The following is a 60,728-nucleotide window of genomic DNA, read 5'->3' as shown; positions in this document are numbered from 1 at the left end:
CGCCGCCCCGGGCTTGGGATCTGATGACACGGGGCTGCTCCCCCACGGCTCTCGGGAGGGGATGGTCCCCCCCAAAACCAACCTGCCCGCCCTTTCCCCAGCAAGGGAGCACCCTGACTGCAAGGTCACAGCCCCCCAGATAGGGGTGCGGAGCCCCGCCAGCACATCCCCCCCCAGCAAAGGGAGAGGTGCCGGCACCAGCCGGGAGACAAAGCCCCACCGGCTCCGCAGCCCCGAGCGCTGGAGCCCAGCACCCTCCCGGAGCAGCACGGCCCCCCGCCATGCTGGGCCTGCAGGTAACTGGGCTTTACTGGGACAGCTCCTGGGCCGGCTGGGAAGGGGACGCAGAGCCACAGAGGTGGGGAGATGGCCCACACCCCTCCACCGTGGACCAGGACCCCGTAGGACAGGTGGGTGGGGGTCACAGAGCGCCCGCAGATGCTCTGTCTCTTCCCAGTGTCAACCTGAGCACCGTCCCCCCCAACAAAGCCGGGGGTCCCTGGGTGCCACCTTTGGGTCCAGCGCAATGGGGCATCCCCCCAGCGCAGCGGAGATGGGGGATGCTCGGCAGGTGGGCAGGGGCACGAGGCCGGGGGCAGAGGGGCCTCCCTGCGAGACCGAAATGGGGCTGGGGGCACCCCAGGGCACCCTCCCACCCCAGTTTAGGACCTGTCGCAACGGGGCGTTACTGGACCTGCAGGCAGCCAGGGGGGTGCGCGGTTCCGGTCGGCTCCCGGGTCTCCCACCGCTGCCCTCCGGGTCCTGCCGGCCGCTCCCACGTCCCCGCGGTGGGATGTGGCGAGGCTCCCCGGCAGCCCCAGCCCCTCCCCGGGGCTCACCTCACCCTGACATTTCCTGGCGCTCCTTCCATGCCAGCGGGTTGCCATAGCAAATCTAAATCTTACAAATAAAACCAGGAGAAAAGCCTTATTAGCATATATTCAAATGAGCCATGCAATAATGCAAACCATAAATCATGCAGTCATTGCTATTCAATCAGTGTCTCTTACCCCAGCCCCCACACTTTCCCCGGGGGTCTCGGCTCCTCCTCGCACGCAGAAGCCCCTTCCCAGCCCCAAGGGTGGCCCGGGAGGGGACCCGCCGGCCGGGGGGGGCCTGGGCCCAGGCTGCGGCCAGCCCTGGGCTCTCGGGGCTCCGTGCAGCCCCTAATCCCAGCGCGTATTTATGGTGCTTGCTGGGCTCTGTTAAAACCGGGCAAACTCTTCCCAGGATTAATCTCCCACCCATGTTTTAATCTCGGGGCTCGGCCAGCAGTAATCCCCCCGCCGCGGGAAGGGGCCGAGTTCAGCACTGGCGAGCGGCCGGCGCGGAGGGACCCCCATTCCTGCCTGATCCCAACCTGCGGGTGCCCAGGCAGCGCTGGGGGGGGACCCACGCCACCCCCGAAACCAGAGCACGATGGGCACTACCAAAGCCGGGTCCCCCCTCTTCCTCGCTCACCTCTCAGCAGCACGGCCATGGCCACGGCCAGCACAGCGCCGGCCCCAGGGGATGCTCGCCGGCCCCAGGGGATGCTCGCCCGCCCCAGGGGATGCTCGCCCGCCCCAGGGGGATGCTCGCCCACCCTAGGGGATGCTTGCCTACCCCAGGAGCAGCAGAAACCCCAGCCCCGAGCTATAAGGGACGAAGCTCAGCTGGGCCAGTCCCACCCTCACCCTTAACGCCCACTTGCCCCCACCGATGCCGACCTTAAGGGCACAGAAGGGGTTTTTCCTCCTCCCGCCCCCTCCCAGCACCAGGCTGTGGCTTCTGAGCAGCTTTTTTGGGGTCTCCCAGGGTGCTGAGGGGTGGGAGCAGCGTGGCTGGGCCCCAGGAACCCGGCTGTCACCCACCTTGCTGGTCAGTGACCCTGGAGAGGCAGGTCTGAGCCTGGGGGGCACGGGGGGTAGCAACACCAAGCCGAAAGGGACGTGGGGGATGGCAACGCTGAGCCTGGGGGGCACGGGGGACGGCAACACTGAGCCTGGGGGGCACGGGGGACGGCAACGCTGAGCTTGGGGGGCATGGGGGATGGCAACGCTGAGCCAAAGGGGGTCAGGGCATGGGCCACATCCCCCCTTGGGGACATTAATGACCTGCCACCTCGTTAGCCACCCTGAGTCGCGCCGCCTGACCCCAAGAAGCTCACGCCAGACACCCAGACACCCCCATCTCTTTATTGGTGAGAAGATAATAAATAGAAAAGAGCCCCTGGGCCGGGGGTGCAGCACCCCCACCCCCGGCTGCCTCCCTCCCTCCCTCCCACCTCGCCGCGGGACCCCGGCAGCCGCCCCGGCTGGGTGCAGGATTGGGCCAGGGGTGTGCAGGGTTGGAGCTGGCGCGGGTGCTCTCAGTCCTGCTGCCACCCCGTGGCACTTCTCAGCCATTCCCGCTTGCTGGGGACACGCTGGCGCAGGGACAGACGGACGGACGGGGATGTACAGTGTCCGGAACCGGACAGGGCACCGGGGTAGCGCTCCTCGCCCGTGGGGTCCTGGCCTCGCAGGGGGCTGGGGGGCAGAGCTGCAGGTTGGGGGGGGGCGGTGGCATGTGGGGGGCACCGGGGAGGGGAGGGGGGGGTTGCCGGGAGCTGCAGCCCCAGGGTGGGGGACCGGCACCCCGCGGGAGGCCCTGCGGCACCGCCGACCCCCCCGGCAGCATTGCAAAGGGTGGGGGGGGCTTCCCGGGGGTCCGAGGATGGGGGCGAAGCGGGGGGTTGCTCCCCCAGGCTCGGCCCCCTGCCCCTGCACCCCATCAGCCTCGCTATCTCTGCCAAGCGTCCATGGCCTGCACCCGTCGCACGGGGACGGGGGCCCGCTGCTCCTCCGCCAGCGGCCGGGGGGGCCCCAGGGGGTAGGGGTACCCCTTGGCGTAGTCGTCCCGCGGCTGGAGTTCTCCGGGGCCCCGGGAGGCTTCACTCAGGGAGGCCAGGCTGGCCAGGGGGGGCTGGGGGGTGCCCGAGGGGCAGCCCAGTCCTGGGGAGACCCTCTCCGACTTGATGCTGATGGCTTGGTGCTGCGGGGAGGTGCCGGGGGCTGCGGCCGCCTCTTCGGCGGGGACGATCCGGCTGCTGACCCTGGGGTGAGAGGGGAGGAGGAGTGAAGCCGGGTCTCCCTGCATCCCCTGCCGAGGTGCATGGGGTGGGGAGGGGCTGAGCTCACCCCCCACTCCTCCCTAGCGGCGCTGAGACCCCCCAAACTCACCTCACGTACCAGCTCCGAACCAGCCGGGCACCAGGCAGCCACCCACCCACGCGCCTGGCATGGCTGCTGGGAACCTGGTGCGTGACGGAGAGGGGACATGGGGACCAGGTCCCCTGGGGAAATCTGGTTCAAAATAGGCTCTGCCGACGGCAGCGGGCGGGGGGGGGCGACCCCGTGCACCCTGGTTTTGGGGTGAAGCTGGACAGACTCCAGCACGGCGGGTGCCGGCAGCACCCAGGGCTGGGAGGTGGCACCCATGGGTGCAGCAGCTCCTCACGAACAGGCTCATCCCCAACCCGCGCTCTCCCCGTCCCCCCACCCCGCCGCCGTCCCCCATCCTTACCCCAGCACTGCCATGTCCCGTGGGTGCTGCCACGCCGTGGGGCCGGGCTGCAGGAAGCTGGGGGGTGGCGGGGCCTCGCCAGCCCCGAACTCTGCCGAGCAGGAGGCCAAGAGTGAGCAGGAGCTGGGGGGGGGTCTATGGCCAGGGGAGTGGGGGGTCCATGCTGTCCCAGGGCCGAGGGGCCAGGACTTACCCGCTTGGGCCGGGGCGAGGAAGGGGAAGCCGGCGAGGCTGTGGCTCGGGACGCTGGCGCTGCCCGGGGCGAGCACGGGGCTCAGGGTCTGCAGAGCGGGGTACAGCGGCCGCTGTGGGGAAAGCGGGGTGCCCCCTGTCAGCCTTGGTGCTGCCGACCCCCTGGGAGACCCAGGATGCACGATCTGCCCCCCCAGCCCCCTCCCATGCCCCCCCAGCCAAGCCCCGGTGCCCGGCTGGGGAAGAGGAGGTGGGAGAGGGTCAGCGAAGCTCCTCGCTGAATTTGGGCAGGGGACGTCCGCGTGGCCCCGGGGACACGGGCACGGCGACTTGCTGGGAAATGCCTGGCTGCAGCGAGCTGGGGGGTCCCCTCACCACCTGCCCTGCTGTCCCCTCCCGTGGTGTCACTGCTGGGGAGGGGGTGCCCGCGGCCACCGAGCACCCTGCTGGCACCCACCCCCAGGGAAACCCCACGGCCAGGGGGTCCCGACCCCCTCCCTGGGCACCAGAGGCACCCTGAGGACCCAGAGCCAGCCCACCCCGGGGGGCTATGGATTTGGGGGGGGGCTTTGTCTCGCATGCAGGGACACGTCCCAGCGACGGGGCCATGCTGGGGCTGCCCACCGCCTCCCCCGTAGCACTGTCCCCCCATGCCAGCCGAGGCAGCGGATACCGCAGAGCCGGTGCCCCCCGCCCCGGCACTCACCGCCGTGCTGCCGCCGCTCCGGCCGCTCGCCAAACTGCCGTGGGCTTCGCCGCGCCGGCCCTCTGCCCCCAGGTACAGCGGCGGGGGCGTCTTGGTGGCCAGGGCTCGGTTCAGGCTGCCGGCGGGGAAGAGGGGGTAGCCGATACCTGGACAGACAGAGGGACAGGAGGACGCACAGGGTGACCCTGAGGAATGCGGGGTGCCAGGGGCTCCGGTCCTCGGGGGGATCCCCACGGCTGCGGCTGGTGGCCCCGGTGCCCTCGTCGCCGCGGGCGGCCATGCGTGCGTGCACGGTGCCGCGCTCTGGCAAACCCACTTCCTGCACGAGGCCGTCGGCGCACCTGGGCTGCGGTGGCCGCCCCCGGACCGCCGCGGCCACACGCTGCGAGCGGAAACGGAGCGCGAAGGTGGTGGCTGCAAATCTCCCCGGCCGGACTCTGCTGCGGGGAGCACCCTTGCCCCAGCTCCCGAAGGAGCGGCCGGGATATTCTGCGGGGACATCCAGCGTGCCTGGGGCCACCACACCGTCCCCTTCCAGGGAGACAGGGATGCTGCGCGCCTGCATCCTGCACCGGGAATATCGCCCTGTCCCACCTTCCACCCACCCGGGGGGTTTCCGCCGGTCAAGCCCCAGCATCATTTTTTCCAGCTGCTTTTCTGCTGCGTGGCCCCGGAGGCACCCGCGTCCCCGTCACCACCCTGGGCTGGTGCCATCGCACCGGGCAGGATGAGCCCCTCGTGCCCAGCTCCGAGCTGTGCCGCACGGGAGGGAGCTGTGGGTGCGGGGTGCCTGGGGTGCCGGGGCCAGCCGGGTGCCGGGTGCCGGCGGGGCGCAGGAAGCAGCTGGAGGGGAGGCAGGGGACGGTGTTTCCACAGCTGCGGCAGCGCTACCTGCCCACGCACCCGCCCCGGCCCCGCTCCCGGTAAGTCCCCGGGAGATACTGCGAGAGGAGCTTTGCATGCGGCGCCCGGCTGGGAAAATCCCCGCGGGGCTGGCGGGAATGGGGTGCCCACCACGGGGACCTTGTCCCCTGCAGCAGCCCCGGGCGATGGGTCCCAGCCTACCTGGGGGCAGCGGGCCCGGCGGGCGTCCCGGTGGCTTCGGTGCTGCTGGCTTGAAGGCGGGCGGGTGGCCCTGGCCCTGCGGGGAGCTGCTGGTGCTGCCCAGGGATCCGTCGGCGGCCGGCGGGGAGCTGCCGTAGGCTGCCTCGGGCAGCGGTGCCGGGCTCTGCAGGGCAAAGCGGAGGTGAGGGACAGGGAGGGGACGGGGACCCTCGGGGTCCCTAGCCCCCCGCGCCGTGGGGCGGCAGCGACTCACATAAAACCTGGGCCGTGCCACCGAGAGGTCCATGCCCTCGCTCAGCCGCCGTGCCTTCTCCCCGGCATCCAGCCCCTCGTCCAGCTCCAGCTCGTGGCTCTCCAGCCCCAGCCCCTTGCGCTTCAGCGTCTGCGGGGAGCGGGGCAGTGAGCGGGGTCCCTCGCCCGCCCCGGCCCCCCCGGCCGCCCCCCGCCGCTACCTCCAGGATGTCGGAGTTGGTGCGGCTCTCGTGGGGCTCGCTGTACTCCGTGTACTTGAGCAGCACCTTGTCCATGTCGGTGCTGGCGTACTGGAAGAGGCGGTTGGTGCTGTTGAAGATGATGAGGGCGATCTCGCAGTCGCACAGGACGCTCAGCTCGTACGCCTTCTTCATCAGCCCGAATTTCCGCTTGGTGAAGGTCACCTGCAGAGCAGGGAAGAGGATGGGATGCTGCACCCAGGACCCCTGGATACGGCCCCACATCCTCCTCCTGGTTGCCCAAACCCCCTGCGGCTCCGGGGGACCCGACACCCGTGGGGAAGGTGGGAGCAGAGCGGCTTTGCCTCCCTTCGTGGCCTCGCGGCTCCCCGTCCCCCTCGTCCCCACGCGGCTCCTACCTGCCGGTTCCGCTGATCCAGTATTCGGCTGATCTGTATTTTTTTCCGGCCCATTTTCGCCTCCTACACTCGAGGCGGGGCTGGAAGAGAGTGAGAAGCCCCTGAGCCCTGTGGCCAGCCTGAGCGAACATCCGCCCCGGCACCGCACGCACCTCCTCGCCCCTCCAGCCACCAAAAATAAGTTTTGCTAAAAAAAAAAAAAAAAGTTTTCAGAGGAAGTTTCAGCAATTTTTTTTTTTTTCAGCAAAACCAGTGGCAAACCGAAAAATGAAAAAAAAATTGGGAAATTCTGCTGGGGCAGCGGGGGAAAAAACCCTTAGCTGTGTCTGGCTGACTCCACCGCCCCGGCTCCATCACCTCCAGCCCACACCGGCCCCAGGGACCCGAGCGCCTGCGCGTGCCGGCTGGAAAGCCGCGGTGCCGGCTCCCTTGCCGCGAACATGGGATCAGTCTTCGCATCCCCAAGCGCCCACCCGGAGCCGTGGGGGCTGCTCCGACCCTGCCCCGTGCGCTGATGCTGTTCACCGGCGGGTCCGGTGGCTGGGGAGGGCGGTTATAAGGGAGGCCGGGCTGGCTGTGGGGAGGGTCCATAAAACAAAAGGGCTGTTTTTAGGTTCAAGGTTATTTTTTTTTTAATTTTTTTTTTTTTTTTCTCTAACGTGAGCAGACTATATTTGACCTCCGCCATTCACAGGTCAGGAAGTGGCTGTATGAGGAGACAGCAAAGCGAAACCACCCACCTCTTTGGGCCTTGTGAGCCGGCGGTGGGAAGGGCAAGAGTTGGGGGACCCTGCATCCCACCCCGGTCGCAGCACCCATTGCAGCCCGGCACAGGGCTGTGACACCCCCTGTGACATCCCCTCTGCCGCAGGGACCCAATTCTTGTTCCTCTCTTTATCCCCCAGCCCCGGTCACCCCAAAACCCCTCTGGGATGCTCCGGTGCCACTGCAGCCTGGTGCAGAGTCATGGATGGCATCAGGACCCTCCCAACGGGACCCTTGCACCCAGCTTCTCCACCCCAATTTGGGTGCAGACCTGGTCCAGCTTGGCACCCGCCAGCCCCAAGGCATGGCCACGGGGCAAGAGCCGAGCTGGGAAGCCGGTGGGGCTGGGAGCTCTGTGCTGCGGCTCCCCGGGGACAGCAGACACCCCAGGAGCCCCCCAAACCCAGCCAGCAGCCCCCCCCCCCATGGCAGGGATGCACCCCAGGGGTGCAGGTTGGGGACCGGCCATCCCTTCGCTCCCCCAGTGCCCCGGCTTGTCCCGCTTCCCCCTCTCAAGCACGTTGCCATTTACCATCTTGCTCAGCTGCTATATTTAGCTGATCAAAACTAATTTTAATTTATGGAAGGAAATTGCGCTGCCGTTCCCACGGCCCCGCTGCCACCCTGTGTCCCGGGGCCCACGCACGACACCAAGGTACAGGGGGTGCCGAGACCACCCCAGCCCCCCTGGAAAAAGCCAGCGGTTCCCTGGTGAAAAGGCAGAGGTTTTCCCAACGATTTCTGCTGCCCACGCAGGGCCAGGGCTGCTCCTGCAGCCCTCCCAGCGCCGACACCTGCGGCACAGCACCGGGCCAGGGCACTCCCAGGTACGTGGCCAGGAATGCCCGGAGGGGTCAGCCCTCGCCTGCCCACCCCCATCCCACAATCTTTAATTTGGGGTGCGGAAACAGGGGCTGGAACAGGGGGCTCCAGCTCGCAGCTGGGTTTGGGTCAGGGGATGCTCACCTGGCTGCGAGTCCCCACATCCCTGCTCAGCCTCACCCCGGGGGGATTTTTAAAGGCTGCAGGGTGCTGGGGACAGAAGGACGTGTCCCCCTGTCTGCAGCAAGGACATGAAACACTGCCAAGGGCCCCCTCGGCTGGGGCCGCCACCCCCAGGTCCTCAGCTGCCGCGGCACCCCGACGCCCTGCTCCGACGGCCCCGTTTCTAGCAGCGCGGGAAGCACAGGGGGAGAGGGTCCCTACGCCGGGACTGATCCTGTAAGCCCCTACCTGGCCCCAGCCCGCCCCAATGCCTGGCCGTGTCCCCCGCTCCGTGCTGCTGCAGGGCAGGGGACACGGGGCAGCAGCCACCCCAGGGCACCGGCACAGCTCTGGGCTGCGGCGGAGCCGCATCTGCCTGTCCAGGGTGCTCTGGGAGCGGGGCCCGGGGGTGCTGGCACCCACGGGGTGACGCTGCGGGGGTGCCAGGGGGGTACCAGCACCCACAGGGTGATGCTGTGGGGGTCCCAGAGGGGTACCAGCACCCATGGAGTGACGCTGCAGGGACCTGGGGGTACTGGCACCCACAGGGTGATGCTGTGGGGGTACCAGGGGGGTACCAGCACCCACAGGGTGATGCTGTGGGGGTCCCAGAGGGGTACCAGCACCCATGGAGTGACGCTGCAGGGACCTGGGGGTACTGGCACCCACAGGGTGATGCTGTGGGGGTACCGGGGGGGTACCAGCACCCTTGGGGTGATGATGAAGGGGTTCTAGAGGGGTACCGGCATCCATGGGGTGATGCTGCAGGGACCTGGGGGGTACCGGTACCCACGGGTGATGCCGTGGGGGTCCCAGGTGGGTACCAGCACCCATGGAGTGATGCTGCAGGGACCTGGGGGGGGTAGCAGCACCCATGTGGTGACACTGCAAGGTTCTGGAGGGTACCGGAACCCACAGAGTGACGCTGTGAGGGTCCCGGGGGGTACCGGCACCCATGTGGTGACGCTGCAAGGTTCTGGAGGGTACCGGCACCCACGGAGTGATGCTGTGAGGGTCCCGGGGGGTACCGGCACCCATGTGGTGACGCTGCAAGGTTCTGGAGGGTACCGGCACCCACGGAGTGACGCTGTGAGGGTCCCGGGGGGTACCGGCACCCATGTGGTGACGCTGCAAGGTTCTGGAGGGTACCGGCACCCACGGAATGATGCTGCGAGGGTCCCGGCACCCATGGAATGACGCTGCGAGGGTCCCGGGGGGTACTGGCACCCATGGAGTGACGCTGCAGGGACCTGGAGGGTACCGGCACCCATGGGGTGACGCCATGGGGGTCCCAAGGGGGGTCCAACACCCACGGGGTGATGCCATGGGGGTCCCAAGGGGGTTCCAGCACCCACGGGGTGACGCCATGGGGGTCCCAAGGGGGGGTCCAACACCCACGGGGTGATGCCATGGGGGTCCCAGAGGGGTACCAGCACCCACGGGATGACGCTGCAGGGACCTGAGGGGTACCAGCACCCACGGGGCGATGCTGCGGGGGCCCCAGCCCAGAATAGCAGGCGGGGGTGGGAGGCAAGAGGAAGCGGCAGCCGCAGCACCACTGGGCCGGGGGAGCCGGGAACCCGCCGCAGCCGGAGTCATGGCACGCTCACCGCGGGCTGGGCGCGGGGCGGCTCGTTCCCCCGCCGGGGAAACTGAGGCCTCGTGCAACACGCGGGGCGGTTTCATCAGCCGCCTCCCGGAGCAGCTCATTACGGCTCCGCTCCTCCTGGGGCATCGCCCCGGCCGCTCGGCCACCGTGGCCATGCAGCACTGGTGGGGACATGCACAGCCCTGACCAGGCCACTGCTGCCGCCGGCACCGTGCCACGTGCCGGGGTCTTGCAGTATGGGCGCGGGGCTCGGCCCGGCCGCGGGGCAGGGGACGGATGCTCTCTGGGAGCGGGGTACAAGGCATTTCGGCTCGCTGCCTCCACGGGGTTCGGTGCCTCGGCCGCCGCAGTGCGGCAGGGCACGGGCGCTCTGTTCCCTCCAGGCAGGTATTAATGGCTGGGAGGGGAGGGGGGACTTTCACTCTGGATTTTAATTGCCGCGCCGGGTGATAAGGCGATAAGCAGCATTACAGCTGCAGGCGGATTATCGCAGCCGGCGGTGACGGGCGCAACGGGGCGGCTCTGCCCGGCATTGCCACCTCCGTCCCGCGGTCCAGCGAGGTGGCAGCCTCCAGCCTTGTCCCCATGGCCAGGGACAGCGTCGAGGGAGCAGCCTGGCTCCCGTAAGGAGCCGGCGTCCAGTGAGGGCTCATGGCCGGGGACCCCCGAGCAGGAGGGAGCGGGGTTGGGGTGCTGGCCCTGGAGAAACCGCGCAGCCGCTCGTTGCATTGGTCTCCACCACGTCCCACCTCGCCCAAACGGCTCCTCACAGCCGCGATGGGGACCAACGACGCAGGCCGGCTGCAGGGACGAAGCATCCTTCAGCATCGTCATTACGAACGAGGCCGACAAAACCCAGCGCGAGCAAAGCTCTCGAGCCCTCAGAACCTTTCGGAGAGGAGACGCTTTCCCCTGCCTGCGCCGGGCAGAGGCTCCCGTGCTGCCTGGCATCCTGCCGGCCTCCGCTCCCTCCCACGCGCGCTTATCTTTAGCCCGGGCTCTCTGCTCGCTCGCACGCACCGGGCTGGCTTCCACGCCCAGGCACGGCCCCTGGTCCCCGCTGTCCCTTTGCCAGCACCCGCAGCGAGGTGTCACCCCAACCCCTGGGCTGCAGCGAGGTTTATAATTAACTCCCCGGATCCTCTACATCTTTCGGGGTCATTGGCATCATGCCGGAGCGTGTAAACTTCCTATCCCAGCTCCTAATTAGCGCGCTGAGACGAAGCGAGCCTCTTGAGAGCGACGTGTTTTTCTGTGTGCCGCAGTCCCGGCGTGGGATGCTCGGCGTGGTACCGGGGGGTCCCAGCGCTGCCTTTGACACCTTTACATCCTTCTCCATCCCTGAAGGATCCCAGAAATGTTAAATTCACCAAGTTTATCCTAAAGTCAAAGTGGAATCAGGTCAGGGTCTCTGAGCTCCCCAGCATTTCATCCTCCTACCTCTCCCATGCCCATGGCACAAAGCAGCATCGATGTAGAAACTGGAGAAAAAAGCTGTTTTCACCAAATTACAGGGATTTTGTTGCACATCTGAAAGCTGGGGGTGGCTGGGTGGAAATAGGGGTGGGGAGATAGCGGCCAGAAAGTACCCTCTGTTGGCATTCGGCAGCTTCCAGAAAGCGTTTTGTTGGAGAGAAGGATCAATTAAAGTAGGAGAAAGAGTTTCCATCCCATCTTTTACAGGGAGAAGCAGCGAGCTTGGCTGGGAGGGGAAAATCTGAGCCAGGAGCAGCGAAATCCTTGGGGGGGCCAGGCCAGACACTGCCTCGCCGGAGCTGGGAGGGCAAACGGGCCTGAAAAGGGGCTTCCAGGACCACCCGTCACAGCCGGACACGTGGTGCTGGGACCACCGTGGGCCGCATCCATCCCTGGCCGGTGCTGCCCCGCTCCCAGCGGGGGACGTGGCCCCGGCTCTCACCGGTCCCCGGGGACCGGCAGCGCTGGGGCCTCGTGGTGCGAGCAGCATCCCGAGCCCGGCACAGGGAAAAGTCAAAGTTTACCAGGGTTTCTGCTGGGGGTTGACAGGCCCTTCTGCTTTTTATAGGTTGTTTAAACAACTAACCAGTATAAACCAGAGTGGGGCTGGCAGCGCGGGAAGGGGAGCGGGGAAGGCAGGAGGAGCCTGCTGGGAAGCAGGGGAAAGGAGAGTCCGGAGGGGACGGGGTGCTGCCGGGGCACCGAGGGCACGGCAGGGCGCTGAGGACACGGGGTTCGCCTCCACTACGCACCTTTCCCCATCTCACAAGCATCACCCCAGCACCCAGCAAAGTCCCGGGGGGCAATTAGATTTCATCTGTCTACCCCATCCCAGCACGGGGCCCGGCTATGGCATTGCCCTGCGCCTTTCCAGAGCCAAACCCCGGCTTCGGCTGGGCTCAGGGGGACCCGGCTGCCATCCAGCCCCGGCCCCGCGCCGGCTCCAGCCCTGCTCGGGGTGACGCAGACCGAAAGTCCTGCCAGCACCCAGCACCGCCGTGGCCCGGTGCCGTCGGGTGAAGCGCGGCGATGGGCGGAGGCTTTTCGGTTCCAAAATGACTGTGTGGAAGGAGGAAGGATTGGAGGATTGAAATGTCCCCGAAAAATGAAGCAGCTCTTTCCCTTGGAAAGACAGAGGGACGCCACAGACCCCCCTCCAGAGCCCAGACCACCTTTTTTGCTCAGCATCGGCAACGCCGCTGGCAGCAGCCAAGGGAAGAAACACGCTGTTCCCGTGGGGCTGGGCCGCCCCAAGCTGCAGCTGGGCTTTAATACGGGAAATGATGCTCGTTGTTGCCGGGGGCAGCCAGAAGTTGCTGCTGGCTGGCCTGAGCCCATCCCCGTGGCATGAGGGCTGCGTGGTTTATAAACCTGGTTTGCTCCTGACGATCCTGCTGTAATTCTTGTGAAGAGTAGGGAAATCCAAAGGTCTTAAATTCACTCATTCCCCAGCTCCTTCTGGGCACCCCCACGGCAGCACGGCATGCTGGCCTCTCCAGCCCCCTCGCTGCTGGGATGCTTCTCCCAGGTGTCAGCAGGAATCCCCGTCCCCTTGCACCACGCAAATTTTCCCAAACCCGCTTTCCTTCCCTGCTGCTGCGCCGGCCGGCTCTCAGCACCGGGGTATCATCAGTGCCCTGGGCTCGGAGGCAAGCTGGAACGTTTGGCATCCTAAACCAAATGTGGGGCCTGCATCTACATCCCAAATCCCCCCCCTCCAGCTGAGCAGGTCTCCCCCACACGTCACCCGCGGGTGCCGTGTCCAGCTGGCAGCCAGCGCCGTGGAAAAGGGCCAGGATCCGGCTCCCCGGCCGGGTTGCCCACGCTCCCTTCCCAACCGGTACCCGACGCCCCAAGGGATGCGCATGGAGCAAGGGGGCACAGCCCATCGTCACCCGGCACAGGTCCCTGCCTTCCAGCTCACCCGCCAGCTGCCACGTTAATTCATCACCTGCGAAACCCCATCTCCAGAGCCCGCAGCTCTGGGAAACTTTCTCTCATTAAAAGAGTAAAGCCCTGGGGACGGGGACTCGCTGGCAAGCGGCTGCAGTGGGCAGGAGGATCCGGCAAAGGATCCACCTCGCTCTCCTCGTGGGCACGGGCAACGGAGGGAGGCTCACGTGCGCCGCGACATGCCGGAGATGCCACACGCTGGCGAGAGCCACGGACGGGTCACATCCCCACCCGGGAGCGGTAAGGAACCGGGCTGCAATTCGGCACGTGTCACGAACTGCCAGGCCGGTGCGGCAACCCCGGCGAAGCTGCGGTGACATCAGGCCCTGGCCCTGCATCGGGATGTCCCGGCGCTGCGTCACCAGCACCCTTGCTGCTTACTCCCCGTCGAGCCGACAGCCCCGCGGCGCCGTGCCTCAGTTTCCCCCCTGTGCAGCGGGCTCAGCCCCAGTGCCCCAAGGCCTCGGCGGGCCCGGGGGTGGCGGAGGGGCGGCCGGTGGGGCCCGGGCAGGGCGGCTGCCATCCAGGCTGCACTTTTGGGTTAAACCCGGGCGTTCCTCCCTGCACAGAGACGAGTAAAAATAACCGCCCCGAGCGCGGCGCAAACCACAGGCTTTTTATAGCCCGCCATCCCTAGACGGCGGGGCGGGGGCCGGGGCTCCGCCGTGCCCAGGGCAGCCCGCGGGGCGCCGGCCCGGCCGCACCGGCACCTCCCCGGGCCGGCACCGCTCCCGCAGCCCGAGCGCCCCGACGGGGCGGCTGGTGGGTGCGTGGGGCCGCCCGCCGCGGAGGGGGAGCCCCGTCGGGGCAGAAGGACCGGCTTTGGGGGTTGCGCGGCTGCCCCTGCCTCCCGCCACCCTCCCCCGCCCCTTCCCCGGTACCGGTGACACCGGAGCGCGGCCGCGCCTCGGTGCAACCCGGGACTCCCCCTTCCCCACCCCGGCACACGCACCTGGACACCGGCTCTTCCTCCTCGGCAGCTCCCCGCCGGCTCGGCCGCGGGTGCCCGGCCCCGGTGCGGCCCCGCCGCCGTCCGGTCCCGGTCCCGGTCCCGGTCCCGGCCCCGGCCCCGGCCCCGGCCCCGGTCCCGGTCCGGTGCGAGTCCCCGGAGCAGCGCGCGCCCGCCGCCTGCCCGAGCCGCGCCGGCAACATTTGCATATCCCCGCCCACCCCGCCGAGAGATTTGCATAGCGCTGCCGGGCTCGCTCTCCATTGGCCAACGCGACGGGGATGATTTGCATATCCCCGCCTCTGCCGGGAAACGGGGCGGGGTGGAGGTGGAGGGGCGGGGGAGGGCCCGGTGGGCGTGGGGCTGGGGGGGGATCGGTGGAGATTGGGGGGGCTGGAGGGGGGATTGGGGGCTGGGGTGGGGATTTGGCAAGGGAGGACGTGGGAGAGTTAGCGGGAATTTGGGGGGCTGGGGTGGAGGTGAGGTGGGGGACGGGGGGGCTGGGGTGGGGGTGAGGAGGAGGATTGGGGGGCTGGGGTGGGGCCGAGGTGGGGGACGGGGGGGCTGGGGTGGAGGTGAGGAGGAGGATTGGGGGGCTGGGGTGGGGGCGAGGTGGGGGACGGGGGGGCTGGGGTGGGGGTGAGGAGGAGGATTGGGGGGCTGGGGTGGGGGCGAGGTGGGGGACGGGGGGGGCTGGGGTGGAGGTGAGGAGGAGGATTGGGGGGCTGGGGTGGGGGCGAGGTGGGGGACGGGGGGGCTGGGGTGGAGGTGAGGAGGAGGATTGGGGGGCTGGGGTGGGGGCAAGGTGGGGGACGGGGGGGCTGGGGTGGGGGATTTGACAAGGGAGGATGTGGGAGAGTTTGTGGGAATTTGGGGGGCTGGGGTGGGGGTGATGGCCGGGGGGGCGCGGGGGACACAGTGCCCTCGCCGGGGGGCTCAGGCTCAGGCTGAGGGGTCCTGGGCGCAGGTTTAGGGCCAGGCTCCGGGTTTGGCCCACACCAGACCCCTGGGATCCCCCTCTTGGTTTCAGGAGACCCCCCCCCAGCACCGCCGGTCCCCTCTGCCACAGGGCTGAGGGGTGCCGGTCCCCAAGGTCACCGAGGGCTCAGCAAAACCATAGCAAAAAAACCCCAAACTCATCAGCTTGAAACCCCGCCAATGATTTGCAGCTCCGAAAGGAAACATCCACCGCGCTCCCTCTTGGTTTTTATCTTTTATTTTTAGAAAATGAAGTGACCTGTCCTCGGGGGGCTGCCCTCGGGGGGCTGCCCCGTGCTCCTGCCCCTGTCCCCCAGCGAGGCCACCTTGCAGCCGGTGGCCCTGGAACCCTGCGCGGGGGCCGCTGAACCGCAGTGACATAACCCGAGGGAGGCTGCGAGGAAGCACTGGGGACGCCGAGCGAAACCTCTGCGCGCAGCTCACGTGCTGCCGGCGACCCGCTTCAACGAAAAGCAAAACCCAACGCCTGCAAACCCCAAACACCGCCGCGTCCCCCCCCCCACAACCCGGCACGGAGGGTGGGGACGGGCGCCGGTGACACTCGGGGCCATCCAGCGCTGGGATTTCCTGGCACCATCCCCGCTCCCAGCCTGGGGAAGGTGGCGGAAACCCGTTCTGCTCCGGAGCATCTCGAGCGGGGACCGGAGGGTGCCGGTGGTTGTGGATCCTGTGGCTTGAAGCCCACGAGGATGACCCGGAGTGGACTTTGCAGAGCGCGGGGAGGCAGCTGCTGCTCTGTCACGCGGTGACAGACCCACGGACAGCCTGGGTCTGACGGAGGGGAGTAGCACAGCGGGGCTGGGGGTCAGCGTTCCGGCTGGAGGGCGCAGAGAAGCCGGGCTCAGAAGATGCTTTTCCCCGGGCGGGGAGCAGAAGCTGAGCTCGAGGGATGCTGATGTACCCTGGCTCTGCGTTCGGGTCCCAACCTGACCCCAAAATCAGCCCCAGAGAAGGCACTGCCCAACTCACGGCCCCGCTTGTCTCCTGTCCTTGTGTGACCTCTGCCTTGGCGGGGGCAAAGCCGCGGTGCAGCCGCAGGGATGACCGTGACCACCACACTCTGGCTCCCCCGAGCCCACGATCTGCCGGGCATCCCCCGGGCGGGTGCTGTGGCCGTGCCAGGGGTCCCACTCCCTCCGGCCCGCGGCAGGGAGGTGGAGGGCTGTCCGGGAGCCGCTCGGCGTGTGGCTCCCGTGGGGAGCACCCATGTTTACAGCAGCGAGGGGGAACTGATGCAATTCCCAAGCTCCTGTTACGTGAGCGGAGCCACCCGGGCAGCAGGTGGGAAGCGGGGGTAGCGAGGGCTCGCTGGAAATCGGCTCCTACACCAGCCCCATGACGGGGACATGTCCTTCCCCCCCCAGCCATGCTGGGGATCTGGGCCCGGCCCTGGGGGGTTTGGGAAGAGGGGCTGGAGAGCTGGGAACTCTCTGGACGAGGCTCGCGGTGCAGGCTGCGCTGGCAGAAAGGACGTGACATCTTTCTTAGATCTGCTTTTAAAGCTCATGATTTATAGAGGGCTTCAGAGTGCAATTAGCAGACTGTTAATTAGCCCTGCTCATAATCTTAATTGATCCTGAAGAGGAGGTGGGCGGGAGAACAGAAGTGCGAGAGCATCGCGGAGCAGCATCCCGGCAGCTGCAAAGTCCGAGATGACGTATCCAGATGCCCCGTCCCGCCCCGGGATGGGGTTTGGGGACACGCGGGGTGGCCCTTCACCTGCTCGGGGCATGGGACCTCCCTGCCCCGTCCCCCCACCTTTGCCTCGCGCTGCCCAGGGGCTTGGCCTGGCCCGGAGCTGCTTCCAGCTGCGGCAGCCGAACCCCCTCTTTGGGCACAGGGGCTGCCTGGACCCCCCAGGTCAGGGGGTGCCCCGGCTGGGCTCTGCCTGGCTGCTCCCGGCAAGCTGCAGCTCGGCAGCGTGAAAGCTTTGAGCTCCCTCTTGAGGCTCTTCCTGCCCCAAAGTCCTGGGGTTTTGGGGAGCCCAAGCTGCTGGGTGCCCCGGGTTGCACCCCAAGTGACGCAGCCCGTAGGACACGGCGCTCTGCCACTCTCCCGGCCACAGGGAAGGGACAGAGACACCGTCACCGGGAGCTGGTTCGGGGGACGTCGGGCCAAGTGCCAGCGCCACGGGCCTGGGGACCGACATCCCCCCCGCCCAGGCAAAAAAATGCGAGTGGGGCTGGAAAGGAGCCGGGAGCCAAACCCGCGCTGCCTGCCAAGGCCAACACACCAGCTTTCAAAATAACCCGTGTCCCGCGCGGGTCCGGCCGGAGCGGAGGGTGCCAGCAAGGAACCACCCACGCGGGACGGGAAGGCCGGCAGCGCCGCGGCGGGCAGCGCTCCTCCGCCAGACGAAAAGGTCACCCCGTCCAAATCCCACAGCCGGGCTTGGGCACGGGCCAGGCGCTGATGACACGAGGCTGGAGGAGTCAGCGGCGCGGCCGGCCCCCCGGCCTGGCGCTGGCGGGGTGCCCAGGACATGCACGGCAAGGCCCGACCCCGCTGTCCCCTTGTCCCGTGCGCGGGGGAAATTGCGGCTCTGGGGGCTGAGGGTTTAAGTGGGGAAACTCTGCCTCAGTTTCCCCACCGCTCCCAAGGCGCGGGGTCTTTCCCAAGGTAACAGGTGACCTGTAGAGTGAATTTTCCTGAATTAATCCTCCTGGAATGCTCCCCAATTCCCAGAGGGGACCCGCTAGCGGGGTGGATCCCGGGGGAAAAGGCACTTCTGCTTCCCAGGATATTTATAAGACACGGGAAACCAGTGGTGGCCCCAGGGGCCGGCGGCTGACGGCAGGGCAGCGCCTCACAGCTCCTTTCTCAGCCTTGCGGGACTGAGAACATTTTGGGTGCTCGCCCCGGCCCCAGTGAGGATGCTCCGGTGGCAGGTGGAGGCCGAAGGCTCCTTTTCCCAGGGGAAGGAGCAGGATCCGGCCACCGCCGTGTCCCCTTCCCACCGCCCCCCTCCCCGCCCGCTCCCCGCCGAGGCCGCGGTAACGTCAGCGGGGCTGATCCCGGGATTTTCCCAGCAGCAGGAAAAGCTCAACCTGGGAACGGGGAGAGCCGAGGGGAGCGGCGGGGGATGCACCGCACCGAATGCTGCGGCACCTGCCCGGCCGTCTGTCCCTCCGGCCGTCCGTCCCTCTGCCCGCCCACCCGAGCCCCGGCGGGCTCCCGGGCCCCCCGCTCCTGCTCCCTCCGTCCGCCCCCCCCCCAAAGCCGCCCCCGGCCCGGGAGGCTCCCGGGACCGGTGTGGGGGGGGTGCTGGGCGGAGCCGCTGCCCGGGGGGTCGCGGCCCGGGGGAGCCGCTCGGCTGCAGCCCCCGAGGCGGGGGGGCCGTGCCGGGGGGCAGGACCGGCCCGCCCCGGCCCGCCCCGGCCCGCCCCGGCCGGGCAGCGGCGCAGGGAGGGAGGCGCAGCCAGGCCCGGGACCGGGTCCTGCTCCCGGGGCCGGTTCCTGCTCCCGGTACCGGTTCCCGCTGCCGGGGCCGGTTCCCGCTCCCGGTACCGGGTCCCGCTCCCGGGACCGGTTCCTGCTCCCGGTACCGGTTCCCGCTCCCGGTACCGGGTCCCGCTCCCGGGGCCGGTTCCCCGGTCCGAGATCCCGCAGCAGGGCGGGGGGGGGAGGCGGGGAGCGCACGCAACTTCGGCGGCGCGGAGCGGCTCTGCCGGCCCGGTGCCCTCCCCGGTTGCCGGTATCCCCCCCCCCCCGCCCCGGTTACCGGTACCGGCCCCGCCATGCCGGCCGCCTACCCGCAGCGGGCCCTGACGGTGCTGCTGCTCTTCGGCACGCTGGCCGCCGCCATGGCCCTGCTCGCCTCCAGCCTCATCTTCCAGCTGCCGTCGGGGCGCAGCGGTCCCGGTGCCGGTCGAGGGGCTCTCCCGGAGCCGGCGGCCGCCGTGCTGCTGCCGGTGTCGGCCGTGCTGGCCGCGCTCTGCCTGGTGCTCAACGTGAGCTGCCTCCTGCTCTGCCTCCTCCACGGCTACTTCAGCACCGAGCTCTGCCGGGGGCAGCCCGGGCCCGACCGGTGAGAGCCGCGGGGGCTTGGGGGGGCACCGGGCGCTCTGGAGCCCCGGGGAGGCTCAGAGGGGTCTTGGGCACCCGGGGGCTGGGGAGGAAGGGGGTCCGCAGGGAGGGGAGGGTGCTGGAGGGGTGCAGGAGGGAGTGGGGGAATGAGGGGTGCAAGGAGGGCCCCGGGGGTGCACGGAGGGTGAGGGGCGCAGGGCAGCACCGCTGCCCCGGGACCTGGCACCGCGCGCCTGTCCCCTCAGCCCGGGCTCATGCGCAGCCCTGCCGACCCCTCCGGCACCCCCCGATCCGGCCTTTGCCAGGGCCCCCCACTCGCTGCCCCTGCGACAGGGTTGCGGGGAGCGAACAACGCTGCTGGCACTCGCTGAGCACTTGGATGTCACAAAATTCATCTCTGCGGTGCCTGCCCGGGCCGCAGGGTTATCTCTGGCCAATGAATTCCACCGTAAATGCGCCCCTTAATTTGGGGTGTAGCTGTGCTTAGCGACTGTGTTGACCAGGAGCAAGTTTATAGCAGCCCGGCCACCTGGCTGCACTAATGCACGCTATTTCATTTTTCCCTGATAACGTCCCTGCGTAAACCCAGCCCGTGCGTTAGGGTCCCTCTTGGGGCGTGTAGGAGTGTGTGGGGTCACAGCAGCCTGCCAGCCCGGCCCAGCCCTAGGGACGATGCAGAGAAGACGTGCCGGGCTTGGCCGCGGTGCCCAGGAGCACCCCAAATCTGTCCCTTTGTAGCGGGAGAGCTGGGCTCTTCGGGTCACTGCTGGGGTGACTGCACGGGTCACTTGGGCAGCACCCAAATGACCGCAGGCCTGGGGTCATTAACCATAGACATGTGTCGACTTAATCATTACCAGCACGTTTACACTTACAAAACTGTTTCCAAAGCAATTCGCCTCTCCGTCCTCCGCCGAGACCTGGGCTGGGCTGGTGGCTCGTCCGCCTGCGCTGGCCCGGCCAGCCCCAGCTCCGCTCCTGGGTTAAAAGAAAAAAGCAACGTGCAAATAATCAGATTTAAACGCATCTCGGTGGAAACTGCTCTGTACATGGAGGTCCCTCCATGTAGCTCATGCGATGGTCCCCACAGGACCGTTTTGGGTCCACTCTGACTTAAGCAAGTCAAAACTCATTTAAAGGAGATGATAATGTTTCAACAGTTAGTTTTGTCCCTAATTAGACAAATCCATCAATGCCTCGTGCTCTGCGTGGAGCACGACCGCTGGAGGCACTCCAGCAAGCGGCAGCGTCTCCTCTCGGCATCTTCAAATGAAGCTGACGCTCGGTGCATTCGTTAATGAAGGAGAGCAAAGTATTTCTGCAAAACACAAAGTTCCCGTAGCAAACTTTGCTTTCCATGGGAGCTGAGTTTCTGCTGGAAAACTGTTACAGCAGAAAATTCCCCATCAGCTGCAAATTTGTCTGAGATCTGGTATTGATTCGGGCTGCAAAACGCTCAAAGTTGTGAGGTTCAACTTTGAAAAATCCCGAGCGTGAAACAGGAGCAGAGCTAATCAGGCAGCCAGATGCGAAGTCACAGGTAGAGAGCCGGAGCGTGCCGGCCGTGGGACAGCCCGTGCTCCAACAGCAGCGACTTGTTCAAGGGCTTACAGGGCAGAGCAACCATCGCTGCGCGGCTGTGGACCCCGCCGGCACGTCTCGCTGAGCGGGAAAGCCGTTCCCGAACAATTTGATTTTAAATAATATTTCTGTGCTCTGCTCCAGAGCCCCAGCAAAGCGAGAGGCTGCTTTTGGCTTTGCTGCCAGCGATCCGAGGTGTGGGTAGGGTTGGGAGCCCTGGGTTGGTGTCCCTCTGCCCGGCAGCTCAAGCAGATCACTTAGTCTGGCCGTGCCTCAGTTTCCCCAGCTGCCACCTGAAGGTTCCATTCCTCTTTGGGAGGAAAAGGGCAGGTTCTCGGGACACAGGAACACTGCCCCCAAGCAGGATGAAGCCCCTCTCCCCCACGATGCGGGATGCTGAGCGATGTGGGATGCCGTTAGCCTCCATCTCCTCGTGGCCGAGCTGGCCTGGCCCCGCTGGGCACCGGTTTCATTAGGGGACCCGCTCACGTCCCAGGGACCTTTCCCACGTTGGGCCTGTCACACTGAATTACCGCTCCGCTTCTCAGCGCTGCGCTCAATAGTCGAAGCCAGCTCCAAACAAAGTCCTTCTCCTCCCCGCTAATCCCCCCCGACTCAGGTAATTAATAAAACAAAGCGGCTGCTCTTCCCCGCCGGCAGCGAGGAGCGGGAGCAGGTCCAGGGTCTATTAATGGCTCCCGGCTGCAGGCTCCCCAAGCGGGCGGCATCGGCCGAGGGGCTACAAGAAGCCCAGGAGGAGGGGAGGGGGCCAGGCCACGGCATCCTCAGCCGTCGAATTCACCCCGCAGGGTGGAAGGAGCTGGCATGGCAGGGGAGCAACTGGTCCGGCCAGGAGGATGGTCGCGCCACTGCCCCTTTGCCTGGTCCGTCAAAGCCGGGGCGTGTTTCCAACCGGCTCATGGGGACTTCTGAAGGTGGCCAGCGGGACCAGCCATGCCCTGTGCACCCCAAGTTGTTTCAAGGGACTGTCTGTGGCTTCCCAGCATCCAGGCCTGCCAGCATCTCTCTGAGCACTCGTGTTTCCAACCCCCTGAGTCGCTTGGCACCCATCTGCCACACTATGCTGCATCCCCTAACGACCGCGTCCTGCTCTCCCAATTAGCAGAGGCATCCTCTGGTGACAGCAGCCTCCAAAGCCCAGCGAGCACTGAGGTTTGCCAGGTCAATCCGGCTCCGAAGATGCCCAAGCAAGAGCCGTGGGCGCCAGGGCTGCGGGTTGGCTCGGCGGCGAGCGTGCGGGTGGAAAGTGCAGGCAGCAGGCGCAGGGGTCGGTGCTGGGTGGGAGACAAAGGCGCTGCTGGAAGGGAGCTGGTCTTTTCATGTGTTTTAAGCACAATTCAAGTACCAAGCCCCCTCCAGACAAAAGGCTTGCAATCTGAGCTGAGCACAGAAATCCAATCCCAAGGGCGAAGAGAGAACCTGGCCTTGCTTAATTCAAGGCGCCAGCACTTTACTTGTCATTCTTTCTTTCAGGGGGAGATGGGCTGGGCAGGCCTCAGTTTTGTTCCCTGCTTGCTCTTCAGGGTTTGCTGACCAGGGGCAAAGCACCTGCAAAAAGCCTCCAGCCATTTGTCTCTCTCTCCTGAGCCCCTGGCCCCATCTGATTTCTGAAGCACAGCTGGAACCAAAGCTTGGAATGTCAAGTGATCTCAAAATCTTCTGTTCCAGAGCGGGAACAATGGGCCCCAGAGCTGTGCAACCCAGCACCCTGGGGGAATTCAGCAGCGGTCCTTGGGCTCGTGAGCTGGCTCTGAACCTCTTCTCTATGCAAAACCAGCGTTTCAGTTTCTCAGCAGGGGCCAGAGCATCAGCGTTTTTTCCTGTGCTGAAACCAGGGCCAGGAGATTTCGCAGACCTGTATTTTTCTCGCCTGTTTTGCAGGGCAGACTGGTTCCTTCTGGACAGCCGGACGGTTCGCCACGTTGCCATCGGCTTGTTCTGCTGCGGGGTCTCCGTCTACCTAACAGGCAAGTGCTCGGTTCCCACCAGCACAGCCCAGCAGGGACGGTGCGTTTTCAGCCCAGACCGTACATCCTGCACTGGTTGCTGAGTGCTTGTGAGCTGCCAAGTTTCTACTTCAGCATCGGGTTTGTTCTGCAAATGGCTTTGCCACCTCATTCCCGTAGTGCGAGCTTCCTGTTCTTGGTGACCAGCCCTCACAGGGCCTGCAGTTTGCAGGTCAAGCTGCATCGCTTTAGTCCTTCTGGGTCCTCAAGATGTTCTGCGCTCTCCTTTCCTTCCAGCTCTCGCCATCTACATGCTGCTGCTGTTCGAACTGGAGGCCGGCATTGCCAGCGCCTGTATCCTCTCCTCCGGCATCATCGTCCTGCTGATCACGGTGACGCACGCCCTGGTACGGGCTTCCCAGGTTTCGCGCCGCAGCCGCTCCGAGGTCTCTCACGCCCTGTACGAGAACGACTCTGCCCAGCACGGCGAATCCTCCACCACCGATCTGAACAACAAGAACGTGGCTGCACCCCGGAGCCGGCCCGAGATCCACCGGGAGTTTTCTTTCCCTCCTTTCCTGGAGCGCAAATCCCAGCTGGGCTCTCCGGCCAGCAGCAACCTCACCTCCTCGGGCAGCCCCGGGCTTCGCTCCGAGAAGGAGAGCTACAACCTGCCCCGAACGCACAGGACGCTGTCGGCAGAGTCAGGCCTGCTGCAGGCACAGGGCAAGCCCTGGCACGGCGTCACCCAGGAGATGAGGAACGTGCTGTCACACAAACCTGGAGCCTCGGGCAAGGACTCGACGCTGGTGTGAGTGGAAGCGGGACCTTTTCGCCCCATCTCGTCCCAGGGGAGCCGCAGGCACCAGGGCCAAGATTTGCATCTCTGTTTAGAGCTTAATATAGGTCACGTCTCACCAGAGCAGGGGGATGGCTGCCTTGCCACCCTCCCACCTGCCTGGCTGCACAGCCACCGCCTGATGCTCTTTGCTCCCTTTACTGAGAAGACGCCACCTCCGCTCAAAGCCAAAAGCCCTTGGCGGCCTGCCCTGAGCCCCCAGCCCCTCCTGCCACCTGCGATGCTGCTGGCCCTTGCCGCCCGGCCAACAAGGGCTGCGTGGGCAGGGCAGCGGCTGGCCGCGACCCACGCAGGACCCCCATGGCTGTTCCCAGCTGCACCGAAGGGAGTGGAACTGGTGGGTGAGACGCAGCGAGCGGACCTTGACCACGAACAGACCTACCCTCCTTCTGCAGCAGATCCCAGCTGATTTCTCTGGCTCTGTACCTCCCTGCCCGTCCCCTGCCTCCTTCCTTCCTCCTCCATCCCCAGCAGCCGGCCCTGCGCCGAGCTGGCTCCTACAACCGACCCAGCAGGGCTTCCCCCCGCTGCATGCGGCCAGGCGGGCATAAGGAGCCCAGGGAGGTTGTGGAGGAGCAACAAGTGAGCTGGAGCAGCCTGCAAGCTGCAGCGGGTGCGGTTGGCGTGGCAGAGCCTGCTGCTCGGTCACCAGCGCATCCGCCCTCTGAGCAGGACACAGCGTGCTAGGCAGGGTCACTTAACAGCTCTTAGCAGGGAAAGGGGCTTTGCTCGGAGGCAGGGGGACCTCTCTGGGGATGGATTACCTGGGTGCCATCGGGAGAACGGTGCCGATTGTCGAGGCTGAGCTCCGGGAAGGGGTTTGCATCGGCACTGCTGCGTGCAGGGCAGAAAGCGCAAGTACTAAAGGCAGCGGCTGTTAAACACAAGCAGGTTTCGCTTGCTCTGTCCCTGCGCTGACGAACGCCTTGCCGGTTACTCACAGCCCCACGCTCTGCCAGCCTTGCCCAGGCCCAGAGCAGCAGCACGCTTCGTTCTTCCCCAATTCCTTCTCATTCAGCCATCACTAAAGCATTTCAGGGAGTGAAGGGAGGGCACCGATTCAAGCAGATTCCCTCTCGCCTCCCCTGCTATTATCCTGAGACACACCTGTTACCCTGAGCACAATACAATTTCTTTGGAAACTGAGTTTAGCGCTGCTTTGATCCCTGCATCCGTGGTAAATTCTTCAGCAGAACAGAACTGTTGGTTCCAGGAGAGATTAACATTGAAGTCGCATCCTTTTTAAAGTGACCTCCAAAGCTGTGAGTACAGCTCTGCTTCCCACTGCTTGACAGGGGACGAAGAAAGTCCTTTTGTTGTTGTTTTTTTGAAGAACAGGACAGTTTCTTTTTTTACTTGAAAGGCTCCAACTCTGCACGTCTTTGTTTTGCTCCATGCCCTTTGAAACACACAGAGCCAGCAGGCTCCAAGACCCCCCAGCCCGAGGCGAGCAACAGGGGAAGGTTTTAGACACAACTTTCTTGTTTTTTCTTTTTATTTTTGTTCTCACCAAAACCAAATTCAGCAACTCCCTGGCACACACATGAAAAACACTCCTTGCAGAATGCCTCCTGAACAAAGCTAAAGGGTGCCTACATTATGTCATCGCAGAGCCATCTACAAAATACTGAAAGCAAGACCTAGTTTTTCTGAGATATTTCTGTGGCCAAGAGGTAGACAGAAAAAAACGCCTCATAGCAGTCTGCCATCAAAAAGAACTGGAAAGGACAAATGCAGATCCACCCCATCTCCCTTTTGCAAAGGGCTGTGGAAAGGGACACAGCTGCTCCCCAAAGCACCCCCAGAGGCAGTCCTGACCCCAGGGGCAGGATTTGCCTGCTCAGGTGCAGCACCTTGTTACTGGGAACAGAGAGGCAGGCAGAGGCCTCTGTGCAGCTTCACAGATTGAGCAGCAGGTTTCTCACTCCTCCCCGTGGCTGGAGAACATAGAGCTGGGCTGGAGAAGGCGGCAGAGGACGGCCAGTCTTGTCTGAAATCAGGAACTGGCTGGAGGATTCTTGGCTTGTGGGGCAACAGTGCTGTAAAAAGAAAAGAGACAGTCACATCCAGCAGGCAGGCAGGACAGCAGCAGCCAGAAGGATGTGAAGAACCAGGGGTTCCCTCAAATAAAACCTCACTGCTTGCAGCAGCAGAGCGGCTTGGACAAGCACACCTCTCCGTGCGCTGCGCAGGCTATGGAGTAGCACACACCAGCCCCCATGGGTGTCAAGACAGCAATCTTTGCAGGCACATCATCGCAAAAACCACTAAAAATGCTCTGGGCTGCAGACTGTGACCCTGCCACGCAGGCCAACTGGGAAAATACGGAACCTGAACCAGAAGTGTCCAAGACAGAGTCATTCTGCAGAGACAGAGGCTCTCTGTTCGCTGCGGTGGTTTGATCAGGGATGGGCATTTGGGAATTTTCTCACTTCTACCCAGTCAGACTCCAATACCACCAGCGTTCTCAGGAGAGACAAATACACTAGACTCAGACGATCTGCTGGAAGATGTTTTAGTAGCTGTAGTCCAACCGCAAACATACAAAAGTGCATCATTGTTCTGCCACCACTTATCTCTGTGGGACTCTGCCCCAAAAGAGCCACGTACGTGACAGAGAACAGCACCAAACGCAGCCTCTCAACTGCTCCATCTCGGTAGCACCATCTCACTCCAAATGCCTTTGACACAACAAAGATTTAATGTATCACACAACCAAACATCTCTTTTTACATAAGGAAATCAATTATTTTCCAGTTACCCTTTTGTAAACAAGATTATTTGCTTCCCAGTAAACAAAGGCAGAAGATCACCGGAAGGCAAGCAGCATGCTCTTTCAAATAATAGTCTAGAATCGTATTTCTGAGATAGCTGCTTGGCCTATTTGCACCGGGCCAAATTTATCACCAAAGCCTCTGCCAGCCAGACCGGTCACTCAGAAAAACAGGCAGTGTCACATCCCCCTGCTACCTGCGGCCCTGAGCAGCGTTCAGCTGATCCTTCATGGCGATGGCGTGTTTGAGCAGGCTGTCGATGCTCTTGAAGTACACGCTGCTGTCAGTCATGTTCTTTATGGCACTGAAAGAAGAAAAGAGGTGGGGTGGAAGGAGAGGGAGGACTGCTTAGCCTTTCCAAAGGCATCAAGGTTTTAGAGCAACACAGCCCCTGACAGAGGACTGTAAATAAGAAACCTCAACTTTATACAGTGCGTTGCATCTTCACACGGTAGCTAGCTGGCGGGTGGATTAACCGCAGGAGATGGGCAGCTCTGCACCACGCACAGAACTGGGGAAGAGCTGGCACGCTCATCAAAGCGAAGCCCCCAGGATCCACGGGAACGGTTCGGAGAGCACTGCCTCACACCCTCGCACCCCCAGCCCAACTGTGCTCTCTCCCTGGCTTACTCCAGGGAGGCGTCAGGGAAGCGCAGGCGGCTTCTGCTTTGTTTCTACTGCAACACCTCCGCCCGCGAACACAACCCTCCTGCTTGGGGGAGTCTCTCGTACCTGCAGGCGTACTCCACCGTGTAGATGGCTCCTTGGCTTTGCTCCTCCCAGCTCTGCATGTCAGACTGAAAGAGAAGAGAAGGTGGCATCGTTAGGTGTGCACTGGACAGCCGCGGCGGCGCAGCCCGCAGCGATACGCTCTGCCAGCCCTGCCCAAACAGGGGCTTTGGCTGCTTTTCACTGGAAGTTACGCTTGGATTCTGTCTCCTGCTTGACAGCCTGTGATGCACAGCAGGCTCTGGGTGCCATGCACTAGCATTTAAAAGGAACATTTATTGTGTGTATTTCTGGAAGGGCTATGAGTTCAGGCCAACATTTTGGATACTCTGGCAAAATTTGCGTTGTTTTTAGATGTTTTAGCCCGTGATCCAGCTGAGAGCCAGGTCAGTCAGGTTCCAAGCAACCAGCAACTGCGCTGAGTGCAGCGGACCAGCTGGATGTTTCGGAGTACTCGGATCTCCCAGTGCGTCTGGCTCAGCAGGCAGCCAGAATCTGAACCAACACAGCTCCTGCAGAGCCTGGTCTTTAGTCCTTCATGCAAAACCAGGTAAAAGTTTCTTTCACAGCACTGAAAGTTCTCGTTTCATTGGACCTGCCATTCATAAACATTTTCACAGCTGCAAGCGTCCCTGTCCTCTAGTCTGCTCTGAAACTCTGGCATCTGATCCCAAGCAGCAGTCAGCACCGTGCCCTTCCTTTCACGAGCTTCGAAGGAGCCCTGCAAACTTCACACAAACTCAAGCAGCACTGCAGGCAGCCAGTTCTGGCATGGGACATAATTGTAAGCTGTATAGCTCCAAGGAAAGGGAAAACCAAACAAATACACAAGTCACAATGAAAGCGCAGCTGAATTCAGAGGTGTAGCTCAATAGATAACTATTTCCAGAGTCCTTAAGTAGTTTGGGCACTCTTTAAAACATGTTCTCATGGGAGCTAATTCTCCAGTCTATTCTGCTGGGTCTAGTTACAAGCCAGAAGAAATCCAAGGGCCTCTTTCTGTGAGTGAAGGAGGTCGGGTAGGAGCTTGGACTTCATCCAGAATTGCTTCTGCTGTTGAAAGCCTGTCCTACATCAGGACGCTTGACCACATAGCTTTAAACTACAAAAGAAACAAGCCTCTACATGCAAGACTCTAGGCAGTTCTCTGCAGGAGAGGGTCCTTCGACCCAGGACTCACAACCCCACAGAGGCTGCACTCGTTCCAGAGCCCAATCGTGTTTTACACGACTGTATCTGTTGCTGGGAACACGCTTTGTGTGCGGAGGCAGCTGCAAAAGACGCAGAAAGTTTCCTGCGGCTCCTCACCGTGCTCTCTCCAAGAGGTGCCAGATGATCTTTAATAACCATTTAGACCCCGACATCGCACTGCCTCGGTCGTGTGTGTCACAGCCGCGTGCCTGTGGCCCTGCCATTTCTGAGCACCAGTAGATTTTAATCGTTTCCCAGTACTAGAGCCAGTGATGTCTGTTCCCAGCATTTCCACCGCTTCCTGGGATTTTCATGTCCTTAATTAGGAGCCTTTCCCTAGAGCTCCTCACTTCTTAATCTTTTCTTGATGTCCTTTCTTCAAATTCCCAGGACACACCCTTGGATGCAGTTTAAGAACTAAAGCCAGCTATTAATACACAATAGCACTAATGATACATTACCGTGGCTTGGAAATAAATTAACGAGGAGATATAAGTTCTCAAAAGACCAGGCGAAATGCAGGAAGGCCGCTCTGTGTGGAGCGGGGCTTAGCAGCACCGCTACGACGCGCGGAGGCAGCGAGGGCCTTGCATTACGCTGTATCTTATCAGGGAGGTGGTAAATCTGCTTGGAGAGTTTGAGATGGTGAGGAAAGTATTAAGATTATTGTTTTACCAAATCATAGAAAGTTGCTTGTTGTAAAGGCATGGAGGTGACCTTCTCTTTGCGGAAACTTTCCTCCCAGCCCCCTCCCTCCCAATTTTTCCTAGGTTTAATCTCCCTGGGAATTTCAAAGGCTGTGTCTCAGGAGAACTCAGCCAGCCAGAGATGGAAGAGCTGAACGGCTGAAGGAAAGCTGGAAACCACCAATAAATCCTGTTTCCATTACACATTACGTACATCCTGGGACTAAATTACCTGAGAATGGATCCACACAGAATGTTTCTTTTTCTTCTTTTCTGTTCTGAAGAATTAAAACCACCTCACTTTAATGCCTTTGCTCTGATTTAGATAAAACCTGACAGCGTTTTCACGGTGCACAGCCCTGCTGACACCCTCCTGTTCCAGTCTCTAGCCACGAAGCCGATGGGCTCTGGCAGAACAACCCAAAAATCCATCCCCACCTAATTGAACACTCCGCTGTGACGATAGCCCTGTCAGGGCCCTGAGCACATCCCTCTCTCCTGGGGTTTGGCTGCCTGGGTTCAAGGGCTTGACATGCCCAGCCTGTTCGCTGCAAACAGCAATGCCCAAAACTGGGATAAAATGAGAGCGGGATCAAGGATGACAGAGAGAACCTGGTCACAAGCCCATTACCAGCAGCCTGGCAGCACAGTCAGGACACTGGCCTAACTGAGTTATGTTTAACCCTCTCAGTTCCTACCAGGGACTGGTTACCAGCAGGGAGGAGAGCATGCTCCCAAACATGATGCTGCAGCCTTGGAAAAAACAAGCTCGTGAGCTGACAAGGCTGGAGGAAAAGTCACTAGCAGCAGCTCTGGATCTGCTGTTCTTTCAGCTGCCACAAATAATTTTCTTTCCATTTTCTCCCAGCTCTTGCCACATCAGTGCACCATTAAACACAGAGCCAGTAACCAGGAAAGCAGTTAAGCTGGAAGTGCCCATACAGCGGGCAAAAAGAAATGGATGTAAACAGCAACCCCTCTGAGCAAGCATCAGGAAATGTTTTCCAACACCAGAGAGGCCAACAGGTAGTGGGGTGGCACCAGGGCAGTGCCCCACAGTTCCCCGGGGCAGAGGGCACTGCGCAGTCGGTTCCGCTTTGTCCTGATGTGTGCCGTTGCTGCAGAGAGCACAGCGAGCTCTTCCTCGTGTACAAAGGCCACCACGGCCCCAGCTGGGGCTAGCGGCCAGGGCAGGAGGGAGGCTGCAAGGCTGAACACAAAGGCATCAAAGACCAAAGGTATCTGACGCTTGTGATGGCTGCAGTCCCACGGTGGGGGATGCAGGATCCTTGCATTTGCTGCTGGTATCCGCAGGGCAGCATGGCCTCCTTCCTCACAGGAAGAAAGTGGAAAACAGCAGCAATTTTGGCTACAAAAGAGATTTCTCTGGGGTGGCTGCAGCTAGGAAATGAACTTAGATGAGCCAGAGAGGTTGCAGAACACTGTGGATAACTGCCATGAGCCTGCCAAGCAGGGAAAATGAGAGAATCAAAGGTTTTCAGAGATCTTGCCCAGCATAATCCCCGCTGCCGAACACCATGCTCTGCGTCCAGCGCCTTCACTCGGCTGTCGCTTCCATTAGCACTTCTGCGTTGCCCCTCGCCCTCATCCCTGTTACGCACCCTTCCGTGATGGAAACTGATCTCTTCCCGCTGCATGACTTGTCATACAATTTGCTCAATTTCCTTTTGTTCAGGACACATTCCCTGAAATTGGGACTATCTTGATTAAATGAAAGCAAGCGACAGCTCAGGAATAATATTACAAACCTGTCTCCCACATGCCAGTGATGCAATCGCATCAGCATGTGCTATACATACATATACATCTCTATATACCTACCATTGCACACAGACACATATATAAAATGTTAATAAATAATTGAATAATAAAGTGTCACAATCCAGGTTAATTTGGAAACCAGGGCTGTAAAGCAAAGGTGAAAAATGGGGCCTGACAGTGCATTAGCATAGACATGAAGCAGTAATCTATTCATGAGACATCACTCCTAATGAATCATGACTGGCAGAAGAGGGAGAAGGACAACAAGGCTGGCATTAAAGTGTCTGTGCTCCGTGCTCTGGAGGAAAGTAGGAACACAGCTGTGAGATGCGATTCATTATCCTGCTTTGCCTCATGTGGGCTCTTCTCACTTGTTTCTTCACGCTCCCGCTTCCCTCCTCTCACCCTCCCCCTTATTTTATGTCGGAAATAAAAACCTCACAGCACAGGCAGCGGTAATAAGATTTAACATCACCCTTCTCCCTGTACAAGACAGACTACTCATTTTTCTTTCTCTCCACGCACAAGTCCAGCCGTGAGAGCACAGGACTGCAGTTGGACTCTCAAGTTTTTTTCCTCAGGTCCGCAGGTAAATTTGCAATGTCCCCTCATCCCCTCTAGTTCAGACCGAGCCAGGGTCCCGCAGCGCGTTGCACCCCGATGGCTGATTTCCTCCCTCCTTCCTGCTCCCCACCAGGGAGGTGAAATAGGGACAATGTGCCAAGTCAGGAAAACAGCTTGTGCCTGACTGTGTAGTGAAGTGCGGCTCACCTTGTGCTGTGCAAGCTCCGGAAGGGATCTCCGCACGTGCTCCTGGAGCCGGTACAGTGCCACGGAGGGCTCGTTGGCCAAAACGTACATGCTCTCGGTGAATTTGTCCGTAACTGCAACAAGAAACACACCACAGTTATGGAAAGCAGGGAGCAACAGGGGGGAAGGCGGGTTGGAAATGGTGCCCTGGAGCGCTGGTCCTGTCCCCAGCAGAGTCTCTGACACCTGCATAGATGTGCGGGCTGGAGAGGTTCAGAGAGCACCCACTGCACCCTCCTGCTCCAGCTTCAGCACCCGCAGGGGCCTTTACAGCAAAAGGCCCAAAGTTTCCAAAGCGACAACGCACCAGAGGAGAGATCAGAGCAAAGCCTCATGTATTTTGGATAACTAGTCTGTTAACAAGGACGCAAAAGCAAAATCCCGCTGAACAGGCAGTTCTGTTCCCACTCTCCCTGTAACAGCACCTGCAGCCAGCGCTGAGCTGGGCTCCAGACGGAGACAGAGCAGCCTGAGATGTCACCGCCTCCACGGTCCCCTGCGAGCTCTGGTTGTTTTGGTTTCAGGGACCACTTGGGTTATGCCCATCACTGGGCCCTTTCTAACCAATCTGGAGGGGAGCAGGAGATGAGCAGAGCCCAGCAGTGGCCTGGCTCCTGTTCCTGTGCTCCGCAGCCACCCCATCCAGCTGGGAGTGCTGGCATCTCCTGGTCTGGAGGCTCCCTGTCTCGTTACTGCCTGTTCAGGTTCAGCTCTGCTCAGGGCCTCAAGCTCTCCTGTGTCTCAGCCACCCCCGCAGTGTCCTTCTATTGCTCCCTTCCAGACATCTCCCCCTGTGACATCCTAAAAATGTCCACGGAGGAGACGCAGTGGCCGCAGACCAGGGCTCGGTAAGCTTCGGTGCCGTTCTGAGCTGCTGCTGAGCCACTTCCCCCTGCTCCACCCCTCTCATCCTGCCCCAACCTCTGCCTAGGCCACCCTCCACACAGCAACACCTTCTCAGCTGGCGGCTTGCGCAGCTACATCACAGCTCTGATCTCTCTTTCCCTGCGGGTCTGCAGGGAGAACGCTGACAGCTCCTAATATTTGAGACACACAAAAATCAGAGATCGCTTCATTGTTCACAGCGGGTGTGCGTGAGGGTGAAGCAAGGAGCGTTTTCACCAGGCTGAAGCAGAACATCTTCTTTCAGCTCCTGCATAATTTTCTATTTTTAAGGAAAAAGATTCTCTGCTCCTCCCTTCAGCTTTTCTTTCGGTGACAACTGCTCAGACACCCCAGCTCTGTACCACCGGCAGACGCGCCGAGCCTTCCAAATGCAAATGGGAATAAGTTGAAAACTTTACAGGAGTAATTATACCCCCCGGGACAGGCACAGCAGCTGTCTGTCTGTCTGTCTGTCTGCACTCACAACGCGAGACACGCAACAGAACCAGGCAGCGGGAGGGGGCCACAGGGCAGCTCCCAGGCAGGGCAGGGCTCTGAGGGGCTGGGGGGGACCCGGAGGGGTCCCGCCAGCTCTGCCTGCCCCGAACCGCGGGGTCCTGTCGGGGCACGTCACCCCCTGCCCTGTCACAACCTCCAGCGCCCTGTCGTGACTGACACCACGGTGCCTTTTGGGGCCTTGTTGTGACCGCAGCGCCCTGTCACCACCTGCGACAACCCTGTCACCATCCACCCGTCGTACCTTTCTCCCTCACGACCCGCAGGGCCCCATCGCGACTTCTGCTGTCGCTGCAGAGCCCTGTCGTGCCCGCGCCCTGTCACGACCGGCCAACACAGACCCACAGGGCCCTGCCGCGACCGGCCCCGCGACTGCCGGGCTCTGCCGAGCCGCCGTTCCCCGGCCGTCCCCGGCCCGCTCCCACCTTTCTTCACCTTCAGCTGCATCTCGGACTCCTCCATCCCGCCCCGCCGCCACTTCCGCTTCCGCCGGCGCCCGCCAAAACCCCCCCGGCGGGAAACCGCCGCGGCGCCCGCGCCGCAAACAACCGCGGCTGGAAACATCGCCCCAGCGCGGCCGTTCCGCCTCCCCCCCTCCCCCGCCACCGAGCGCTCCCCCCGGGCTGTGCCCCCCCGCCGGGGCCGGGCCCACACCGCGGGTGGGCGCTGGGAGTGCCCCGGGGCGGCCTTCCCCAGGTCGGGCCGCTGCGTCCCTGCTGCCCCGAGCCAGCCCGGCCCCCGGGGGGGGTGGGGGGGGGGGGGGTTAAAACACCACGATCGCCCCTTTTCTCATCAGTGCCCCCCCTGCCCCTGGGGGCTGGGTGTGGAGGCCTGGGGCGGGCGGGGGCCTCGGGCACCCAGCGCTGGGACCCCCCCCCGGTTCCCTAGGTGCTGGACAGGGGAGTGGGGACATCGCTGGGCACTGGGGACATCGCTGGGCACCTTGCCCGGGGGTCCCCTCCCCGTGGACCCCCCCCTCAGGACCCCTGTCCCCTCACAGCCCCGCCATGGTGCCATGGGCCTGAGGGGCTGAAGCGCTCCCACCCCCGGGGCCTGGGGGGCCCGAGCCGCTCTCCTCAGGCGGTAGCGGGATGTCAGAGACGAGGGACAAATTGGGGGGGGTCCCCCAAGTCAGTGGGGACCTGCTGCCCCATGGCCAGCACCGCCACCCCATCCCTGTCCCCCCTCCACGAAAGGGACTGTCGCTTTAACAGTGGGCTTTCCGTCTCGCCCGTCCTCCATGCCGTCAGCGGGCAGGTGGAGCTGGACGGCGGGCCCCCACGGTGCCCCCCGCTCCCCTCGGGCAGCCCCCCCAGGCCGGCCCTGCCAGGCCGCCTGGCTGAGGCCAGGGAAAGGGGAAGCGCTGAGACACGGGAAACGGGGGGCCCCCGCGCCGGGGGATGGCGGGGGTGAGCCCAGACTCCTCGCCGGGGAATGGCGGCCTGGCCTGAGCTGGGACAGGCCCCAGCAGCCAGCCCGGGGACGGCGAGGCGGGCAGGGAAGGCTGGAGACGGCGGTGGGGTGGCCGGGGAGAAGCGGGGGGGTTCCCTCTGACCCGCCCTGGCTTGGCCCCGTTGCGAGCGGGAAGGCGGCCATGCTTGGGTGAGCGGTTCGGTGACGGTCTCGCTGCAGCTTCGCAAAGCTCCCGTGACGGGAGCTTTTGTCCACCGGCGGTGCGGGGACTCTGGCCGGAGAGGGCAAGCGGGACCCCAAACCGCGCTGCCGGCACGGAGGGGTTTGGTGGCCGCAAGCGCTCGGTGCTCAGGGACTCAGCAGCCTCCCCCCCGCTGCCCTCTCCGTCCCGGGACATGTCCCCGCTTTTTCCCCCTTCCTAACGCGTTGTTGTGCAGCAGCTGCCCCATGGAAGGTGAAAAAGCGGTCACTCATCTTGTGGAGACCCCCCGCAATGACGGGGATGCCCAGGAGCTCCTGAAAGCGGGTGAAAACAGAGCCAAGGGAGCAACAACCGCAGAGGAGCTGGCTGCAACCAGGGACACGGGGGACAGCGGTGCCCCCCTGGGGCGTCTGCAGCCGGACCAGGACACGCCATGCTTGGACCAGAGGCATGGTGAGTGCTGGGGGTGACGGGGTGCTGGGAGGCGAGATGGGGCATGCACGGACCCAGGATCCTGCAGCGCCTGTCCCCCTGTAACGTGGGATCAGCGTGCCCGCCGCCCCGGGACCGGGGAGCACACAGGGTGCTTGCCGCGCTGGTTGGGTCTTGCTGTGCCGCATGCGGAGCCCAGCCTGCGCCCCAACAAGTGGAACCAAGGTCCCTAATGGCCGCCCTTGTTTTGTAGGTGGAGCAGGCACTCTCCCAAAGCCCTCGGTTGCCTCGATGGACAGGCAGAGGAGCACCCAGCTCTCGGCCCTTGACAGTGAGTGCTGCAGAGCCTCAGGTGCAGCCCCAGTGAGAGACAGGCATGGGAGAGGTCGGCTGGATCTCTCATCCCACAAAGGCAGCTAGAAAACAGTCTTTTACTGCTGCTGGTCCCTCCCATAACGTGGAAGGCCAAGTCCAAACCTAGACCTTGCTGATGACTCGTGCCAGCAGTGAGAGGTCGCTGCAGCTCCATGTGGTGCAATCGGAGATGGCAAACTCTTTCCATATACTTTCCTAATTAAGCTACAAATGGCTTGTTGAAAACGCATTGAGATTTCCAAGTGGAGCTCTTCAAGGGTGGGAAATATGAGGATGAACTTGAGTGCATCCCCCAGGCTGTCCTCCGCAGTATATCATTTGCAATTATGCCATTAATGCCAGATCCCTGCCTCCCGCAGTGCCCCAGATGCACCCTGCCCCTCCTTGGGCAGCTGTTCCAGCTGTTTTATCTTCCCTGCTCAGCTGTTGGTCCGCTCTCGCTGGTCAAACCTCAGCCTCCAGGCTCTTTACTTGCAAGGGAATAATTCCTTTTTTGCAGGACTCAGTTTTTGCCAGGGACAGGAGAGAACAGCTGCAGATAAGGTGCATGAGCCCTGAGCTTTCATGAGGTTCTTGGCCTCAAGTCAGTGTAGTTCCTCCCTCTGCATGGAGGAGATGTGCCCTGACTCTCTCCTCTCTCTGGAACAGGCTTCCCCCTGAAGCATTCGAACACGCTGACGAACAGGCAGCGAGGCAACGAGGTCTCGGCCCTCCCAGCCACGCTGGATAGTGAGTACCGCCGGGAAGAGCGGGCTCTGCGTCCCAGACTGTAGATGCATACGGGGTGTAGAGGGAGCAGAGGGATAGTGGGGCTGGAGCCTCCCTCCGTCTCCTGCTGCCACGCCGTTCAGTGCCCGCCGGGGTGGTCTCTTGGGCTGCTCCCTGCAGCGCCGTTGCTCTCAGCACTCGCCATGCCTGGCTGTCCCCACCGCTGTACGGCAGAAGGGTGTCAGTTACCCACTGGGTTTTTTGGGGGCTCAGACTTGCGGGGACCCACATACAGATGGTGGGTGCAGAGCTGGGGAAAGTTTGTCCTGATGGGTGAATTCTTTCTGTCCCACAGCATTGTCCATCCACCAGCTTGCTGCCCAAGGAGAGCTCAGCCAGCTGAAAGAGCACCTTCAGAAAGGTACGCGGCTATTCCTTTGGGTTCTTACCCCAGAGCGTGCAGAGTCCGGCCAGCACACCTTTTGATAAACCCTTGGCTTAGTTTTACAGCCTTCATTGGGGGGACAGGGAGCAGAAGTGGGGCCTTTACCCTTCCTATTTACGATGTCTCATCCATGTTTGTGCAGGTGAGAACTTGGTAAATAAACCTGATGAGAGAGGTTTCACGCCGCTGATCTGGGCTGCAGCCTTCGGAGAGATCGAAACGGTCCGTCACCTGCTGGAATGGGTAAGGCCATTGGGCTCACGCAGCACCTCGTGAACAGGAGACTTCCCAGCTCCAATCCCGGTGCCTGCCAAATTGCCCAGCACCATTCTGGTACCATCTCAGCCAATCTTCCCCATGGCACCAAACAGGACACGTTTGCAGAGCTAACGGCTCAGATGCTGTCGGATCCTACTCCCCATTGGGCTGTGAGCTAAGTCAGGAGCATGAAGAACCTTATCTCACAGCTAGCAATAACTGTTTGTAATTAAGTATCTGCTTATTGGTAATTTGAGATCAGGCTTATCACTTGGGCCCTGTAATCCGCCAGCAAATGTGCTCGCCAAGGTATCGTTGTAGTTAATGAACTCATTGCTGCATCGTCCTTGAGTGCTGGGCTTGCAGTCGAGGACTGTCTGGGGGTGAGCAAGAACCAGGTCCTCCTGCATTTCGGATCAAGCTGCTCCCCAAAGCTCCGTCCCACATCCATGTGTGTCCAATGGCCAGCAAGCACTCACACCACATAAGCACTGGCCCAACTCTGGCTCTGTTACTGTATTAGCAGCAAAATTGCAATGCATTACCAGAGACACAAACAGAACCCAAAATAAACGAGGTGATACATTGATAAAGGCTATAATGAAGTCCAGGAGGGATCCATGGCTGGCAGGGCTTGGAGGACAGGGAGGTTTTCTAGGTAAATCAGGAACAAAAGAGATGGTGGATGCTGTACGGGCATCTAGACGGCACCAGTAACAGCGTTACTGGCGATGGGGAAAAGGGCCGAGTAACAGGAACCATCAGGCTTGGTTTCTGACACTGGCGAACGGCTTTTAAGTCCTCACCTGAGATGTTTGATGATGATTAAAATATGCCCAGTAGGGACTTTGGTAAGGAGAGGTCACTGGGCACATGGGAGCTGTCTGTACCCCATCGGGCCGTCAGGACCTGGCTCTGTGCTCAGCCCTCCTGGGGTACCCAGCAAGGCTGTGCTGAGCACCCTGGGTCCCAGCAGGGCTCCTTCGCCTGTCGGGGCTGACGCCTGTGCCTTCCCCAGGGCGCTGACCCCCACGTGCTGGCGAAGGAGCGGGAGAGCGCCCTGTCCCTGGCCAGCATGGGCGGCTACACCGACATTGTCATCATGCTGCTGGAGAGGAACGTGGACATCAACATCTACGACTGGGTGAGTGCCGCCGGGCGCAGGCTGCTGTGGGGACCGCGCCAGTGCCGGGAGCGACACCCAGCCCCGGATGGGGCTCCGCAAAGCTCATTTTAAAAAGCAGCAGCGAGTTCACATCGTTCTGGGCTGAGTTAGCAGCAGTGCCTTTCTCCTAGATGTTTCCCAGGCTTGCAGCGCTCATTTGCCTGCTCATGCAGTTGTTACGAGAAATTAATCTGGATAATAATTTTAAATGGTTTCCTCAGTTGTTCACACTGGTGATGTTACCAGCCGCAAGGAAACGGCGCTCAGAACTTAAGGTTGTCTTTAAAATTACACAATTTAAAAGTTATTGTATCGCATACAGAGAATAAAACCTGCGCAGAGCTGCTCTGCGAGAAAACACCCAGCCCCGAGCTGGGAGAGGGCGGAAAGGGGATCCCAGCAGGTCGGGGACCTACCGCTCTGGGAGAAGCGGGAGGTGCATGAGCACGGCCCCGTGCGAGGCCAGCAATGACACAGCCCCTTCCCTTTCCCTGCAGAACGGCGGCACTCCTCTGCTCTACGCCGTGCGCGGCAATCACGTCAAGTGTGTCGAGGCCCTACTAGGTAACGGGGAAGATCTGCATTTAGTCCTTGGCCTCGGATCTCTGCTCGTTGGTAACCGCCTCGGGGAGAGAGTGTGACATGCCTGGGGGGAGAAACTGAGCAGCCTCGGGGTGTCATGGGGGGCTGCTGAGCCAGGACGGGCACCTTTGGGGGTCCCCTCGCCCTGTGCCTGACCCGGAGGGGACACCACATCGGCAGGGGAGCACCGCACCCTGATCTCCACTGCCTGCTTGCAGCTCGCGGCGCCGACCTGACGATGGAGGCAGATTCTGGCTACACCCCGATGGATCTGGCCGTGGCCCTGGGACACAAGAAAGGCAAGTGTCCCCTCCGTGCCTGGCAGGGAGCCCTGCCTTCCCTCCTCAAAAAGCCTCCACGCAATTCCCAGCTTCCAGCCTTGCTCGGGGCTTTTTTTGACCTTCCACCACAGCTCCCCGCTCTGCCATGCAGAGAAACTGCGCCAGAGAAATCAAGATGAGTCCTGTTCCCCTTGCTCCCCCTCCAAACCAGAGCTGTGCTGGCGATAGGGCTGGGACAGGGGAGATGGGGACAGGCCCCCGGAGAAAGGGGTTTTCCGACCTCCCACTGGAAAACAGGAGCAAAATGGTGACCAGGTCCTGCCCGCAGCAGTACTGGCTTCTCACAGGCTTGGCTTCCCTGGGTTTCACTTCTCTCCTCTCCGTTAGTCCAACAGGTTATCGAAAATCACATCCTCAGGCTATTTCAGAAAAAGGAGCTGCAGTGACGCGGCAGCTCGCGCTGCACCACCGCAGCACCAGCGCTTCTCCCGGCTGACGCAGGGCTCTCCTCTGGGACCAACACGGCCTCACCCAGCCGTCCCGAAACGGGCAGCGGCGCGATGCTCCAGGCGAGGAGCACGCGGAGGAAGCCAGGAACTGCCTGCCCTCCGTGGACCTGTGCCTCTCCCGGAGGGTGGCACGGCCACAGTGCCTTGCACCCGGGGACACTCATTCCTCACGGCAGCTGCATTTCTGCCCTGTCCAGGCTCGGCTGCTTTGTGCGCGTGTGCATTCAGGTATCGCATTAATGGAAGTAAACGCTAAAGCAGCCGTGCGGAGCCTTCCTTGTCCATTGCCTCAGCCTGTCACAGCTGCCAGTCCCCAATCCCAGCACCAGCTACTGGGGAATTGTGAGGGGAACTGGGCCAACCAACCTCTTCAAGGCCTGCACCCTCCCAGTGCCCCGGCATTCCTCTCCAGAGCTGTCTCTTTGAGGAGGGAAGCTCCCTCTTAAGCCCATAAACCTGCCAAGCCCTCCCTGCACGCAGCGCTCTAACCAGCCAGGGAAATATCCATAGGCAGGAGCAAAACCCCGCAGGAAGCATCACCCGGCCAGCCACGAACACGGCACGGCTCCGGCTGACAGCCGGCACGCTGCGATCCCAAGCCGGAGCCCCGCCAGGCTGCAAAGAGCTGCTCCAAGGAGTTCAGGGGTGGTTATAGCAAAGGTGAGAGACAGCCAGAGCTCGCAGCACGTGGAGGTGGCACTTCTCCTCTCACCTGCTCGAGCCATGCACCGGCACGGCCGTGGCAAACCCCGGAGGGCTCGGTCCTGGGGTGCCGCTTGCCCAAGGAGCAGCCGGAGGGAGCGGGGACACCGTTTATTGGGCTGGTTACACAGGCTGCGCCCCGCCAAAGGCTCGGAATTCCGGTGTGTGGATCTCCACTAGCGTCCCTCTGTCCCTGCCGTCCCGAGGGGTGTGGGTTCCCTCAGAGCCTTGGGGTGCAACTGGGGGCAGCGTGTCCCCGCTGGCAGGGTTTGCTGTCCCATTTGCCCCCACGGGGGAGCGCAGGCGAGGGGGGAGCGGCCCCCCATGCTGTCCCTCGCCGCTGCCCTAGAGCCGCTCCCCCAGCACCCCGAGGTGGTACACCACGATCCTCCCGAAGAAGTCACTGCTGTTCCCAAAGGTGATCTTCAGCTTATCCAGCACCGTCTCCTCCACCTGGAATCTGTGCGGGGCCCGTAAAGGAGAAAAAATAGGCAGGGGCACGCCACGACACATGGGAGACCTGCTCCGAGCGGGCCCACGTGGGGCTCGCAGCCCGCTGTACCGTGGCCGGCGATGTCCAGATTTGCTCCAGCTCCGCTGAGTTGCTTTAGCGGTAGCAAAGTGCCAGCAGGCACCCACACGTCTGTCGCTTAAACCGCAGCTCTGCCATCGCCCCCCTGCCCCTCCGCAGCCGCGGGTGGCTCTGAACCCACCCACCAAGCCGTTCCGCCCAGCCCGCGACGTGGCAAAGGATATCTGCATGGCATTGATGTCCTCGGGGTACAGCTCGGATATTTTCACCAGTTCTTCGCCTGCTCTGCAGCCTGCGGAAGGCGAAGGTGGAGGCAGCCGCGCGGAGGCTCGGGTGCTGGGGGAGCCTCCGACGGCTGCCACGGCCTCGGCTGCTCCATCTCTGCTGCGGGGCTGGGAGCAGGGGCCCATCTAAGGGACCAGGTTCCCATCTGCACCCAAAGCGTCGCGGAGAACCCCAGCTCCTCGCTATCCACCCCTCTCCGCTCCAGCCCACAGCCTCAGCCCCTCTGGGGTTTGGGGAATGGCTGGCAAACACCTCTGGGCCTCGCAACAAACAGTTGTGGGATCCAGATGTGGGTAAACAGAGGCAGAGGGACCCCCACACCCCCAAACCAGCTCCTCACCTTCCAGCGTGCACAGCCGGCTGGAGAATCCCCCCTGGAACTGGATGTGGAGCTGCGAGACCTTGACGGTGCGGGGGAAATCCAGGGTGACCCACTGGCACGTGCCCTGAAGGCAGGAACGACACCGGGGCTCCGTCACGGCGGGGAGCGCGGGGTGTTCACCGTGTGCGTGGCTCCCGTCCCCCGAAATGGCTCTTGTCCCGTGCACGGCTCCCGTCCCACCCCTCCTGCTTCCCCTGTCCTCATCCCCCTACCTGGTCTGAGTTCCAGCACGTCTCCTCGCTCCCGTCGAACATGTGCTTCTTCCCAAATTGCTTCGCATCCCGGTTAAGCACAGAGCTCACCCTGCAGGGACACGTGCCACCGTCCCGGGGACACGACGGGGACAGCGTCAGCGATGGGACTTGAGTCCCCCGCAGGGCCCGTGGCACCCAGGAGGGACCCGCCTGGGGGTGGTGGCCGCAGCACCCCGCTGCCTGCCGTCCCCTCGGGGGGCTGGGACTCACCGCGTGGCCGTGTCGGCGCAGATCAGGGGCTCCACGGGCATCGCTGCCTGCGGCCGTGCTGCCTGTGGAGAGACGGGGTCAGGAGGGGCAAAAACGGGGACACCCAGCAGCAATGGGGACACCTGGGCAGCACTGGGGACACTCCGGCAACATTGGGGACCCCTGAGCGGCAATGGAGACCCTCGGACAGCACCGGGAACCCCCGCACAGCATTGGGGACACCCTGGCAGCACTGGGAGGGCTCTGGCAGCACTGGGGACCCCCAAGCAGCACTGGGGACCCTTGAGCAGCACTGGGGGCACCCTGAGCAGCACTGGGGACCCCCAGGCCGCACTGGGGATGCCCAGCAGCATTAGAGGCATCTGAGCAGCAATGGGAACCCCCAGGGAGCATTGGAGACCCCTGAGCAGCACTGGGGGTACCCTGAGCAGCACTGGGGACCCCCGAGCAGCACTGGGGGCACCCTGAGCAGCATTGGGGACCCCCAGGCCGCACTGGGAATGCCCAGCAGAATTGGGGACCCCTGGACAGCACTGGGGACACCTAGCAGCATTAGAGCATCCGAGCAGCAATGGGGACCCCCAGGCAGCATTGGGGACCCCTGAGCAGCAATGGGGACATGCAGGCAGCAATGGGGACCTCTGTGCAGCAAAGGGGACCCCTGAGCAGCAATGGGGACATGCAGGCAGCAATGGGGACCTCTGTGCAGCAAAGGGGACCCCTGGGAAGCGTTGGAGACCCCCGTGAAGCATTGGGGACCCCTGAGCAGCATTGGGGACACCTGAGCAGCAATGGGGACCCCTGGGTGGCACTGGGGACCCCCTAGCAGCAATGGGGACCTCCAGGGAGCATTAGGGACCCCTGAGCAGCAATGGGGACACCCAGGCAGCAGTGGGGACCCCCGGGCAGCATTAGGGAACCCCCGGGGAGCAATGGGGACCCCCGAGCAGCAGTGGGGACCCCCGGGGAGCATTGAGGACCCCGAGCAGCAGTGGGGACCCCCGAGCAGCAGTGGGGACCCCCTGGCAGCCGTGGGGACCCCTAGGGAGCAATGGGGACCCCCGGGGAGCAATGGGGACCCCCGAGCAGCAGTGGGGACCCCCGGGGAGCATTGAGGACCCCGAGCAGCAGTGGGCACCCCCGAGCAGCAGTGGGCACCCCCGAGCAGCAGTGGGAACCCCCTGGCAGCCGTGGGGACCCCTAGGGAGCAGTGGGGACCCCCGGGGAGCAGTGGGGACCCCCGGGAAAGCAGTGGGGACCCCCTGGCAGCCGTGGGAACCCTCGCAGCCCCCAGCACCCGCGCCCCCCGCGCCCCCCGGCCGCCCCGCACTCACCGCCCGCCCCGCGCAGGAAGCGGCGGAGCCGCGGCCCGGGACCGCCCCCCCCGCGCCCCGCCCTCCCCGCCCCGGCCGGCCCGGGCTGCGGGAGCGCCCTGCCCCGGCAGCCCCCCCGGCGGGGGGGGAGGGGGGGAGCACCGGGGGGAGCACCCCGGGCAGCCCCCCCGGCAGCCCCCCCCCCGGGCCCAGCACCTCCCCGGGGTGCTGCGCCCCCGGGCTTCGCCCCCCTGCAAAGCCCTCGCCCCCCCCGCCCCCTCCCCGCTGCCCCCCGCCCCTGCACGCCCCTGCGGTCGGGGTCCCCCCCCCACCCCGGGCCGGCTCCAGGGGGCCCCGGCGGGCCCTGCGCGGGGGGTGCCTGGGTGCCCTCCTGGGCCGGCTCTGTAGGTGGCACTGGCGGAGCGCGGCTCAAAGTGGCAGCGGCGAGAGGTGGCGGGGGGGGCGGGGGGGGGGGGGATCCCGGCACAGCCCGGCGTCCTGCACATCCCGGCATCCTGCACATCCCAGCATCCTGCATATCCCGGCGTCCTGCACATCCCGGCGTCCTGCACGCCCCAGCATCCCTGCACATCCCAGCATCCTTCATATCCCAGTGTCCTGAACATCCTGGCATCCCTGCACGCTCCAGCATCCCTGTACATCCCGGCATCCTGTACATCCCGGCATCCTGCACATCCCAGCATCCTGCACATCCCAGCATCCTGTACAGACCAGCATCCTGTACAGCCCAGCATCCTGCACATCCCAGCATCCCTGCACATCTCAGCATCCTGCACATCCCAGCATCCCACATATCCCAGCATCCCGCATATCCCGGCATCCTGCGTATCCCGACATCCTGCCCATCCCAGCATCCTGCACGCTCCAGCATCCCTGCACATCCCAGCATCCTTCATATCCCAGCGTCCTGCACATCCTGGCATCCCTGCATGCTCCAGCATCCCTGCACATCCCAGCATCCTGCACATCCCAGTGTCCCTGCACTCCCCAGCATCCCTGCATGCTCCAGCACCTTTGCACATCCCAGCATCCCTGCACACTCCAGCATCCTGCACATCCCAGCATCCTGTACAGCCCAGCATCCTGCACATCCCAGCATCCTGTACAGCCCAGCATCCTGTACAGCCCAGCATCCCTGCACATCCCAGCATCCCGTACACCCCAGCATCCCTGCATGCTCCAGCACCTTTGCACATCCCAGCATCCCTGCACACTCCAGCATCCTGCACATCCCAGCATCCTGTACAGCCCAGCATCCTGCACATCCCAGCATCCTGTACAGCCCAGCATCCTGTACAGCCCAGCATCCCTGCACATCCCAGCATCCCGTACACCCCAGCATCCCTGCATGCTCCAGCACCTTTGCACATCCCAGCATCCCTGCACACTCCAGCATCCTGCACATCCCAGCATCCTGTACAGCCCAGCATCCTGCACATCCCAGCATCCTGTACAGCCCAGCATCCTGTACAGCCCAGCATCCCTGCACATCCCAGCATCCCGTACACCCCAGCATCCCTGCATGCTCCATCATCCCTGCATGTTTCAGTATCCCTACACGCCGGAGCATCCCTGCGCACCCCAGCACCCCCCTCGACGCAAGTCACCAGCAGAAAGCACCGGGAAACCCAGGCTCCCCACCACCGCTGCCTCTCGCCAGCACGGCAGGGCCGGCTCTCCCGCGGGCACGCCGGCCAGGCAGGGCTGAGCTCCCCCCGAGCCTGCGAGGGAGCCGCGGGGAGCCCGGAGCCGCTGTGCGGGGAGAAACCACCCCCCACACGCACACGTATAACACGGCAGCTGCTTAAAATTCTCCTTCGCAGGCGTATGGTGCCGCCACGCTTGCCCACGGCCCCGGGTCTTTGCGGATGCGCCCTGATGCTCAGCGACGTTGCCAAGCCTTGGCCCCGCGGTGGTCCCGCGTCCCCAGCCGGCCCCCGCGGCCGCTTTGCTGGGAAAGGCAACGCAAGGCAAGGGCACGGCGGTGCTCCGCAGCCCTCCCAACCCTCCCCGGGCGCTGGGCTGCCTGCGTGAGTCACAGCGGCCGCGCCGAAGCTGCCTGCGCTCAGCCACAAGCAAAAATAAAACACGCCGAGCGCTGCAAAGCTGTCACCTCCCCCTCGCCGTGTGGCTCCGGGGGCTCTGGCCGGCCGGCTGGGGCTGCGCACACGCCTGCACCTGCGTGTCAGCGAGCACACACGTCTATGCCCACGCATGCACAGACACGCGGTGACACGCAGCAGCGCCCGCTGCACATCCATGCGCTCCATCTTCCTCCTCCTTCCTCCCCTTCTCTCCTCCCCCCCGCCCAAATTTCGCCTGAAAAATTGGGTCAAAAACCACAGGAGCCTTAATAGCCCCTCGGCTGGTCGCGCGTCGAGGACGGGTCTGCCATTTGTGCCACCGCCACCCGTGTCACCACCTGCCCGCGCCTGCCAGCACCGTCCCGCTCGCCCCGGTGACCCCCCGCCTCGCCAGCCCTTCCCGCCTGCGGGGAACTGGGGGGGCAGCTCTGGCTGGGGGCTCTTTGGCCTCGGCATCTTCCTCACCCTCCTCGCTCTCGAGGAACGAGGCGGGCGGTAAATGCAGCTGTTTCGCGCCGGGCTGTGCCGGGAGCGGCTTGGCGGCGTTGGCTCCCGGCTGCCGTCCAGCCCGGCACTCAGCCGCCCGCCGGGGGGGCTTTTGCATTTTATCCAAGCGCTCACAGAAAGGCTGGTGCCAAACCAGGCGCCGGCACGGATCCAGGCCCCCCGCTCCCACCGGGCCCGAGCTCCCACCCACGAGCCGCCGGGATGCTGGCCCTGTGCCGGCGCGGCCACCTCGTGCCGGCGGTGCAGGAAACGGGTGCCGGTGCCTTTTGTGCGGCGTGGTGCCGGCGTGTGAGTTTTGCTGAGCAACCCCGGCTGGTGCCGGGAGCTGCTTCCGAAGAAGAAGCCGGTGTTGTGCCCTTCGCCGTTAATTACTTGCGGTGATTGATTTCCAGTTCCGTGTAAACACTGGAGATTACCGGTGAATGCGGCACAGGCGTTATTCAACGCCGCGGCCTCTCGGCCCGGCACAGGGCCCTCCTGTTCTCCGGGAAGCGCCTCTGCCTTTATTCCCCCTGCCTGCACAGAGGGACCGGGGGTCCCAGGGGGGCCGGGGAGGGCAGGATTTGCCACAGCCGGTAATTAATGCTAAATAACAATGTGGTGGCATCTCCGCGCTGGGAAGGAGCTGCGCAGGGTGGCGACGGGTGCGTGCCTCTGGAAGGGGATAAAAGGCTATAATTATAATTATCTCCTTATAGCCTTGATTTTAAGCCACAAACCAGCATTTCCTCCCAAAGGGGTGAGGGCACTGGGCTCATGGACAGGCCGCTGCGGTGCCGGTGGCCTCCCCGCCGGTGCCGCTGCGCAGGGGGTGCCGGGGACACGGCGCAGCGGCCGTGAGCAGGTGTCGGGGTGGGACGTGCCAGTAATGAGCTTGGCTCTGCTACCGGGAGATGCTGCTGGGCATCCCCCCGCGGGCAGTGCCGGGGGGGCAATTACCGCCCTGGCTAATGAACCAGCACGGCGTCCTGCCGGCCCTGCTGCTAATTATTGCTGGTGGCAGAGAGGGGCTGACCGGTGCTGGTGTCCCCCGCACCCGCTCCCAGTCCCCTGCCAGCGCTGCCGGCTGCTCCCCCAAAATCACCCACCGGTGCCGTGGCGGGCACCAGGGTGCAGGGTTGGGCCCTGCCCGCGGATGCGGAGATGGTGGCATTGCCACCCGGGAGAGCGTCGGGAGGAGGGGACCGTGCTTGTGCCGCCCGTGTCCCCGGTGGAGGGTGGGTGCTGCGGGGCTGGGTGCTGCCGGAGGGCGAAGGAGCGGGTCCGGCTGCCGGAAGGGGGAAGGGAAGGAGGCAGTTGCCATGGAAACAGAAAATAAAATCAATGCATCCTACCGGCGGGTTTGGAGGGAGTTGGGCCTGGCCAGGGCAGAGCCCCTGCATCCCTAGGGGGGTGCCGCAGCCCCCAGCCCGGACCCCTCCGTGCCCTCGCCGCCGTGCCCAGCTTGTGCCATGGGGCAGGTCTGGCCCTGGCCGAACGCAGAACGGGGCTGGGGGCGAGGAGCCGCGGGCAAGGGCTTGGGGGCAGCGTGGAAGTGGGTCCATGGCGCCGGGTCTCAGCCCGTCCCCTCCGGAGCAGAGCCCGGGTCAGGGCATCCCGCCCTGCTCCAGCCCCGGCTGCAGACCGGCACCTCTGCCAGGACAGGCACCGGCTGCCGGTTCACCCTGCCATGAAGCCGTCCGGCTGTCTGTCCGTCCGCCCGCCCTCCCGCTGCCTGTCCCCGTGCCAGTGCCCCGAGCGCTGGCCCCAGCTGCGGTGGCAGAGCCCTCATTAATAAGCCGCTCTCCCCATGAATGTGGCAGCTCTCCTGGAACGGGCTTCATTAGCCGGAGGCGGACCTGAGCGGAATAACAAGCGGCTCCGCCGGGCATGGGATGGGGTCCCCCCGTGCACCCCCGGCGATGCAGGGACCAGGGTGTGCAGCCATGCTCCAGTTGCGGGGAGGTGGGGGGCCCCTCACTGCACAGGGAAGGTCCCTGGCACCCCACTCCCTTGGTACCCAGTGCCGGCGGGATGGCAGCGGCGGTGCTGCTCAGCACCCCGGTCACGGCGCCGTGGCCCCGGCTGCCAAATCGGGCAGCACCGGTGTTCGGGAGGCTCCTGGCCTCACTGCCCCCCAAACTGGCTCTGCCATTGGGGTGACGAGGGTGCTTCGCCGCCTGCTCTCACAGGGCCAACCCCTCCATCCCCCTTCGGGTCCCCATCAACCCTGCAATGTCCCCACGCCTGTCGCCACGCTGCGTGTTGGCCACGTCACCTCTCTGTTGTGGCTCTTGACGGGAGCGAGACCTGGCTGAGACCTATCAAACTCATGTCACGAGGCTCCTGGCCCCTCCGCTGTCCCCTGGGGTGGCTGGAGCCAAGCCAGGGCTGTGCTGGAGCCGTGGGGACCCCCCCCAGCCCCATGCCAGAGCCGGAGCCCCGCTGGGTCTCCCCGGGGGCAGCGGTGGGTCCCGGCCCCCCGCGGTGGGAGCCCCTCGCCATTGCCGCTGCGCACCCCAATCGCCGGCGGCCGCCTCCCAGCGTCCCTGTCACAACAAAGGAAAACATCTCTGGATGGAAACTGCAGGAGGGTCGTCACGGCAACACTGCTGCAGGATTTCACCAGAAACCCAGCGTTCCAGCTCAAAAAGACGCTCGGGTCCCTGCTCACCCTGACAGGCGTTGGTGCAAAACCCAATGGGGTCGGGGCGAGTGAGCGGGACCAAGGGATGGAGTCACCCCGACCAGGGGCCCGGGCTGTCCCCGGCGGGGTGGGGGACACGGGGTACAGCGGGGACCCGGCCGTGGCGGGCGGTGCCTCGTGGGAGCAGCTCGGGACAGAGCCGTCGGTGCTCTCGGGGCGATGCCGCAAGGTCGGGCTGGACGTGGGGCCAGGGGTGTGGAAAGGACGCCGAGCCAGGCAAGGATGGGGACGTGGGGACATCCCGCCGCGCCAGGCGGAGCTGGCTCTCCCATCCGGATGGAGGGGTGGGCACGGCGGGATGTTGGGGCTCCGGGCTGGGCCTGGGGAGCGGGGACACCCCACAAAGTCACCTCCCAGCTGCAGGGACCGGCCAGGGGGACAGCAGGGCTCAAAACTGGTGCCGGCGGAGGAGCCGGACCCCACCGCCACCCCACTGCGGGCTGCGGTCCCTAGGCGCCGAGCAGCTGCCGGTGCAAGGAGGAGGGCGGGGGGAGAGGTGTCTATTAAATCCCCATCCATAAGCCGCGCTGGCTGGTGTCTGTTATGACATTTATCTCCACTCGAGAGGAGAGCTCCGATAACTCACTGCCGGCACCTTCCTCAGCAAGACAAATGGCTGGTGGCAAATCAGCCACGCTGCCTCTGCCGGGGCCCTCTTTGCCCCCGGGAGGTGGGTGAGTGGGTGCCTGAGGTCCCTCCGCTCCCCCCTCACCTGCCCCTTGCTGCTCCGAGCCCACCGGGAGGTTTGAGTCCCCGAGCGGCTCCGGCTCTGCTCTCCCCACAGCCCCTTCGCTCCGCAGACCCGTCGTGGGTCCGGGTCAAGGCTGGGTGCAGCTTCGCCGCTGCGCCCAGTGCTCGTTAGCGAAGGGTGGCCCATGGGAGGTGGGTGCCGGGGGGACCCCCCTCCTGCGCCGTGTGTGGGACGGAGCTGGGCTCCCGGATGAACCCGCCTAATGTCTGACCTGTGCACGATGCGTCGTGCGGATCAGACCCTGCCGGCACCGCCGGCTTTCTAGATGAAGCTTAGGAAGACGAAGAGCGGGAGGAAGGGTTTGGGCAGTGGGCTGCGGGCAGCCCCGCGGGCAGGATGGATGCAGCAGGCGGGTGGGATGCGGGTCTTGCCGCGGGTGCAGGACCCGGCTGCGTGGGTGTGCAGGCCTTTGCACGAGCAGGGCACGCATTTTGGAGCCGACGCCGTCCCACCATTCACGGGCAGTGGTCCTGCCTCGCCCGGCAGCCACGCTCATCCGCGCTGGATCATCCGCTCTGGGCACATCAGATGGGTGCAGCACCCTCCTTCCAGCAAACACCAAGCAGCACCCATGGGTGCCCTTTCCAAAGCAGCACAGCGGGATGGAAACCCGTAGGGTGGCAGCACTGGCCACCTGGATCCGCTCGGAGAGGGAAGTAGCTGGGACATCAGGGTGCCGGCAAATTCACCGGGACCCTCTCCCAAATCCTGCTTGGCAAACACCATGGGGGCATTAACCCCTGTCGCTGTCCCCCACGCTTGGGCACCTACGTGGGGACAGGGACGCCAGCTGCAGCCACATAAAGAAGGGGAACAGAAGAGCTCTGTGCGCTGGCAATGCCGGGGTTGTGCCGGGCGGGGAGGTTCACAAAAGGCAGGAAACGCCACGAAAAGTCTGGCACAATGGAGTCGGAAATGAGAACTTTGCTCTCGGGTTTCCACGGATCCATCCTATGAGGAAAATGAGAGACGGGGGGGAAAATCTTTTTTCACCGGTTGTTGCCAAGTCGTGGGAGACAGGGTGGCATTCTCCATTCACCGGTGGGAAGGTGACCCCCCCCCAAACCTCCTCCTTGAGAGCTCAGTGATGGTTTTCCCTCTATGTTGGGGTTCATTTCTGGTATCGCAGCTCCCTGGAGTCTCTCACCCGTTTTATTGGGGTTGGTTGGGCTTTTTCAAGCCTTCATCCATCCTCAGCATCTTCCAGCCCTTCCGCACCCCCGTACGGCCCCACGCGGGGCCGTACGGGGGTGCGGAAGGGCTGGAAGATGCTCCTGGTTTCACCCTGTATGGCTTAGCAGGGATTTTGGGGTGCGGAAGGGCTGGAAGATGCTCCTGGTTTCACCTTGTATGGCTTAGCAGGGATTTTGGGGTGCAGAGGGGCTGGAAGACGCTGCTGGTTGCACCCTGTATGTCTTAGCAGGGATTTTGGGGTGCGGAGGGGCTGGAAGACGCTGCTGGTTGCACCCTGTATGTCTTAGCAGGGATTTTGGGGTGCGGAGGGGCTGGAAGACGCTGCTGGTTGCACCCTGTATGTCTTAGCAGGGATTTTGGGGTGCGGAGGGGCTGGAAGACGCTGCTGGTTGCACCCTGTATGTCTTAGCAGGGATTTTGGGGTGCGGAGGGGCTGGAAGACGCTGCTGGTTGCACCCTGTATGTCTTAGCAGGGATTTTGGGGTGCGGAGGGGCTGGAAGACGCTGCTGGTTGCACCCTGTATGTCTTAGCAGGGATTTTGGGGTGCGGAGGGGCTGGAAGACGCTGCTGGTTGCACCCTGTATGTCTTAGCAGGGATTTTGGGGTGCGGAGGGGCTGGAAGACGCTGCTGGTTGCACCCTGTATGTCTTAGCAGGGATTTTGGGGTGCGGAGGGGCTGGAAGACGCTGCTGGTTGCACCCTGTATGTCTTAGCAGGGATTTTGGGGTGCGGAGGGGCTGGAAGACGCTGCTGGTTGCACCCTGTATGTCTTAGCAGGGATTTTGGGGTGCGGAGGGGCTGGAAGACGCTGCTGGTTGCACCCTGTATGTCTTAGCAGGGATTTTGGGGTGCGGAGGGGCTGGGAGACGCTCCCTGGTTTTGGAGACCCCCTAAAATCCTGCTGGGTGCCAGGGCAGGGACAGAGGGGCCCCGCAGTGACCTGGGGGGGGCTGCAGAGGGGCTGCAAAGTGTGTCCCCTTTTTGGACACCCCCTAAAATCCTGCTTGGCTGCAGCCGGCTCGCAGCGCAGGGATGCGGGGGGGTGCGGTGCATACGGAGGGGGGGCACCCCCCCCCCACCACCGACCCGGGGGGGGGCTGCGGAGGCGCTGGAAGCGCCCCCCCCCCCCCTTTTCGGGACCCCCAAACCCCCGCCAGCCCCGGCTGCGGGGCTGCGGCGGGGGCGGCCCCGCTCGGTGGGGAGGGGGCGGCCCCGCCGGTGGGGGGGGGGCCCGGTTTGGGGTGGGGGGGCGGTGGCAGCGCATGCGCGGCCGCCCCTCGCCCTGCGCCGGGCAGCGCGGCGGGGCGCGGAGCGGGCGCGGGTTCGCGGCCGCTGCGGGCAGGTGCGGGCGGGCGGGCGGCACCGGCGGCACCGGCGGGGGGGCAGCGCCTGCCGCCAGCCGCGATTGGCCCGGCCCGGCCCGGCTCGGCCCCCTCCGGGGGGCCCGGCCCGCTGCCCCCCCCCCTCCGCTCCCGGAGCCCCGCTTTTAAGCCCCCGGTGCCGGAGGGGTGCTCGGCTCCACCGGCGGCGATGACCCCCTGCGCGCCGTGAGCACGGCCCCAGGTACGTGCGGCACCGGCACCGGCACCGGCACCGGCACCGGCACCGGCACCGGCACCGGCACCGGCACCGGCACCGGCACCGGCTCCGGCACCGGCACCGGCTCCACCCGCGCCGCGCCCCCGCTGCGGTGCCCGGTGCTGGCGGGGCCGGGCCGGGCGGTGGGAGCGCACGGGGATGGCGATGGGGACGGGGACGGTGGTGGCACCGGTGCGGCAGGAGCGGGGTGGACCCGGGCTGGGGGATGCGGTGGGGACAAGGGAGCTGTCGGGGCTGGGGGGTGGGGGGGACACAGACACCGGGATCGGGGCTGGGGGACGCTGTGGGGTGGGCAGGGATGGGGGGTGCCGGCCCTGGGGTTGGGGACATGCTGTGAGGGTTGGGGGCACTGAGGGGACTGGGGCTGTCAGGGATGGGGACGCTGGGATTGGGGCTGGGGGCGGTGGGGCTGGAGGGGACGCTGGGGTCGGGGCTGGCGGGGGTCAGCGGTGGGGCTGGGGGCACGGGGGCAGGGGGACAATGGGGCTGGGGCCAGCGGGGTTGCGGGGACAGCAGGACAGGGGGACGCTGGGGACAGCAGGACAGGGGGGACGCTGGGGTGACCAGGGCTCTCAGGGCGGGGGACGCTGGGAGCGGGGCTGAGAGGGGCTGGGGGACCCCGGCGCAGGGACAGGCTGGGGGACCCCGGCGCTGGGGCCAGCGGGACGGGCAGGGCTGGGGGACGCAGGCAGCACAGCGCTGTGCCCGGACCCCCCGCCCAGCCCGCAGAGGTGGGCACGGAGAATGGGCGAGGGATGGCAGGAGAGCAGTGGGTGCTGGCGGATGGGTGCTGGCGGATGGGTGCCCACCGGGGAGTTGTCCCCCTGCGGTGCCGGAGCCGGGTGCGCCTCAGCCCCCTCCCCTGCCTTGGCTGCCCGGTTCCCCGCTGGCGCTGCCCGCGGTTCCCTGGCAGGGAGGCAGCCGGGAAGTTTCGCATCCCCTGGGTGCCCCCGGCTGCCAGGGAGCAGGCAGGGCTGGCAGCGCAGGGGGGGCTCAGAGCCACGGGCAGAATGAGTCCCAGCCTGCACGCCCTGGCACGGGGACGCCGCACGGCGAGGCCGGGCTGGATGGACGGGGGGCTGCTGGGGCGGACAGACGCGGGTGCGGGTACCGGCGAGGGGTTCGCGGCTTCTTGGGGGCTCCTTGCTCCCACGCACCGGCCTGCGGGCTCGGCAAACCCAGCGCCGGCAGGCAGGACGGTGCCAGAGGCCCGGCTCTGTGCCAGGCCCACCGGCCCGGTGTTCTCCTCCCCGCTTTCGGTGCTGGGCACCGGTGCTGCTTTCGGAGTCGCTCGCTGGCGTGCGGCCGAGCCATCCGCAGGGATGGGGCCGGGGGCTTGCTGCGACGCTGCACCGGCTTTGGGGCTCCCGCGGCGCTTTCAGCTTCCCAGGGAGAGACAGAAAGCGGGAGGAAAAAAATGAAAAAAAAAAAATAAAAAGAAGAGCAAATTCTAAAATAAAGGCTGCAGACTGTCTGCCTAATAAAAATCGCACCCAGCAAAGGGCCCATATTGGACGGGATCACAGTTTTCCGAGGTGCTAATTTATTCTCGCAGGCTGGGGGGGAGCGGGAAGCATCACGTTGCCTGTGAGATGTGACGGCAGCGAGGTTTGCAGAATTCCTTTGTTGTGGGCAGAGAGGAGGGGACGCGGAGCCGGCCCCACCGCCGGGCTCCCGCCGCGGCCGCGCAGCCCTGGGGGGGCCCTCGGCGGACGCCCCCTCCCCGTTGGGGCGGCGGAGGCTTCGTGGCACTGGGAGGGAGGTGGGTGCTGCGGGGGGCTGGGGGCTCCGGCGGGGTTGGGCGCGGGGGGGTGCGGGATGAGCCCCGCGATGAAGGGGGGGACACACGCTGGGTGGGTGGGCACGGAAAGGCCGTGTGTGCGCTGGCGGTGCTGGGGAGCAGAGTGACCCGTGGGGACAGCGCAGAGGTCACGGGGGCTGCGCCCTGGCTGGGGGGCAGCTGGGGGCACCCCCAGGGCTGGGGCATCCCCAGGGTGGGGGCACCCCTGTCCCGCTGCAGCCAGGCTGCCAGGATGGGTGGGCAGTGCCCCCCCACACTCAGCCCAAGCCCATGTCCCCCCACTGTCCCAAATGTCCCCTCTGCTCCATGGGGATCCCAGGGGCCGCAGCCGCCCCCATCCCAGCCTATGGCTCGGGGCAGGTTGGGGCGAGAGGAGACCCCAAAACCGGCCAGGTCGTGCTGGTGCCCAATGGGCTGTGAGGAATTAAGCTATGTTTCAGCTGAAGCTAATCACCAGCCCCGGCTTTGCATATTCATGAGATGGATGAATTATTCATGAGGTGACAGCTAGTGACAGATGTGAAAATGTTCGCCCGGGTTTGGGGGGGGCAGCTTTGCACTGGCGTTATTTTAAATTTCTTTCGCCTGCCGTCCCCCCGGCTGGGGCTGAGCCGCTCGGGGGACGGGGACGCGCTCCTTGTCCCCGAGGGGACCCAACCGCGTGGCACCGGGGACGTTGCCGCGCCCTGAGCCGGTGGCATCGCCCCGACTGCGGAGAGAGGCACCCCCGCGAGACGCGGCCCCTCAGGCTTGCGGTGGCATGGCCGGCGCTGGCTGCCCGTGCCACCCGCCTCGCCTTGCTGTCACCCCCGGGGACGGCGCGGTGACAGCCGGCGTGGTTGAGCCCGTGCCCCTTTCCGTGGGGACGCCGGGCCTGATCCTGCCCTGGCGGGATGGGGCCGGTGCTGCTTCCCCGCCTTGGCACAGCGGCTGGCGGTGCTGAGCCGTGCTGGCAGCAGCGTTCCCCTGCCTGCGGTGGGGAGCCAGGATCCGGCCAGGGCCGATCCCAGCGGTGCCGCAGGGTTGGGACTCGGCCGTGCCAGCCCCGGGCTGCCTCGCTGGCGCTGCCGGCGCTGGATTGTGGGTTAGTGGATCAAGAGGAGGTGGGTGGGAGACGGTCTCGATAATTATCGAGGCGCCGAGGCTGGGAGGACGCTGCCTGGCTGCCGCTTCGGCAGCCCCCGGCGCGGCGTGGGGGTCCTTGCGTGGGGGACGCCGTGTGTGGCGGCTCCGGCACCGGCAGGGATGGAGGCCGCCATGCCGCTTGCCCTGACCTTGGGATAAACTTTTTGCTGGCTCAGCGCAGGCCTGGGCTCAGCGGAGGCAGCAGCCGGGGGTCTGGTGAGGGGCTGGGGGGAACGGAGCGCGGCGGGGACATTCCTTTGTCTCTGCGGCTGGGAGCGGAGCTGCCGTGCCACCGGGAGCATGGTCCCCGTGTGCTTCGAGGGCAGGGGTGCCAGCCGGGTGGCCCCAAGGAGCGGCAGGCTGGGGCTGGGTGTCCTGTCCCCGGGGTGAGGGGAGTCCGGGACCCCCCGCCTGTGCTCCGGGTTCCCCAAGGAGACAGCGGGCGCTGCCAGCGGGGCTGGCCCTTCCCACCGCGGCACCTTCCCTGCTGCGAAAGCAAAACCTGCAGAAACGCTGATGTCAGGGAAGGCGACGGTGCAGCCGGAGCCGCGCAGCCCTGTGGCCCCCCAGCCCCGAGCCCCCCGGCCCCTCGCCGCCGGCAGCGCCCGCTCCCCTGGCGCTGCCAGCCTGGGGTGCCCCCGGCGGGGTTGGGGACCACGGTCCCATTCCTCCGGCCCCGGCGCGGCGTGCGCCTGGCTCCACAGCTGGCTGGGGTAGTGGTTGCAAATCCAAAGAGCAACTTCTCTCTGTTTAACATTTAAATAAACCCCGGGCTGTTTACCCAGCGGCGCTGCCCGGCGTTTGCTCAGCGAGGACCCGTCTCCAGAACAGCGGCGCTGGGTAAACAGCCGAGAGCTTAGCGGAGTATTTGTACGCTGGCACGTTAACGCGGCTCTTCGGGGTCTCTCGGGTCCCTTCGGCTCCGGCCCACCACCCCGACGTGGCCCTGGGCAGGGCACGGCGCCGGGACCCCGCGGTTTGGGGCTGGTGGTCCCGGGTTGTGGCCGGGAACGGGGGCTACCCCGCTGGGAGCTGGGGTGGCCGTGGGCTGGGGAGGAGGAGGATGGAGAAAGGGAAGGTCTCAGGGATGCTGTGGAGAGGTGTCGGGGAGCGAGACTTGGTCGCTGTTGTCCTGCGTGGGAAATTCTCTTGTTTGCCCTTCGATGAGAAAAGTCACCTGGATGCTGCAGCGGGGAGTGTCGAGGGATGCGAAAAAGAAAATGGGTGATAAGGCCAAAAAAAAAGGGACCGCGGGTGATTCGAAGCCCTGGGAGATGTGCGGGCGTGGTGCTCAGGGCACCCTTCTCCCCCGGTGCTGAGTGTCTGGGATGTCCCCATCCCGCACCCGCCGCCCCATCCCGCACCCAGCGGGTCCTGGGGCCACGGCTCGGCGAAGGCCGCGGGCCGGGGGCGTGGGCAGGGACCCCCCCAGAGCCACCCCACCCCACGCCCCGGCGCTGATGGTTTGTGCTGGGAGAGCTCCCGACACCCCAGAAAGTCAAAATTACCATTTCAATGGGGAGGAGCTGGAACCTCCCGAGCGTGACCACGCCAAGCAATTTATTTTTTCCCCCGTAGTGGGAAGACAGGGAAAAGTTTGGTGCTGCCGAGGCTGCGAGGCCGGGGGATTTCCTTCCCGGAGCGTCTCTGAGCAGGGAAGAAGGAGCTGCCATCGTGCCGTCGATGCCACAGAGCAGCGCTGCTCTGGGGTTTTTTGGCTCCCGGGATATGTGGCTGGGTGACGGCGCAGTGGGCTGCATCCCACTCCCCGCTCCGCACCCCGGGAATTTCCCTCCGCGGCCGGAGCCGGGGTCAGGTCACCTCCTCATCTTTTCTCAGCAGCCGGCTTTGGAGGCAGAGAGCCCCGCAGAGCTGCCGCGGGAGGGAAGGGGCTGCCACCGCTTTCTTCTTTAGAAGAGATAAGATAAAACACAGTTTTGCACCCCCCAAAAGGCCCTTTTCCAGCGCTGAACGGGGGGGGGGGGGGGTGTCTCCTTTTTTCTCACCATTTTGCTCTTTCTTTCTATTTTTGTCCCATAAAGGCAGAAGGAACAGAATGAGAAACCAAGGGCTGGAAAATGGAGCGTCAGGGATGGGGGAACCTGCGGGCTGAGCCCAAGCCTCGGCTCCAGGCAGCTGGGAGAGGGATGGGGGGCTCCTGGTGTCCCCCCAAAGCCGGGTGCTCCCCAGCTCACTGTGCTGGGGGTCGGTGTCGGAGCCGGGGGACCCGTGTAGGGACCAGGAAACGCCGTGCCAGGTCTGCCGGTGCGCAGGGCACCCTGGCTCTGGTTTTAGCTCGTGGCCACGTGGTGCCGAGCTCCAGCGCGGCCCCGTTTGGGGTTCGGGGGTGCTGGTTGCATCCCTGCTGCCTCCGCTTGGCCGGTTCGGTGGTGGAGGGGTGCCGGAGCCTGGTTAAAATCCCAAACAAAGCCCAAACCAGGTGGTGGTTGTGGTGGGAGCCGGGCGATGGTTGCGCCCGTGCCGGGCGAGCGATCTGTCCGACATCCCTCCAAGCCCGGAGACCAAATGATTTAGAAAATACTAATCGTTGCTGCAGTCAAACAGATGGATGGGAGATTTTCGGCGAGCGGCGGTGCCGGCTTTGTGCTCCACGCGCCGCACGCCGGCTCTGGCAGCCGGAGGCGTCCGCTGCATGTTAATGCCGGGGGCAGAGCGAGGGCCGGCTCCGGCACCGCCGGCTGTGCCGCGGCCGGGCTGGGGGGGCTGCGGGACCCCCGAGCTTGCCTGCTGCCCCCACCACGGAGATGGGTGTCCCACCTGCCGCGGCGCACCGGGCGGGTGCAGGGGTGTCACCGTGGGTGGCACTGGTGGCAGGGGACATGGGGACACCCCGGCAGGGCGGCTGGGGGCTCGGTGGGTTGACGGGTGGCACCCCGTCCTCCATCCCGACCCCACGCCGGCTCGATGCCGAGAGTGAAATCAAACTCTCCAGGCTAATGGCATCTGGCTAAGCGGGGCTAATCCTGCTGTCCCCACGGCTCCCGGGGCTCGGTGTCAGCGCGGCCCCGCGGTGATTTATGGTCCGACGGCGTCGCCGAACAAGCAGGGAGCGGGCGAGCAGCGGCCTCCCACCCCCTTGCTCTCGTTGCAGGTCAAGGATGGTCCATGTGATGGGGGATGCCGGCCGCTGGTTCCTGCTCGGGCTCTCCCTCCTCCCCATCGCCGTGCTGGGTAAGTGCCACCAGCGCGCCGTAGCCGGGGCTAATTAGCCGATAACGGTAAACAGCCGCAAATAATGAACTCTCAGCCATACTAAATAGCGAGGGTGAATAATAACCAGGGGAGGGCTTGGGCTGCGGCCCCCCACAGCTCCCTGCCCTGGGCTGCGGGGGATTAGCGAAGCCCCCCGGGCGACCCTGACATCCCCCACGCTGGCATCCTCGCAGGCGAGACCTTAAATCCTTAATCCCGTTGGCGGCACCCCTGGCCCTCTCCCCGCCGCGGAGCTGAGCCCCCCGGGGATTTGCCGTCTCTCTGGCTGGGAGAGCCCATATGCCCCCCCATTCTGCACGGTGGGGGCATCACGGCATCCTGCTGCACGGCTGGGTTTGGGATCCCCCCACCCCGGTACCCTCCCCGGGTGTCTCCCGGCGAGCAAAGGGCTTGGGGTGCAATGGAGGGCAGGGAGCTGGGGGGGAAGGTGCCAGGCAGGGATTAGTGGCCGTCCCCGGTCCCCAGGCAGCCGGGCTCTGCGGGGAGCATCCCCCCGACCCCGCTGCGGGCAGGGAGAGCCGCGCCGTGGGGCTTTCCGAGACTTGGGGGATTTGTGGCGGTGGAGCTGGGAGCCGGCACAGGCTGGGGCAGGATTAGTGCGGGAGGAGGAGGAGGAGGAGGCGGTCACAATCGCTGCCACGCTTTATCCCAGCGTGGGGATGGCTTTCCTGCTGGTGCCGCAGGGGTTGGATGGCACCCAGTTGTTGGCGAGGGGTCCACCTCTGCGGGGCAGGGACGGGGAATACTGGTATCCCCATGGGAGTGGTGCGGGACCCATGGGTGCCGAGCAGCAGCTACAGCCTGGCAGCATCCTGGGGGGGCACGGGGACTTGGCCGAGTCGGGGTTCAGCCGTGAAGGAGCAGATTTAACTGGCGAAGTTGATCTGCAGCCATTAGACGGGGAGGCTGCACATCGTCCGGCTTCACGCTCTTCCTTGGGAGGCTCAGGGGTGCCCGGTACGGAGCCCCCAGCACCCCGCACTGCCCCCAGCTCTCCCCGCTACGAAGAGCCTTGCAGGAGCTCCCGCCGCCCGTCCCCGTGGTATCTGGGCGCCTCTCCCCTCAGGCTCCCAGGACGATGGGAAGGTGATCCACATCAACAGGGTGCAGCACCAGGCCGTGCGCGTGGGGCTGGGGGAGCCCGTGGCCTTGCCCTGCCTCTTCCTGCTCCAGCCCTCCGCCTCGCTGGGGCCCAACGAGCCCCCCGACCCTCCCCGCGTCAAATGGAGCAAGGTGCGCTCGGCCACCGGCCAGAGGGAGGATGTCCCCATCCTGGTGGCCAAGGACAACGCGGTGAAGGTGGTGAAAGCCTACGAGGGCCGGGTGTCCCTGCCTGGCTACCCCCGTGACCGCTACAACGCCACGCTGCTGCTGCGCGCCGCCCGTGCCAGCGACGCGGGGCTGTACCGCTGCGAGGTGGTGGCTGGCATCGATGATGAGCAGGACCTGCTGCCGCTGGAGGTGACGGGTGAGCCGGGCACCGCGCCGTGGGGTGCCGAGAGAGCTGTGGGGGCATCGCCGGTACCCGCGGCGGGGTGGCATGGGTGCCCGTGTGGGTCGTGTGCCCCATGCAAGCTGCGGACCCCGTGCACCCCATGCAAGCTGCACACTCTGTGCAAGCTGTGGACCCCGTGTAGCCCGTGCAAGCCGTGCACCCCACGTACCCCATGCACCCTGTGCAAGCTGTGCACCCCACGTACCCCATGCACCCTGTGCAAGCTGTGCACCCCATGTACCCCCGTGCACCCTGTACAAGCCGTGTGAGCCGTGCACCCCATGCAAGCTGTGCACCCCTGCAAGCTCTGCTCCCTGTGCACCCCATGCAAGCCCTGCACCTCGTACAAACTGTGCGCTCCACGTACCCCGTGCACCCTGTACAAGCCATGCACCCCACGCACCCCATGCACCCTGTACAAGCTGTGCACCCCACGTACCCCATGCACCCTGTGCAAGCTGTGCACCCCATGTACCCTGTACAAGCCGTGTGAGCCGTGCACCCCATGTGAGCCGTGCACCCCATGTGAGCTGTGCACCCCTGCAAGCTCTGCTCCCCGTGCACCCCATGCAAGCCCTGCACCTCGTACAAGCTGTGCGCTCCACGTACCCTGTGTACCCTGTGCAAGCTGTGCCAGCTCTGCACCCTGTGCCAGCTGTGCCATCCGCTGCCTTTAGGTGTTGTCTTCCACTACCGCCCTGCGGGCGAGCGCTATGCCCTGACCTTCGCCGCCGCCCGGCGCGCCTGCCTGGACAACTCGGCCATCATCGCCTCGCCCCAGCACCTCCAGGCCGCCTTCGAGGATGGCTACGACAACTGCGATGCGGGCTGGCTGGCTGACCAGACCGTGCGGTGAGTGAGCAGCACGGGCTGCCAGCCGGGCACACCTCGCTGCAGGCGGCCGTGCAGCTGAGCGCCCACCGTGCCCCTCTCCGGCAGGTACCCCATCACGCTCTCCCGGCCCGGCTGCTACGGAGACCGCAACAGCCTCCCCGGCGTCCGCAGCTACGGCCGGAGAGAGCCCGGCGAAGAGTACGATGTCTACTGCTACGCCCGGGAGCTGCGAGGCAAGCGGTGCCGCGGCGGCTGGGTGCACGCCGGGTCGGGTGGGTGGGTGCCCGGGGACACCCCTCCAGGGACATGGCTGTGGCAGGAGCGCAGGCGTCTCCGTGCATCTCTTGCCTGCCGCGTTTGGCTGTGGGGATGGGTGCCGGTGCCATGCCAGCGCTCGGTGTCCCCCTCGGTGCTGGTGCCGAGCGGCGCGGCGTGGCCATCGTGCTTG

The 60,728-nt window shown here is 64.5% G+C and overlaps 6 protein-coding genes across 9 annotated transcripts in view; 3 read left to right on the top strand and 3 right to left on the bottom strand.

The window, feature by feature from the left end:
• Positions 1 to 2,763: 2,763 nt before the first annotated feature.
• On the bottom strand, positions 2,764 to 6,413 carry MEF2B (myocyte enhancer factor 2B). Its single transcript, XM_075723900.1, has 8 exons — positions 6,360 to 6,413; positions 5,962 to 6,165; positions 5,763 to 5,891; positions 5,510 to 5,672; positions 4,445 to 4,590; positions 3,740 to 3,851; positions 3,547 to 3,637; positions 2,764 to 3,076 (listed from the first exon to the last, which is right to left on the bottom strand). The coding sequence occupies exons 1-8, from the start codon at positions 6,411 to 6,413 to the stop codon at positions 2,764 to 2,766; spliced, it is 1,212 nt and encodes a 403-aa protein (XP_075580015.1).
• A 12,418-nt stretch (positions 6,414 to 18,831) lies between these two features.
• TMEM221 (transmembrane protein 221) lies at positions 18,832 to 23,483 on the top strand. The gene is made up of 3 exons (XM_075723882.1): positions 18,832 to 19,121; positions 22,604 to 22,689; positions 22,966 to 23,483. The coding sequence occupies exons 1-3, from the start codon at positions 18,832 to 18,834 to the stop codon at positions 23,481 to 23,483; spliced, it is 894 nt and encodes a 297-aa protein (XP_075579997.1).
• A 1,525-nt stretch (positions 23,484 to 25,008) lies between these two features.
• On the bottom strand, positions 25,009 to 33,362 carry BORCS8 (BLOC-1 related complex subunit 8). Of its 4 annotated transcripts, none has more exons than XR_012831777.1 (6): positions 33,326 to 33,362; positions 31,461 to 31,573; positions 27,034 to 27,098; positions 26,498 to 26,605; positions 25,859 to 25,993; positions 25,534 to 25,566 (listed from the first exon to the last, which is right to left on the bottom strand). XR_012831777.1 is itself a non-coding variant. In XM_075723630.1 (5 exons), the coding sequence occupies exons 1-5, from the start codon at positions 33,360 to 33,362 to the stop codon at positions 25,524 to 25,526; spliced, it is 366 nt and encodes a 121-aa protein (XP_075579745.1). In that variant the 3' UTR covers positions 25,009 to 25,523. The 4 variants fall into 4 exon arrangements, 2 of the variants coding, with proteins under 2 accessions (XP_075579745.1, XP_075579746.1); XR_012831778.1 differs by lacking the exon at positions 33,326 to 33,362 and adding an exon at positions 32,453 to 32,523; XM_075723630.1 differs by lacking the exon at positions 25,859 to 25,993 and having other exon boundaries at positions 25,009 to 25,566.
• Positions 33,363 to 34,760: 1,398 nt separating this feature from the next.
• RFXANK (regulatory factor X associated ankyrin containing protein) lies at positions 34,761 to 39,207 on the top strand. Its single transcript, XM_009485445.2, has 9 exons — positions 34,761 to 34,968; positions 35,201 to 35,278; positions 35,971 to 36,051; positions 36,386 to 36,451; positions 36,618 to 36,718; positions 37,752 to 37,877; positions 38,396 to 38,462; positions 38,699 to 38,779; positions 39,149 to 39,207. The coding sequence occupies exons 1-9, from the start codon at positions 34,761 to 34,763 to the stop codon at positions 39,205 to 39,207; spliced, it is 867 nt and encodes a 288-aa protein (XP_009483720.2).
• Positions 39,208 to 40,311: 1,104 nt separating this feature from the next.
• NR2C2AP (nuclear receptor 2C2 associated protein) lies at positions 40,312 to 41,676 on the bottom strand. The gene is made up of 5 exons (XM_075723794.1): positions 41,636 to 41,676; positions 41,384 to 41,474; positions 41,130 to 41,235; positions 40,729 to 40,796; positions 40,312 to 40,434 (listed from the first exon to the last, which is right to left on the bottom strand). The coding sequence occupies exons 1-5, from the start codon at positions 41,674 to 41,676 to the stop codon at positions 40,318 to 40,320; spliced, it is 423 nt and encodes a 140-aa protein (XP_075579909.1). The 3' UTR covers positions 40,312 to 40,317.
• A 16,160-nt stretch (positions 41,677 to 57,836) lies between these two features.
• NCAN (neurocan) overlaps positions 57,837 to 60,728 on the top strand; it is a 9,062-nt gene continuing 6,170 nt past the window's right edge. The window contains exons 1-4 of the mRNA XM_075723775.1: positions 57,837 to 57,909; positions 59,018 to 59,419; positions 60,124 to 60,298; positions 60,386 to 60,513. Of these exons, the coding sequence (XP_075579890.1) occupies positions 57,837 to 57,909; positions 59,018 to 59,419; positions 60,124 to 60,298; positions 60,386 to 60,513 (778 nt within the window). The remainder of the gene's footprint in view (positions 57,910 to 59,017; positions 59,420 to 60,123; positions 60,299 to 60,385; positions 60,514 to 60,728) is intronic.

This window comes from Pelecanus crispus, chromosome 20 (assembly GCF_030463565.1).
Source record: "Pelecanus crispus isolate bPelCri1 chromosome 20, bPelCri1.pri, whole genome shotgun sequence".
Classification (NCBI taxonomy): Eukaryota; Metazoa; Chordata; class Aves; order Pelecaniformes; family Pelecanidae; genus Pelecanus; species Pelecanus crispus.
This window is presented reverse-complemented; position numbering and strand designations above follow the sequence as displayed.

Coding starts and splice junctions, on each gene's coding strand:
- TMEM221 (XM_075723882.1), top strand. CDS start 18,832: ATGCCGGCCGCCTACCCGCAGCGGGCCCTGACGGTGCTGCTGCTCTTC. Junction 19,122..22,603: donor GGGCAGCCCGGGCCCGACCG/GTGAGAGCCGCG, acceptor CCTGTTTTGCAG/GGCAGACTGGTTCCTTCTGG. Junction 22,690..22,965: donor GGTCTCCGTCTACCTAACAG/GCAAGTGCTCGG, acceptor CTTTCCTTCCAG/CTCTCGCCATCTACATGCTG.
- MEF2B (XM_075723900.1), bottom strand. CDS start 6,413: ATGGGCCGGAAAAAAATACAGATCAGCCGAATACTGGATCAGCGGAAC. Junction 5,892..5,961: donor CCAACTCCGACATCCTGGAG/GTAGCGGCGGGG, acceptor CGCTCCCCGCAG/ACGCTGAAGCGCAAGGGGCT. Junction 5,673..5,762: donor TGGCACGGCCCAGGTTTTAT/GTGAGTCGCTGC, acceptor TTTGCCCTGCAG/AGCCCGGCACCGCTGCCCGA.
- RFXANK (XM_009485445.2), top strand. CDS start 34,761: ATGGAAGGTGAAAAAGCGGTCACTCATCTTGTGGAGACCCCCCGCAAT. Junction 36,052..36,385: donor CCTCCCAGCCACGCTGGATA/GTGAGTACCGCC, acceptor TCTGTCCCACAG/CATTGTCCATCCACCAGCTT. Junction 38,780..39,148: donor GGCCCTGGGACACAAGAAAG/GCAAGTGTCCCC, acceptor CCTCTCCGTTAG/TCCAACAGGTTATCGAAAAT.
- NR2C2AP (XM_075723794.1), bottom strand. CDS start 41,676: ATGCCCGTGGAGCCCCTGATCTGCGCCGACACGGCCACGCG. Junction 41,475..41,635: donor TGCGCCGACACGGCCACGCG/GTGAGTCCCAGC, acceptor GTGTCCCTGCAG/GGTGAGCTCTGTGCTTAACC. Junction 40,797..41,129: donor CCGGCTGTGCACGCTGGAAG/GTGAGGAGCTGG, acceptor CGCCTTCCGCAG/GCTGCAGAGCAGGCGAAGAA.
- BORCS8 (XM_075723630.1), bottom strand. CDS start 33,362: ATGGAGGAGTCCGAGATGCAGCTGAAGGTGAAGAAAG. Junction 27,099..31,460: donor CGGAGCTTGCACAGCACAAG/GTGAGCCGCACT, acceptor CTTCTCTTTCAG/TCTGACATGCAGAGCTGGGA. Junction 26,606..27,033: donor ACGGTGGAGTACGCCTGCAG/GTACGAGAGACT, acceptor TTCTTCTTTCAG/TGCCATAAAGAACATGACTG.